Genomic DNA, 72,089 nt, shown 5'->3' with positions numbered 1-72,089 from the left:
TTTATCAAGGAAATCGGTGGAAAAACTTATGGTAATTTCCCTAAATCGCCTTTCATTTTAATTCCCAAGAAAGAAATACAGAAAAATAATAGGCTTTTGAAACTTTCCGGATTAAAACCCAACTTATCCCGCTATAGCGGCTGCACAATTTGTCCCGCTATAGCAGCGTGACATCCGCTATAGTGGCTTACACGGAATTAGAAATTCGTAAACCTTCCACAGAACCCTCATTTTGCAACATATTTTCAATCATTGACGTTCTATATAAACTATTTCACGCCAAGTTTGATATCGAGAGTTATACTCACCCCAATTTGATTCCAGAAGGTTCTATAGACTCCATCTGAGACTGATCTAGGCTAGAATTTTAAGTCTTTACCCAAAAAAAAATTCTAACCCGATTATTTTACCATTGGTCTGCCCATAACAATCGGAGCAGATCATTACAGGATTGATTATCTTCATCTTGAACGTCACATTACTTTTATTAATAGATTAATGTCACTCTTTTTTCAAAATTCATTTGACATTTTCTTTTAACTTTGGAACATCTCAAAATGTTTTGATATTATTTTACTACTAATAAGACTTTTTAAATTGCAAGAATTTATATTCGTTAAGCTATTTGTTTCTTAGTATTAATGTGCTTTTTTTTCTTTTTTAAATATTCTTAATTTAAAATCTAAACTTTGAATTCAATTGTATACCAATAGGAATTTACGACGGACAAAATTTTGTAGCAAACAATAAAAATTTCACACTAATTTTACTTAACTACATATAAGCGACAAACTATAAGGAAACTCAATCATTTAGGAGTTTTTTAGGAACGGATTATCTATGGAAATTTGACATATATTATTCTATTATGTAAAAATATAATATGCTTAGTCAATCTTTATAGAAGCAAGTATAATGCCTTCTTATCTCAGTTTTTTTATACATTTGCAAGACGTTATTCACTAAACCATACTATTGGTCCACGTGTCAAGTATACAATGACCAATTCCTTCTTCCCTTCTATAAAAACCCCAAACTTTCTTGTTAATTTCACCGAAACATCAATTACTTGCTTGATTAATTTTCTGAAATACTCTCATTATTATTAAGTCTTTCAAATTCAAAAATTATAATGTCTGGTTGTGGTTCTAACTGTGGTTGCGGTTCTAGCTGCAGTTGCGGCAACGGTGGAGGGTAAGTCAACTGAGCTTCTAAGATTCACTTTTTTTTTTTTACAAATGTCCTGAACTCTTAATACTTTTTTTTAACTTCAGTTTCAAATATTTTCTTTTCAATTTCAACCAAACTTATGATATACAAATAAGTTTGATGGTACATAAAATTTTATATGTACCACGTATATATATATAATAAATTACATATATATAGTTCAATTCGAGAATAATAAATATGAGTTGCGATAGTTATAGTATCTCAATTTATTGCAGGTGCAGCATGTACCCTGATTTGGAGAAGTCCACTACCTTTACCATCATCGAAGGAGTTGCACCTATGAACAAGTAACTAATACTTTATTTTGTTGTGAGTTTTAGTTTTATGTATTTATGGTCTAAAATATATCAACATGATTAGATGACTTATAAATTATAATAAAGTAATTGAGTTCAAGTAATATCAATCGAATTAAAATAAATTTTAAAAAATATATCAATCGAATTTGAAAGAATTATTTTTCACTATCATGTCCCTTTTACCTTAGTTGAGCCTCACATCGGTAGGTTAAGGCCTTAAGGGTTACTTGATGATCTCCTTATATATGGTCCGGGAGAAAATTCTCCCTTCCTGAGCTAACTTTTCTGCGGTTGATCAGTTAGTTAGGCCCAAGATTCATATCTTTTTTATATGGTTTTATTCAATTTATTATTTCATTACAATCTTTATATCATCCACACTCCAGATGTCCAGTCTTAAATGTGGGGTATTGAGTTCACACCAGTGGATTAATAAGGGCTACTCTACTTATATGGTCTTGAACAATAGCCTCCTAATGAGCTATATATCTTTTAGGGTTGATCAATTACCTAAAAATCCATTTTTATATACACCTATCATAGCAGGTAATCTCTGTCTTACTTTCAAGATTACAAATCTCACTTTTCTCGTGAGTAATGTGTAGTATCTTAACTTTTGTAACTCAACTTTTACATCATCGGTGCATATAATTTGAACTCAAGGTATTACAAATATAATAATTTAAATGGGGAAGTTGGTAAAAATGGCAAAATATCACAAGTTAATTTATTTTGTATGATAAATGTTGCAGCAAGAGAATGGTTGAAGGATCAATTGAGAAAGCAACAGAAGGAGGAAATGGGTGCAAGTGTGGATCAAGCTGCAACTGTGACCCTTGCAACTGTTGAAGTTCTACTATAGTCTATATATACAGTGCTTCAACTATATGGATATGAAAAAAATTGTTTTTATGTATTTATTATCAAGTGTGTTATGTAACATTGTGTTGTAAAAGCTTTGTATAATAATTTGAATAAGACTATAGCCATGTAATTAATAGTGTGGGATGCTACTATACTATACTCTCATGGCTTTTGTGTTTTGGTTATTTAATTTGATGTTTGTTTGAAGGTGGCTTATTATCTGAATTGTAACACCAACCTTATTGATATGTGCAATACATATATAAGTTATCTCCTTCATTTTAACATATATAACTAGTCATTTGTACCCTTTTGAAAGTATTATGTATTTTGATGTTGACGAATTCAGAATTTAGAACTGGTAACGTTTAGAATAAGCGTAAGGTATGTATGTCTACTAAGAATTTAAAGACTTCCGGTGCCACATATATGATCTCTAAGCTAAATTTAAAATAAAAATAATGAAATAGCTAGATTTGAACCTTGGTCTCGCAAGTGGCTCATCTACCTTGTACCAACAGGTACAAGAACACTCCTATGGTCATGCGTGCATAATTAATTATATATTAGTTTCTGCCAGTTTCTTAAGATAGATATACATACATACACATGGTTTTTTTTCGAAATTAACGTGTGCACGTACACCATCACTAATCAAGGTGGGTCCGCCTCTGTGTCTATATACTTATTGTTTTTAAAATATATATAATTCGGACGACTCGATTTATCTTAAATTCCTTGTTATTACTTTTTACATAATTTGTGATTTGTTCCTTTTAGTGTTGATGGATTCAAAATCTAGAGTAAATAATTTTGTATGATGAGTTTGATTTATTATATGTATATATCTTTTAATTATTTAAGTAATATGGAGTATATATTTAATTCGAATGGAAAAGCAATAGGTTTTAGTTGAACCCAACTTGTCCTAAACTTAACTCAGTTGATAGAAGCTACAACATTTTGCAGTCTAGTGGCTAATTTTTTTTATATTATATTTAGTTTCGAAAATAACCCACTTATATTAAAGGGATATTTAATTTCTTAATGTTATTTAAGGCTTTAGTAAATTGAAACCAGTCATTTCCGTTGGCATATATATTACAAAAGAGGATAATTATATACAAATAGCGTAAAGAAATTTACTTAAATCAATTAAAGAGCGGCAAACTATTATGTTTTGATGATATCTTTTTTTTAATATTAAAAAGTAAAAAACAATATCTAAGGGTTGATTTTTATTTTCAATTTTCAAATACATGTTCTGCACGAAATGACACGACAATCTTACTAGTTTCCTTGTGATAATTGACCATTAATTTTTATTATAAACTTACATTACAAGTTTTAATATAAAAGGCTGAATGACAGCCATATTCGATAGACATGAGATCATTAATTAAAAAAGAAAAAACTTTGACTAATTAAGAAGGAAAAAACAAGAGAAAATTAAAATTATTATAATTCTGACGTGGCAAAGCGTGAACAACACCTACAATAGCAAGATTGGTTCTTTGTTTTGAAGGGGATATTAAATCCAACTCAAACTACATTAGGGGGTAAAGAAACGCCAGTAAAGTTATATTGCTAAACTAAGTTATGCATACAAGTTTTTTTTATGTCTTTTCTCAATAAAATACTCATATAAGAATAATACATAAATTTCATGCTTAAATCAATAAAGAAAAAGATTAAATATGAGACAAATAATGATTAATATACGTATTTTGACCTCATATCATCGCATAAGGTCCCATTTGGGAGAGAAACATTCTCTATCAAAAAGAATTCCAAGCGTTGACAATCATATTGGGATCTCGTATAATCATATTTTGGGTTATTTTTCATGAAATTAAGGTTCTTGTGTGTAACCAAAGAATGTGGTGAGATGGACAAAATTCCTCTATAAATTTTAAAAAGAAATTTTGTGTTCGAGCTTCAGAAATGATATAGTGTTTAGTAAAAACACTTCTCTCTCAAAAAGAAATAGGAACTCATGGCCTGAAGTCAGGGAAGGACTCGTTACTCAAAGGGGTGGCAAAAGGACAGATATGTTCATACATTATCGTACACATGATAGAGGAATATTAGTTGGCACAACTAATACTATTTCCACGTGGAATGCGGCTATTGGACCTAGTAATTTAGGGACCAAGTGGAACCCCATATGGACGTAGTATTTTAGGGCTCAAGGGCAATTGGACGTAGTATTTTAGGATTCACCTTTGTCCATCCCAGATAACTTGAAATCTGAAGCAAATTATTGAGAACAACTACTCTCCTCAATGCCGAGCAAGTGAGGATAAGCTATACATCGAATGAATCCTCAGTATTCATGTCACTCCCATTTGAACGCATCTCAAAATCCAATATAACAATAACATACCCAGTATAATTCGACAGGTGGAGTCTAAGGAGAGTAATGTGTGCGCAAACTTTACCCCTACCTTGGTAGGTAGATAGGTTGTTTCCGATAGACCCTCAGCTCAAGAAAATAAAAAGAGTAACCACTGAAAATACTAAACAAGGTATGACAATTATTGGGAAAGATTAGCTAAAATTATAGATCGAGTTAAACGTAGTCAAATAGAGAGAAATAGAGCAAATACTAAAAGCAATGTTTTTAGCAGTTTGGTAAGTAAATTCATGTGAGATAATTAAGGAACTCTGAAGCAGTAGCAACAGCACCTCCTGTAATGGCATCCATTACAATCTTGTCTCTGTTGTTGTTGCTTGCAGCAGATATGAGAGCTCCTGTCAACGCACCCCCAATCATAGCATTCTTCTGCAAACAGAGTAAAACAAAATGAATCGAAAAAAAGATATTGACTAGTTATTCAGAAAAGAAACTTCAAAATCTCAACCTTCTTTCAGTAGGACCAGTGAATATTAACACTCGTCCAAATTAAATTACGTACCACGTACCAAAAACCATCATTTTCAGTAAAAGAAAAGAGCAAATTAATTAGTCAGATACATAGAATGTACGATGGTCAGTACTAGTGAAAATTACACCTCGTTACAAAATTGACTATGTAAACTTATACTTCGCATATATAAGTACAGGCAATCAACTTCCATCCGTTGAGCAAATTAATATAAAAATGCAGTACAAATTACCCAATCATTGGTTCCACGAATTCTCTCCGCTCCATACTCCATTCCAGCATATACCCCAGCAACAGTCCCTGATCAAAGAGACAACATTTGTTACATAATCCACTTGAAATTTCAACAAATTGGGAAACTAAGAACTTCTTTCTAACAACCCATTTTAAAATTTATATACGGGTGGATCTTGTGCAGATTACTCACCCCAATAAGCACCTTCTTTACACATTTTCTTCAACTGCAATCAGAGGTAAATTCAGTTAGAATGCAACAACCATGTTGGTCGATCCGTTTTTTCAGTCAACATTATTAAATCCTCCCCAATAGCCACTTATGTTCTGTGGTGAATAATTGAAACATTGTTGGAGCAGAGTATAAGAGAAATGCTGCTCTTACCCCGAAACTTTACTAAAAAAACAATTTCAGGTCCGGATAAGCTGTCTTTAAGATAAACATTACCAAGTTAGGCCTGCAGTTAGCTACATTGTAGATGGTAAAAAATTTGGCTACAACTTTTGCTTACTATGCATAAATTGATCTTTGAGTGATAAGCCAAAAAAGCAACATTTCAGGGGCATCACATAGAACGGATTAAACTATTTAGACCCAGGTAGAGGAAAACTAGCTGAGATACAGTTGGATACGGAGGGAGGAAGTACGTAGGAGCCTGTAATTGGTACGATAATCAACAGGAATAACGGTATGATTTGTGTGGCTAAAATATATTGTTTACCTCCCTCACCAGGACTGAACTTATCAGCAGACACATTGTAAGGTAAAGAAGACAACACTACTCGAGAGAGATGCATAGGATAAACACGGTAGAGAAATGTTATCCCTAGGACGGAAAGAATGATAGAAATTTGAGACTTCAATTTCCAAATTATTAGAAAACATCTCCCTTATATAGAACTGAATAGACAACACCTCTAAAACAATCAACTAGAATTTTGCACAAATATAGTAAATGATGTGACACTATTTAAGGCATGCTTACCGATTTCTCAAAGTTGTGACTCGAAACACTGCCTGCAAAGACCATGTTGATTGCAAAATAGTGAGCTGAATAGTCTGGCTATTTCTATATATAAAAGCTTGTAACTTAAAAACTTAGGAACTAACACTTTACCATAACACGAGAAAAAGATCAAAAGATCAAAAGAACAAAAATAGAATATTGGATTTTTACCTCAACTATTAATAGTGATGATGCTTAGTGTAGTCATTGGACTAAACAGTAAAAGCATTAACCGTTACCAAAAAAATCAATAACTATGGCATTTAAGGGTGTGGCCTAGTGATCAATGTAGTAGGTTGAGAACCATAGAGCCTGAGGTTCAAATCTCAACAAAGGCAAAAAAAACACTAGGTGAACTTTTCTCATATGTACTAGTCTTGTTGACGTAATTTCCTCCAACCTTTTGTTGGTGGGAGGTGGACACATGGAATTTACCGAGGTTATCAAAAGCTGGTCCAATCACCACCGTTATCATAAAATAAAAAAACCAAAATAACCAGGAAAAACAGTATGGGGTAATTATAGCTGTCTATACAAGTCCAGGTAATGTAACATAGGTCATATTCTAGTCACTCCCAACACATAATCAATACTCCTTCCCCCTAATTTGTCCACTTTCGTTTGTCCCTAATTACTTGTTCACTTTGCTTTTCTTAGTTGTTCATAATTATTTGTCCATCTTGACAAATCAACAAAAGATAATTTTTTTATATATTATACCATCAATTAATTATTTTGAAAAAGGTGAAACTTTTTGAAAATCTTTATGTTTTTAATTCATCTACTTCATAATTAATAGGCTAAAATGGTAAATTCATTATGTCAATCATTGTTTTCTTAATCAATTCAAAAGTGAACAAGTAATTAGGGACAGCGAGAGTACTAATTAAAGATGAATGATTAATTTGAAATTGGGTATTCAAGAAATGGAATGAGAGCACTAAAAATCAAACCTCTAGTGACTATTCCGTAAGTTTCTTCAGCAACAGTTTTGGTGGCAGCAACCTAAATTTAGGATAAAAATTAAGCAAACCCATTTTCACAAGATCGAATTTTTTTTTGGAAGAAATGAAAATGAATTTAGAGAAAATTTACAGTGCCGATCTTCAAGAAAGCATCAACAGTGTGATTTAGAAAAGGGTTTCCCATATCAATGTAAACATCCACCTTTGGAGAAATCAATGATCCTGCAAATCGACTCCGAGGCATCTTTTCTTCTTGTTTTCTTCTACACACTCCGATTTTCCTTTTCTTTTTTTTTATCAGTTTTTGTTTGTTTCGCCTTTCTCGATACATGCATTATCAATGTTTGTGTCTAATAAATGCTCCTCTGTCACGACACTTTTCGTTTTTCGAAATCAAACAGTTTAAATTTAATCAAAAATTTGCACATGAAATCTTTAATTTTTTTGAAATGAAATTTATATATTTGTAAACTACATAAAAAGTACTATAAGTCGCAATAATTGATAATTCAAAATGTTTAAAAGATCTGTGAAAAATTTACGATCAAAGTTAGACTTATTTGAATCTCAAAATTCGAAAAGTGACACATCAAATGGGATGGAGGGAGTAATGTATATTTATAATGATTTTTATTAATTAATTTAATTATTTTTAAAAAAAAAATTATCTCTCTTTTATTTAGATGTTAATTTAAAGTTGTCAAAAAAAAAAGGTCGACCCAGCCCCACCCGATCCAAGCCTCGTGGGCCAAGGAATTTGAAGGGCTAGGACAGGCGACCCTTCATTTGGAAGGGCCTGAAAATGTTCAACCCAACCCAACCTTAGAAGGGTCGAGGGTTGGGGCGGGCTAGCCCTATTTTTTTTTTACTTTTTTTTTCTTTTCAAACTTATAGTTCTTTAACATCAAGAAAATAAGGAAATTTTCAAATCAAATATGACAAATAATGGTTTGTTTCAATACTAGCAAAAAATCTAGTGTAATTAGCATATATCTCGCATACTAGATACGCGAGCGAGATAAGAGAGTGAACATCAAGATGGGAGAGAGGCAAGGGCGCAAGATTTGTCTATGTATCTTAGATGCATGCGAATTTACTTGGATGGAGTGTATCTAGAACAAATTGATTTTGAGTCCATATATTCCGAGATATACATATCTGGACGTACCAAAATCTGGTAAGATTCTTTATATTACAACATAGTGTGTATTTAAGTAATTAGATTATATACTAGTGAGATTATCGGTAGTTACCCTTAAATAAAAAGTTTTGGCCCATGAACCGACCCTGGCCCGGCCCCGATCAAGCCCTAGTTTCAAATGGGTTTGAAAAATCTTTTTCCAACCCTACCCCAATAACGGGTTGGGTTGGATCAGCCCCATGGACTAAGCCCGTTTTAACGGCTCTAGATGTTATATTAACCTATTTTATGACTGAGCAAAGGAAGGAAAAATTACTTAAACATATAATTTATTTATCATATTCTTTAAAAAAATTCTATCATTTGTAAAATTATAAAAATCTCTGCTCTCTTCTATTCTTGGATACATCACTTTACACGATGTATCGGGACGTACGTGTATCAAGATAATGAGTGATATATTCGAAATCGAGACGTGATGTATCGAAAAGTTAAGAGATGTATTTGAAATCAAAACTCGATGTACACAGACGTTTTAGGATGTATCCAAATTCCATCAAATTTAAGAGATTTTTACAATTTTTTTAAAAAAAGTAGAAATAAAATGTAATTAGCTATTACCATTGGGATAGGATTCGATATTTTACATTGGGTATGAACTCTGATATGTAAAAGAATATATGAGTTTATTTTTTAAGTTACATGGTATTTTTGAAATTAAGAATTGATTTTTTGATTTAGTAAATATATATTTGTTAATGAAAAGGATAAATATCCCTTATTTGTTAGATTATGGGTATATATATATATATATATATACCATTATTATATTAAATTATACAATTATTTAAACTTATAAATATTGAATTTTGTCTCACATGGACTTCAAACCACTAAACTCCATCCTAATTGGGACACATCACCAAATAGCTTATATTTCCATTAAATATCCTCAAATTTTAACGGAGGAAATGCATTTCAACAATGTAGCATACCAATAAATATCGTAAATATATCCATCAATCATCATCAAGCAATGACAAGGAGCACATGTTACTATCGTAATAGTTGACAATGGACACTAACGGTGCATAACAAGTAAACTTGGTACTATAATTGAGATATATTTCTATTACTTTTAATAAACTAAACTATGCAATTTTAATTCTTTTCTGTTCCAACAAACTCTGTCGGTTAGATTTGAGAGGCATTATGAAAAAAAAATTAATAAGAAACGCTAAAGGTCTAATCAAATTCCAGAAATCACAATACATTAAGCTACACTAAATTTCTATTATATAGAAGAGTGAAGTGGTAGGACGACCAAGGATAAAAATATAATTTTATTTTAACAAAAATCTATTAAGAAAGATAGTAAATAATTCTAGAAACATCTTTCTATATATGAAGTGAATAATGATCAAGGGTAAAAGTGTAATTTCACGCTAACAAAAATCTACCAAAAATGATAACAAGAAAATTAAATAGTTCTAGAAACAATTTTAGTTATTGTTATTACCATTAATTTATTTTGTTATTACTTCACTTTCTTTTCTTTTGTGAGTTATTATGATATCTATTCATTACTCTATTTTACTATTACTTTAATTTAATTTTTAATATTTTTTTTCTATTCATTATGCTTATAAAAAATGCCTACTTTTAATATAAAATGTATTATGAATTAATTATTTTCACCTTTATTTTGGCTCTAATTAATATATTTGAAAATAAATAAGTGTGATAAAATTAATAATATATATTAAATTGAATTTAAAGAAAAAGATGTTAAAAAGTAACTTCACAAATAAAGACGATCAAGAATAAAAATGTAATTTCATTCTAACAAAAATCTATTAAGAGATAGCAAGAAAAATAAATAATTCTAAAAACATCTTTATATATATGAAGTGAATGATGATCAAAGGTAAAAATGTAACTTCATGCAAACAAATATCTACCAAGAATGATAACAAGAAACTAAATAGTTCTAGAAACATCTTTAGCTATTGTTATACTATTAACTCATTTTGTTATTATTTCACTTTTTTATGAGTTATTGTGATATCTATTCATTACTCTATTTTACTATTACTTTAATTTAATTCTTAATATTTTTCTATTCATTATACTTACTAAAAATGCCTACTTTAATATAAAAATTCATTATTTAAAAATATAATTAATTATTTTCACTTTTATTTTAGCTCTAATAAATATACATGAAAAGAAACAAGTGTGATAAATTAATAATATATATTAGATTGATATTAAAGAATAAATAAAATTAGTTTCAATATTTAAAAAAAAATATTTTAAAAGATGTTAAAATGTAACTTCACAAATAAAATGAATAGGATGATATATTTGCATTTAAAGTAAACTAAAAATGTTTACTAGATTATAAAAGAGTAGTTCTTCATTAAATTATATAATTAAATTTTTGCTTTTATTTGATTTCAAACATATTAATCTAAATAGTGAACTAATGTAAATTTGATTTAAATTTAAAGTTGTCCGGACAAAATTTTGTATTATTCTATTATAGAAATATAGAAATATGAAGTTGAGGACGATGAAGGATAATATGGTCATTTCATATATATTTCATTTTAAAATTTCATAAATTCTATTTTAAAATTTGTAAAAATATTTTTTCAAGTGGCTAAATTTCCTCCATAAGTTACATGATTATTCTAGAAACTATAGATTATAAGATTTTTCTAGAACTAACTATGACACAAATAATTAGACACTAACTCATTTCACTCCTCAAGTTTCTCCCCTCTCATGTCTTATACCAATAAATTTCTCGCCCTTTATTTCTAATTTGCATCCTAAATATTAGACACTTTGGTATAGATCTCTTATTAGGAAGACCAATAATGCATTTTTTTCAACATTAAGAACTTTATTTTTGATCAATTCCCTACCTAATGACCCTACTTTTGTAAAACAATTATAAGACAAAAGTAAAATTCGTTTTTTCTTGGTGAACACATCACTTTTGGGACTTGTCCATATAACAAATTTTCAGCAAAATTCAACTAATCCATATTTTTCAAACACTCTAATGAACATGATAATGGACCAGTTAACATGTTAAATCCAATATCAATCACAATTGCAATTCTCAAAAGGCCTAATTCATAAGGAATGCAACCAATGAGCAAGCTCTTCAAGAACAAAATTTCCAATAATTTTGAAGCATGTTATGTCCTTTCCTTTGGTTCTCTTTAGACTTTTCAATTTCATGGTGTTGCTTTTCTTTTTGGATTGTAAAGATAATTTTTGAAGTATCTAATTTACTTGATTTCTCTTTCTATGTATAATCCCAAAACTTCACGTAACATATATGTCATTATATAATTTATTGAGAAACATATATTTATTTATTACTATTATTTTATCATCAGTTAAAATCATTTTAAACAAGTTATATAAATTATTATTTTAACCACCTCATGTTGAATTATTGCAATATATATTCTATTAACTTTTGTTAATATTTTTAAATACTCATTATTTGAGGTAAAACATTCATTCATCAGGTATATAAATTAATTTTAAAAAAATTCCTTACTATACAAATTGTTATAAAATCATAACTTTTTTTCATCCTTTTATCACTTTGTAAAGAATGAGATGATTCATTCTAATTTTCATTAAGTCATTATTTTTGTTTTTTAAACACTTATAAAACAAATTTTAAGTGTATTCAAAATTAATCTATAGATGGATCAATATGTTTTATTGCTTCATATAGTTTATGAAAATTGTTAATATATTGAGACTCATAATTTTAATATATTCTCTTGAATAATTTCAACTAAAATAGAAAAAGAAAATCATTAAATTAATAATTTAATTCGAATATATATGTTTGACATGATGTTAAAATAATCATTGGAGCATGTGATATTTTATTATTATTTCTTATCATGTTTATTTGAAAATGTCATACTAATTTTTATTTTTTAAAACTAATTAAATTTCTATTATAAATATATATAATATTGTAATATCGAGCCCGTAAATGAGCCTTTCATTATATTGAGCCCGTATCACGGGCCTTAAATTATCTAGTACCAAACATAAATAATGAATAGCAAGAAGTAACACATCAAAACAAGACTAATAAACAGACCAAAATATAAAAAATACATCACTTACACATCTGAGTACCTACTAAAAATCTTCTTCTTTTTCCACAAATCCCGTGAAATATTCCATTATCCGTATGTCAAAATTGAATCACAAAAATAAAATATAAATCGAATAGAATCTGATCTTTAGACCAAGAAGGTACAAAATTGGGAAACCCAGTCAAAATTTGATATATTCTGTATTATGGTAGCAACTAGCAAGTTGCTAAAACAAAAACCAGATGCAACTCTAATTGTAGACTGCAAAACCTTGATCGCGGTAGCACATGAATAAGATCCTCCCGAGTCAGTGTTATTATGATACAAAAAGAACAAACTAAATCCGCAGTAATTTTACCTCATGTTGAAGCTTTCTGTAATTTGTTGAATGTCGAAAATGGAAGTAGAAATGAAGAGAGAAACAAAAACCTTGAAAAAGTTGATGTCGAACAAAATTGTGTTTTTTCCAATGCAAGATCATGGAGTCACTGGGGAAGAATGACTCGATTCGATCTTTAGCCCCTGCCTCTTTCTACAGTTCTTAAGTACCAAGAATCCTTTAGCTTTGATTTCAGATCCAATACAGGATTTTATCCTCCACAACAGCTCAGTACAATGCCGATGAGAGGAATTAGAGGAGCTGACGCTACTCTGAACCTGAACATTGGCTACTCTGTGACTGGACTCCCACTTGGCTTCTAGATAGGCAAGGGATCGCCATGGAGGAAGAGGCATTGAATTCTGTTTGAGTGAACATTTAGCTGCTTCTACCATAGCCTGAAGATACAGCTTAAGTTTTGTTACTGTGCCAACATAAACTGGTGGAAGACAACTCAAGACCACATTGTAGGATTTGACAGCTCTTGCAATTTCAAAGTGGCTCCGAAAGTCAAGATCAATGATATACCTTTCGGAGCATCCATCATTTCCATGGGAGATCACCTCAATGTACTCGTGTTCACCTACATAACAGAGGAAATGTAGCACAATGTCAACCAGAATTCTAGCTCACAAGGATGCTTGACAGTGCAAATTTAAATATTTTAATCACAAGATACAGCGACATGAACACGTTATCTAGTTGAAACTACTAGTAATACATATGGCGCACAATGCCACCACACCATTCAGAGGCTACGGATACATTCTCAGTGGTTCAGACTGTAACATTTGTACGGTCAAAGGCTTTCATACTTGAGCTAAATAATGTTCATAGTTAGACCTCTTAATATAGTACACAGGCAAGAATTGAATTTAGAAAAAAACATACCTCCAGGAATTTTTCCACAACCCTGCCACTTGGTTGCACACATATCTGCATTAAAACCACAAGACTGGAGGAGCTTCACTAGATAAGATCTGATGCAGCTTGCATTGCATGTTTCGGGCTTGCCAATATGAAAAGATTCGGTCATTGAAAGAATAAGGGAATGAACCACCATTGTTAGATCACTTTCATACCGATCCACTGAGTTCTTGTACAGCTGCAAAATGATACAATTTACCATGAAGTTCCATTATTAAGATTTTTTCCCCTTGTTGACAAATGAAGATACACTATTTAAAATTTAGCCAGGAGAAACAGACCACCATGTGAAAGCTAGAATTTCAGTTGTCTTATGCTCAGAACTCTCAGTCATTTAGAAATTCGTTTCATTGACTAATATCTATTTCACGAGGAGGAACAGTCATTCAAAGATGATAATACAAATCATTTTTTCCAAGCCTGTAAAGGCTCAAAGCACTTCTGACTCCTGTTCTCTATTTATCAAAGACATTGTTCTCATCTTCAGACAAGTTTCATTGATACATCAGACTGACATGAATTATGCACAGGTAATTGAAAATACTCTAGTTATTCCACATTTCAAATTTTAATCCTCAAAGAAACATATACTATCGTTTTTTCAATTTGTTGATATGAGTATTGTCCAGGCTAGTCTATATACGCCTTCACTATTACATGAGCTCACTTTGTTCACTTAAACAGAAATACTTGAACAACTTCATTGCTAACCTCATGCAAAACTAAAATTCAATGACCATAAACATGCATATGTAAAAACAAGGATTACTCCAGTTCAAACTTATATTGTGCCTGGATGAAATCCTTATCTGTGCTATTCAAGCTTGCTACATATACACCTACACTGAAACACTAGAATATGTTTCACACCTAACACATCTATACCACATGCGAAACTAAAATCTGATGAGGATATACATGTGTATACATAGAGACAAGGATAACTCCTTTTCAAACGTTAATCACTCTGCAGAAAATTACTCTGTTCTATTCAAACTTGTTCAGATGCACCTAGACCTACGAGCATAAATATGTCCATTCACTGAAATGAGGATTGCTCCAGATTAAATCTCTATCTGTGCTGCTCAAGCTTAGTGTGTATCTAGACAGGTTAGATCATTGAGGAAGTTATTTAAAACACATCACATGGTAATAAAAGGAATAAGTCTGTTTCACTGGTAAGCAGAGAGGAGGGAAAAGATAGCTCCAGCCTCCAGGTCCTAATGCATCAATCAGTTACTTTAGATATCTATACCAACAGTTAAAATTGCTCATTCCAAGTCATTGTGATCCCCCAGTTACTGGAAAAGGAAAACAATCTCCCTGGAACCTGCTACTGACAGTCATGCCTTGTATACCCAGAAAGGTGTCAGCAGGGTCAGTTCAAGTGTCCAAAAGAAAGGGGAGTATTATTGCTCACCCCTGCATTTGGTGCAGGATAGTAAGTTTGCTTATGGTAGTGGGTTACCCATTTTTGCATTTCCAGAAGCTTGTACTAACATAGAATAAATTAAATTGTGTATCTACCTACAGAGTGCAATTTCAAACGAAAAACATTGTCTAATTAGAACAATCACCAAAACTGAGTTGAAGTTAATGCAGGTAAATTGAGCAAGAACATTGCGATCATGCTTCTACATTGACTGCCCTTTTGTAACACGCTATTATCAAAATTAACCTCTGCCATGAAGCAGAATTGCAATATTTTTCTTTCACATCTCGTGTAACTGCATTATTACCCCGTCTGTTTACATACTTATAGTTAGTACGAATTTTTTAACCTACTAAGCTCCTGAGCTTGTTTGGCTTTTCTCTACTCTACGGAAACTTATTCTCAATCCATTAAATTTCTCCTCATTATCTCCTATTTCTACTCCAACAAACTCATCACAAGCTCTGAAAAGCTGTTACTTTCAAAATTTATATTATGCATCGATTGAGAATTCCGATCACAGCACCTACCTCCTATTTCCTATCTTTCAAAGGCATCAATATCAATTTCAAAATGTTTCACAGATTCAACAATGACCCGTGTAACGCACAGATGATGAAGAAACTCTAATTATTCCATCTCAAATTTTAATCCTCTGGAGAAACCATCATTTGTGCTGTACTATTATTTCTTTATTTGTTGATATCGAAAGTGTCTAAGCCAACTTATGTACACCTCCACTATTATACATTTTAGCTTTGCATATACCTACACAAAATACCTGAACAATTCCATGGCATACAAAACTAAAATCCAATGAGCACAAACATGAACAAAAATAAACAAGGATTACTCCATTTCATGCTTTAATTGTTCCTGGATAGAACCGGTATCTACTCTACTCAAGCTCGCTACATATACACCAAGAGTACCAAAAGACTAGAACAAATTTCACCCCTAACACCTCTGTACAAGCTGCAAAACTAAAATCCGATGAGGATAAACATTTATGTACACGGAGACAAGGATAATTCCATTTCCAACCTTAATCACTCTGCAGAAAACTGTTGCCTGTTCTATTCAAGCTTCCTTTATGCACCTAGACTAACGAACATAAGCATATCTATTCATTTCACAGAAATGAGAATTACTCCAATTAGAACATTAATTGCTCCAGATTAAACATTCATATGTGCTGTTCAAACTCAACAATTTCACCAAAAATAAATAAATCAAAAGGCAATAAGCACAACGTGTACAGAATACTCACCGAAATCGTATCAGCAAGACGAGCGAGATCGGAGTAACCAGAATCATTATCACTGCTATACCTAGACTCCGCACCGGCGCTACTACTTTCCAGAAAGTCACTCACCATAGCAGCCAAGTCAGGTTCGCTCTCATGACTATAACAGCCGCCGCTTCCGACACCGTCGCCTCTATTCAGCCAATTTCCTCCTCCGCCGCCATCATCAACGACCACCAGAGAACGACGTTCGTTATTTCTCATCTCCGGCGAATTAGATTTTTTTTCGAAAAAAAGAGGGAAGGCGTCAATAAAGGTGAGCGAGAATATAGAAGACTCTTTTTTTTTTTTTTTCTCTCTTTTGTCCGTTCAGCACTTTTATTATGATCTCGATTCTTCTTAAAGAGAAGAAACAAAAAATAATACTCGTAGTATTAAAATAAGTACAGCGAATATTAATAGTAAATCGTTGAACATACAACTAATTCTATATCAATTTTTGTTGTGTTTTCATTCGGAGTTCGAAACACACATTAGAGTTTCGAATAAATTTAGATCTACTTTGCAGAGCTTATTTGAAAGTGAGGTTCCTAATAGAATTTTTAAACATCAGAATTCAAATCCGACACCAACCAATTTTTCTTATACTTCAAAATTTGAACCCAAAATCTCAAATTAAAGGTGATGCAGTCCCATATTGGTAATCCTATATCAATTGAGTAACCAACAAGTTTCAAATATTCTACCCCTTCCGAAAAGATCGTTACTATTATTATTATTATTATTTGAAAATGGAAATAGTTTTTTTTTTCTCATGTTGAATAGTCAAATAATATTATTTTAGTAAGTCTTTAGATATACTTTATTGTTTGGTAAGATGGATAATGATAGAAAAATTTGCTGTAAAAACTTATTATTTGTTTGATTATCAATTTTGAGATAATTATATTAAAATTATTAATTATTAGTATTGAAAAAATTATTATTCTTATTTGAAACTGAAATTGTTCTCTTTTTTTTTTCTTTTCTCAAGTTGAATAGTTAAAATAATATTATTTTAACAAGTTTTTAGATATACCTTTGGGGGTTGTTTGATATGATGGACAATGATAGATAATTTTGAGATAAATATTTATATATTATTTTATTATTTATTTGATCATTAAATTTGATATAAAATGATTAGAAAATTATTTCGGGATAGAATATGGCCCGTGTGAGTCTCCGAGAATGAAATAATAATACTGAAATAAGATATTTCTATTTGAAAGTCTCATAATAAAATAATGAAAATAACAAAATACTTTCCGCAAGTCATTTTTATATTAAATATATAAGGTTGAGAATATTTTATAAGCAACTACTTCTTCATAGAAATTATCTTTTTTTTTTCTTAATATAACTAATCAAACTGTCATAAGAAATAATTCAATATAATTTACATTTATATAATTAATTCCTAACACAATTTATATTCAAACCAAATGATATCGCCTTCGAGATTTTTTACTATAAAATGATAATTTATATAGTTTTTGAATTAACATATGCATTTAACCGAAAATTAGATGCATTCATTCTCCTAAACCTTCTCAATCATTCATTTTGAACGATATAGAAATATTTTAATAGTAATTGCATTATTCTTTAAAATCATTCATAAATTTTTAAAAATACTTAATAATAACACATCACTAATTGGGATAGACTAGTAGCCCACCAATAATCATTTGTCATAATAATCATCCACATTAAGTTGATTATTTGTTAGAATTATTACCTTTTCCCCGATTTTTCTCTTTAAAAGTTGTTTGTTTTTAAAGTAAATAATATTTATATTAAAAAAGAATTAAAAAAACTAGTACTTAAAAGTATAGTATTTTTATATAATTTTTTTAAGTAAAAGATAAAATGTAATAATTAATATAGACGAAATAATTAGACAATCAATATGTGACTATGGGAGTAGTATTTTATAGGGAAAAGGGTCTGAAAAATACTTCAATTTTGGTCGAAATTGTTGTTATAATACCAAACTTTGGAAATGAACTTTTACCCCCTTACTATTTAATAGTGTATTTTAAAGATATATATGTACCTACATGGACATTATAAATATTTCATCATTTTAAATAGTAATGTGTCCACGTGGGCACATAAATACCTTTAAAATACACTATTAAATAGTGCATGGGTAAAAGGTCCTCCATAAAGTTTGGTATCGTAACAACAGTTTCGGCCAAAGTTGAAATATTTTTCAGACCATTTTTCTTATTTTATACTTTGTCGTTTCATATTATGTATTTCTTATATCAAAATAATATTTTAAAAATCAAGAGAGTTATATATATATACACTAGGTAATGTTGCCCGAGCTATGCATGGGCACGGGCCCAATAATATAAATGGTATGTTTTGGGGCTAGTAACGGAGATTTTGAAGCGATTGTTTGCGTGGATAAAGGAATAAGTTTTTTTATCACAAACTTGTACTTTATTTGACGCTATTCAAGGCACAATAAGACTATCCACATACAACATTTTTGAAATATTTTATATTGTCAATTATCATGATTTATAGTATTTTTACGATAGATTCACTTAAAGAATGAGTGGAATTTTTTCTATTTTTTTTTCAAAACATATTTTATGTTGTCAATTATCATTATTTATAATATTTTTACGCATTTTTTAAATATAAAAAACCCAAAAAAAAATAAGACAAATAAATAAAAATGGACCCAATATATGTTATTTTTGTTGTCTCAATTTATGTCACACAAATAAAATTTGGAGAGTCATCCAAATTTTATTTTTTTTTAAAAAAATGTTTTAAGTTATTAATTATTGTGATTTATAATATTTTGATGTAACTTTCAAATAACCAACATTACTGGTCACTTTGTCCTAATTTATGTGATATGGATAAAAATACAAAATTAACCCTTTTAAAATGTCTTTCAGATATTTTAAGTTGTTAATTGTTATTATTTATAATACATTTTTGGTAATTTTAAAATGATATGTGTTATTTTTTCTGTCCTAATATATGTGAGCATGAAAGAATTCTGAGAGTGAACCTATTTTATTAAATAGCTTTTAAATATTTTAAATTGGTAATTATTCTAATTTTTAATGCTTTTTAAGTCATTTGTAAATGATATATGTTGCTTCCTTTGTCCCATTTTATACAGTATAAATAAAATTCCCGAAACCAACTAAATTTTTAATATATTTTTAAAAATATTTTAAATTATTAATTATTGCGATTTATAATATTAAAAAAAAGTACAAAACTTGTATCAGCCTAAAAAATGACCACGATAATTCGAAGCCTACAGAAAGCAATATGGTTGTACGCAATTTTTAAATACTTAATATATATTACTCCACTTGTCTCAATGTATGTAGCATTGATAAAATTTCAAGATTCAATCAAATGTTGTTAATTGTTAACATTTATAATACATTTTACGTAGTTTTTCAATAATTTCACATTAAACAATACATATTACTACTTTTGTCTCATTTTATGTGACATTGATAGATTAATTTTAAGAATCAGTCAATTTATTTTTTCTGTTTTTTTAATAAATATTTTAAGTGGTCAAAATCACGATTTATTGTATTTTATACATAATTTTTAACGATAGATTAATTTCAAGAATTAATCGAATTTTTTTATATGTATTTATTTTTGAAATATTTTATGTTGTCAATTATCATGATTTATAGTATTTTTACGCAATTTTTAAATATAAAAAAAAATTAAGACAAATAAATTAAAATGGGCGCAATATATGTTATTTTTGTTGTCTCAATTTATGTGACATAAATGAAATTTGAAGAGTCATCCAAATTTGCATTTTTAAAAAAAATGTTCTAAGTTATTAATTATTGTGATTTATAATATTTTTATGTAACTTTCAAATAACTTACATTGCTGGTCACTTTGTCCTAATTTATGTGATATGGATAAACTTACAAAATTAACCCTTTTAAATATGAAATATTTTAAGTCATTTGTAAATGATTTATTATATTATATTATTATATATTATATAAACTCCCTTATAGTAGAAAAATAAATATATATTATATAGTAGAAAAAATAATTTATTATATTATATATTATATATTATATAGGGAGTTTATAATTGGACAACACAATGTCCCATCATAAACCCCCTCTTATATAATAAGAGAATATATATATCAAATGAAATTTAAGGCTTTCTTCCTGGAGCCGCCTGAAGAAATATTTATAATACTTTTTTAATAATTATAGACACGAGTTCAAATAACTTGTTGAATTCATTATATTAAACAACTTGATATATTATAAAGTTATGTTAATGAAGTTTGGTTCAATTTGCAACATATTTGAACTTTGAAGACTTCTTTTTAAAAAAAAAGAAAAAAAAATCTTTGTAAAGAATGAAACACAGAAAGAGAAAATTAAAATATTTTTTTTTAAAAGAATAAACAAACAACAATACGCGTAATGCTTTATTAAACGTTATTATATCCTAAACCTAACTCCAGCTCCCCAAACCGGTGGCTGTCACTTCCATAACTTTTTTTCCCGTGCCGTTCAATATTCGTATTGGAGTCTGACTAACTTATATTCGTATTGAAATTTAATTAATTTAATGTACCGTATAGGATCCATTTGAAAGTAATGCTTCTTATTAAAGATTTTTCATACTCAATACTCAAAACTAAACATTTAATTAAGAAATGAACAACTTCATCCACAATATCATATCCGATGATAGCCACTTTCATACGTTATGATGGACATGCAACTCCCTTTATTAATTATAAATAATATTTAAAATAGTAATATTATTATTATTATTATTATATAATAATAATAATAATATTCTTAAATCTTATATATGTTACAAAGGATGTTAATTAAAAAAATTATTTAATATAGTAACATTATTTTTATGTGTAATAAAGAAGAAAAAGTATAAATTGAAAGTTGAAACAAGGGAATAAATATGTTAAGTTAATTAGTGTAAAATCTCATGACGGTTTATATTATTCCTTGATGATAGTAAAAAGTACGTTACTTTTTGGATTTGCTTTAAATATTAGTAGTAATTAATATCAGAAAACATTAATCTAAATTCCAAAATAGATTACTTCAGGTTAAGAGAACTTTATTCTCAATAGTTAAATTCAAAAACTATAATTATAGGAATAGATTGTTACAATCCAACCTATCATACTTTTTCACTACAAAAAAAGTGTGAATTATATGGGATTTTCCTGGAATTAGTATGAAAATTCGCAGGAAACTTATTTTCCTACAAATTTTTATTCTAATTCCCAGGAAAATCCTCATGTAATTCACAGTTTTCTTGTAGTGTTTGATATTATCAACACTTATCATTTAAAAGTTGTTCATCAACTATATATATTGTTCAAATAAAAAATTATTGACATATCTTAACAATATTATTTTGGGGTCATTTGGTTGATAATATATAGTGGAATAATAATTTTACTATAAAAGATCATATAAGATAATATAGTGTTTGATTACCGATCAAAAAGAATAATCATCATATCATATATATATATATAACCAATGCAACATTTGGTAATTAGTATATTTATGTGAAAATAAGTTTTTGAAAAATCAAGAAAATGATTTATTTTTTTAGTGAAAATAGAGAGAAAAAAAAAAGTGTGCATTCCATATAAATTGTGTTATTATTACCTCCAATACACTTCATCTTCATTCCTAAATTCGTAGCCTTGTACCCCCCCCCCCCACCCCCCAACTCTTACCCCTACCTCTACTTTCATCTTACATAATATCTATCTAGATTATATACAAATATTTTTAGAGTAATATTTTTTTCCCTTACGTATTGAACTCAAATTTCTTCGAAAATATTTTCCTTCTCACTGAACACCTTCACTGCTAAAAAAAAAAACTAAAATTAGCTATTCAACGTTATTTTTCTCGTAACTATCAGAAATTTATCGCTAATTCATTACTAAATAGAATTAACAAAAAAATTATTATTTAGCTACAAAACTTTTCTATCATTAGTTTCAATTTTTTTTTTTTAGTTCAATCAACTCAACTATTAAAATTTCGTCGATAACTTCTTAAACTAAGAAAAGTAATAAGTATTATTTATTTTATGTCAATTTTTGCATTGACGTGACTTGTTCATTCTTGGCGTGTAGAAGAATTCACGCGTTTCACGAGAAGCTACCTGTCTCTTCCCTTGACAACTTTCAAAAAGCTCATTTAATATTGGGAAAATTGTATATAATAACAAATTATTTAATTCAAATAAAGTGCTATAAATATAGTTTGATTTAATTGTACCTCATAGCAAACTGTCGTTATTTCATCTCTCTCCTGGTGAATCTCGCTCGCCACTCTCCCTCACCTCTCTCGTTTTTTATACAAATGCAGATGTATAAAGTGTGTTTGTGTTTGTATAAAGCGAGAAATAATTATATATATACATATATTTTCGTTCCCCTCTCTCTCTTCTCCCAGATCTCGCTCTCTCACTTTATACAAAAAACGCAAATTGTATAAAATGCATTTGTATTTGTATAAAGCGAGAGAAAATTGTATATATACATATATTTTCGTTCTCCTCTCTCCCCTTTCCCAGATCTCTCTCGCCACTCTCCCTGATCTCGCTCTCTCACTCGCCTCTCTCACTTTAAACAAAAACGCAAATGTATAAAATGAGTGAAAATTGCATATATACATATATTTTCGTTCCCTTCTCTCCCCTCTCCCAAATCTCGCTTGCCACTCTCCCAAATCTCGCTTGCTCACTCGCCTCTCTCACTTTATACAATTGATCTTTTTGTATATGTATACCAAAACAGATTATACAACTACTTTCTTTTGTATATGTATAACGAAATATACATATTTATGTTTGCTATGGAGTGCAATTATGCAAACTTTGTTATAACATACAAATATGAATTTTGTGTTTGCTATATGTGAAAATTGCTCTTTAATATTTCTAAATATTTATGGGCTAGTTTATAATAATATATTTATATTTTATTTATATAAAATATAATCGAAAATCATAAAATATATACATTGATTATACAATTATAGACATTGAAATTTTGTGAAATTCTACAAGACGTGTTTAATTTAAATATGGACTTTAAAAGGTGTGTTCAGTTTCAATTAGATTTCTTGGAGCTACTCAATCCTAAACTCTAGGTCATGCCTATATGAATGATACTAAATTTCCTTAAAAGACATCTCGATATTCCACAAAAGTCATGAAATATTCATATAGAGGTCAAATTTAAATCATCTTAGTTCGAGAAATACGCCACTAACGGCCCTCGAATCATGGATAAATCTTAGGAGAGTAGAATCAATAGATTTGTACTCACAGTCTTGATAAATAAAATTATGATTCATGTTTCTTTATTGGATAAATCGAATCATGGATAAATCTTAAGAGAGCAAAATTAACAAATTTGTACTCACAATCTTGATAAATAAAATTATGTTTCATGTTCCTTTATATTTTTTTTGTGATTCGAGGGCCGTTAGTGCCGTATTTCCTAAACTAGGATGATTTGGATGATCTCTTTATGAATATTCCATAAATTTACAAAATATTCGAGATCCTTTTAAGGGAATATAGTACCTTTTATATAGGCATGAACTAGGGTTTATGATTGAGTAGCCTCCAAGAATCCTAATTGGAATTGAACAACTTTGTAGAATCCAAACTTAAATTGAACACATTTTGTAGAATCGCACAAAATTTCAATGTCTACAACAATATAGTTAAAAGTCATAGAAAGTATATACCGACTATAAAAAATAGTTTACCTATACATGAACTATACATTATGTTACACTCAAAAAGTTGAATACAACTTGATTATACATAAAGTATATACCGACTATTCAATTTCAATTAACTCAAAATCACCTCTACACTGTTCCATAAATTGAGATATAAAATCTTCTCGATATTTCAAATTTTTTGATATATAATGTGCTCGTTTTTTGTAGATTGATTTTTTTTTAAGAAACATATTACTTGTTGCAATAAATAATTGAGACTTGATAATCTTACACTAATAATGTATGTTACAAAAATGTTATTTAATATGTGTGGTTTGTATGTGCTATTCTATGATAATTTCAATTATCAATGCATTTTTTAAATATTATTATATTATTTCATTATGAAATTAATATATAATATATTTATGTAAATAAAAATAATTCTCTTATCTTCTTATAAATTATTTTATTAGCTTTAAAGTATATTTTAATATCATCGAGACACAGTCATCCAATACATGGTTCACAAAATTTACATTCTGTTCAACAACAAACAACAACAATAGCATACCAAATGAAATCTCACTAGTGAGGTTTTGAAAAGATAGAGTGTACACAGACCTTACCACTACCTGCATGAGATAGAAATGTTGTTTTCGAAAGACCTCTAATGATACTTATTTTGCTATCACTATCATCAATGTTTCTTAAGTTATAACTATCATATATGACTTAAAAATCAAAGGAAATAATTTTCATATTCACCAAAATAACTAGCAGTGTCACAGGCAAAAAGTTCATAAAATTATGCAGGAAACATGAACATTTAGAACTTTTAATTTTACAGCTCCATACAGAAATTATCAACAGTGCAACATAAAAATCAACTATTAAATAGATAGTAAGCCACTCATTGATACAAAAATAATGAGCCTCTAATATCATCAAGAATCATACACTAGACTATTAAATGTTTTACTTTAGAGCAACATTCACATTTAAAGAGGTGTCTGTCATAATTATATCTTTGGAATTATCTGCTTTTGGATGGTTTGGACAATCAAACTTGAGTTTCACATGTACAGGTCTTGTTATGATAACTTCTTCAAGATCTCTATTTGATGCCAACAAGAACTGAACAATTAAATCTTTGCTTGCCCTTGTCCCAGGGTTGAGCAAATCTGCTATTCTAGCTGCTTTCCTCTGTCTACCGCCACTACGGGCATCTGAATCCTTTTTCAGTCTAAGATATAGTGCAGCACAAATGATAACCTGGTGGAGAAGACAATCACATAATGACTAAAGCAGCATTTTTTAAAATCTGAAATTAAGGTCGAAATGTGAATAATTTCTAGACTGGACGGACAACTATACCAATTAACGTATCATTTTAAACAACTTCAGTGAGAAATTTTCACATAAATCCTGGAGGATCGCGGTGATTCAGAATCATAAGGAAATTGCTGGGAAGAATAATGTACCTCACTTGTTCCAGGACTTGAGTTAACGGAGCAACTGATCTCGACTTTCCCTTCTGGAATTTCTTCACCGCAGCTCATTGTCCACTCTTCTATGGTTGCTTCTATTTCTGATGTTGAAAAGGCAAGGTGATCGATTTCATCATACCATTGCTGGGCAATACCAACCTGCATATCCCCATCAATTTAACTCTTAATTGGTTTGACTTTGCTCTGCTACTGAAGGAGTTTAAAAATGAATTATTCGGCATTTGTTGAGATAAAATGTTGAACAATATTCTTTTTAAAAAAAAAAGGGTCCCAGATAACTATTTGCGGTACATGGTATATACCACAACTTTCTTTTCGAAAATTATTTTGGAGCTAGCTAAAAATGAGAAGTGGAAAATCAGCTTGGGATGAAGGAAGTAGAATTTATGGCTGAATACAAATACATGAAGCCTAAAGGTGATCAGAAACCTTTTCTGAAGACGTAATTGTGCTATCTGCCTCGGATAATTCAGCTGCTGCCCCTCTAGTTTGCCGCCATAAACAACTTTCACCCAATGGTTCAATTAGATCAACATATTCTGGAATATCCACATTCAGTCGTATGTCAATTTTACCTGTTAAACAAATGAAGTGGGATTATCATGTAGTACTCCCTCTATCTAGAAAAACTTGGCCTACTTTCTCTTTTTCACATTGATCTCTAAAAATACAAGTTTTTTAAAAGGTAAAAAAATTTATGATCTAGAAAAAGAAGATACAATGTCGAAGATAAAAATTATAGGTATTGATAAACAACCGAAAGATCAGGTGATACCAAGTTTGTCACACCCCAAACTCAAGGGACGCAACTGGCTCCTAATGCCAAAACTCAGCCCCGAGCCGACCCTGCTGAACCATTTGCTATTGCATGACAGCCACACGCAATCATGAAAACAAACAAGTATATCTGGACTTAAAATTAAGCCCTCGACGGCAAGGCCCCTGTCAACAGATCCATAAAAGAAATAACTACTCCCAAGAGTTCATATAAAGAAATAGTCAACTAGCACAAAAGTCCTGATTGGGCCGTCGAAGCCACCATGATCTCTATACCGAAACTGAAAGCAGGTATATATCAAGACAATACATCAAAAAACTAACAAGCTTCAGCAAACCAACAAACTAGGCCATAACGTAGCTATACACCCCACACACTAATCTGCAAGCCTCTAAGAGTAGTAAAGATTGGCGGGACATGACCCCAGCCTAGCCATAAATATATATATACAACAAAAGTTAACAAACCTCCCAACTCTGGAGGAAAGGGGCTAGCCAACCGAATAGAAGTCAATCCTGCTGCTGAGGAGGTTTACTGGGTTGTCTGTCGAGACACATGAATGCAGTACCCCCAGGCAATGGGGCATCAATACGAAATAATGTACCGAGTATGAAAGGCAATAGACTATGAGCAGGTATCTTAATATATTGGGAGTAATCCGATAAATAAATCAAGGATAATATAAGTGTACTGACCTGCTCCTAAATCTAAACTTATCAAAAATAATAAGACAACAACATAACCAAGCCCCCATAAGCTCGGTAGATACAAATAGCACATAAGACCACCTACCTCGGCCCCCAGAAGGTGTCAATCAGTCTATATACCCCTATCAGTAGTCCCCTAGGCAACACATAGCTCACTTAGGCATCAATATAGCTTATAGATAACTCATAGCCCTCTTAGGCAACAACATGGCCCTGTAGGCAGCACATAGCCTTCAATATAGCCCCATAGGCAACTCATAGCCCTTCTAGGCAACTCATAGCTCTTCTAGGCATCAATATAGCCCCGTAGGCAACTCATAGCCCTTCTAGGCATTGATATAGCCCCGTAGGCAGAACATAGCCCTTCTAGGCATAAATCATATTCCAGTAGCTAACCACAATAGCCCCAAGGGCAACAATAACAATCTAATAGGCTAAAAACGAGCAATTTAGCTATAAGCAACCTATACGAATAGCCTCTAAGTCGTGTCCAACATAGGAACGCTACTAACTGAATAAGTATCCCGACAAGGGAGGATTATTGTTACTCGAGCACCCAACAATAATGGCTACAAGTATAACAACCCAATTACATTGCTCCTAAGCTTTAAGTAAACATGTCGTAAGAAAGGAATAACTTTAACATACCTTTTTCGCTGAATTCACGTGGTCTAACGACTTTTACTCACAACCCCCCTCGATACTACAACAAGACAGGACCATAATCAACACACAAGAATAGAAGATACCACGATAATCTGATAAAAAATATGTATTTCCGTCGCAAATTGCTATTTGCGGCTTATCAAAGCTAGAGTCGATGAAAGAAGGGTCTTACCTTGATCTTAAGTTCGTAATACACCTCAAAACATGTCCAAACCCTTGTTGTCCCAACACCAAAGTATGATATGCTATGAAATCGATAAAATAAATTATACCATGATGATGAGCTCAACGCATAGAACAACTTTCGTCAAGAAAATCTATAATTTGGTTGATCCTAGAAATGAGTTTTCTAAGTTTTTAACTAAAAAAAATGAAGAAAAAGTCGAAGATATATAAAAAGTTCCACCGACCTAGGGCCCCACCTCACGTGACTGCTTGCGCAGTCTCGCGAAAACACGAATATCTCTCTATTCTGACGTTGTATGAACGAATGGTTTAATGCGTTGAAAACTAGACTCGTAGACCTTCGATTTGATAGGTCGTGGGCCCCAACTCTTTATAGATTGGGAGAAAACCTCCGAGACATTTGACCCTAATTTCAGAGAAATATTTAAATAGGAACTTACGATAATTTTTGCCAACTTTTATTTTGCCACTTACCTAACTTCAAAACTTGAGATACAACCCTTGAACACTTAAAATATGACATACCACATCATTCTTAATTTATTACTCACCCTTTTTGTCTTTCCACGAAGGTAAGAGTTAATTTAAACGTTTCGAAAAGTCGGGGTGTTACATCCTTCCCCCCTTAGAAACATTCATCCTCGAATGAAAAATGTGAGTCACGCGGTTAAGTCCTTAGGAGTTGCCAAAATTTAGGCAGAATATCCTTTGTAAATGTTACTATCCAGGAACCTAAAACGCAGAAATCCTAATCTAGGTGTCTCACATGACGACATAAATAGCTAAACACTATAGCTCCACAATAACAGTGCGAGCAAAAATACGACAACTATAATAATAAGCAACAATATAAAAAAAAATCAGATAGGTATCTTACCTTACTGCACTAATATAAACTAATATGCCATCACCCTGGGTATGAAACGAGTGAGGATATTTAGACCTCATGCCATCCTCAACTTCCCTAGGTCACCTCTTCTCTATTCTTATTTCTCCACAATACTTTAACTGAAGCCACCTCTTTGGTCCTCAATTTACGAACTTGTCGATCTAATATGGAAATTGGAGTTTCCTCGTAGGACAACTCCTCTGTGATCTGAACATCCTCAACTGGGACAACCCGAGAAGGGTCTCCTACGCACTTCCGTAGCATCGATACATGGAAAACTGGATGAACAGATTCTAGCCCCGAAGGCAATTCTAACTCATAAGCCACTCGTCCTACCCTCTGAAGGATCCGGTATGGCCCAATGAATCTTTGACTAAGCTTGCCTTGCAAAATCTCATAACACCCTTCATAGGCGAGACTTTTAAGAATACCCAGTCATCGACACAAAACTCTAAGTCCCTTCGTCGCACATCTGAGTATGACTTCTGTCGGCTTTGAGCTGTTAGCAACCTCTCCCGATTGAGCTTAACCTGCTCCACTGTATGTTGTACTAAGTCGGGTCCAATCAACCCTGACACACCTACCTTGAACCATCTAATTAGGGATCTACATTTTTGTCCATACAAAGCCTCATAAGGTGCCATCCCGATGCTGGAATGATAACTATTATTGTATGCGAACTCAATAAGAGGCAAGTGGTCATCCCACCTTCCCTTAAAGTCTAGCGCGCACGCCCGTAACATATCATTGAATGTCAAAATTGTGCGCTCAGCCTGATTATCTGTCTGAGGGTGAAAGGCTGTACTACGATTAACCTGTGTCCCCAGTCCTTTCTGGAAGGACTTCCAGAAGTTAGCGGTAAATTGTGCTCCTCTATCAGAGATAATAGATACTGGACACTGTGTAGCCTAACAATCTCTCTAATATAGAGCCCTGCATAGTCTTCGGCTGTAAAAGTAGCCCTGACTGGTAAGAAGTGGGCTGATTGTAAGTCTGTCAACAATTACCCAAATAGAGTTAAATTTACGATGCGATCAAGGTAACCCTGTAATAAAATCCATATTAATTGCTTCCCATTTCCACAAAGGAATGACTATCTCATGGACTAACCCAGCGGGCTTTTGGTGCTCAACCTTCACCTGTTGGCAATTAGGACACTGTGCCACAAACTCAGCAACGTCCTTCTTCATCCCGTTCCACCAATAGATCTCCTTAATATCATGGTACATCTTCGTCGAACCAGGGTGAATAGAATAACATGAATGATGTGCCTCTTCCATAATCAGATGTCGAAGCCCTACAACATTCAAAACACACAATCGACCTCTCTATCTGAGGACTCGATCTCCTTCTATATCAAATGCTAAAGACTGTTGATCCCGAGTCTTGGCTCTGAGCTGCTCTAAGCTAGGATCCTCTTGTTGCCGTGCTTTTACCTCCACAACTAGAGATGATACGGCTTTGTCCTGAATTGTGACCCCACTATCGTCTGCCTCTAACAATCTGACTCCCAACAACAACCTAACCAATCCCCCATAAGCTCGGCAAGTACAAACAACATACCACCTACCTAGGCTCCATAAGCCCAGAAGGTGCCAAATCAATCTACATACCCTATCAGTAGCCCTTTGATAGTCACATTTACAAAGGTTACTCTGCCTAAATTTTGGCAACTCCTAAGGACTTAACCGCGTGACTCACATTTTTCATTCGAGGACGAATGTTTCTAAGGGGGGAAGAATGTAACACCCTAACTTTTCGAAACGTCTAAATTAACTCGTACGGGTTGTATCTCAAGTTTTGAAGTTAGGTAAGTGGCAAAATAAAAGTTGGCGAAAGTTATCGTAAGTTCATTTTTAGAGATTTCTCTGAAATTTGGGTCAAATGTCTCGGAGGTTTTCTCCCAATCTATAAAGAGTTATGGGACCCACGACTTATCAAATCGAAGGTCTACGAGTCTAGTTTCCAACGCATCAAACCGTTCGTTCATACGACTTCAGAATAGAGAGATATTGGCATTTTCGCGAGACTGCGCAAGCAGGCACGTGAGGTGGGCCCTAGGTCGGTGGAACTTTTTATATATCTTCTTCTTCGACTAATCTTCATTTTTTTCAGTTAAGAACCAGAAAACTTAGAAAACCCACTTTTAGGATCAACCAAATTATAGATTTTCTCGACTTAAGTCCTTGACGAAGTTGTTCTACGCATTGAGCTCATCAACATGGTATAATTTGTTTTATCGATTTCGTTGCATATCATACTTTGGTGCTGGGACAACAAGGGTTTGGACATATTTTAAGGTTTTGAGGTGTATTACGAACTTACGATCAAGGTAAGACCTTTCTTTCATCGACTCTAGCTTTGATAAGCCGCAAATAGCAATTTGCGATGGAAATACATATCTTTTATCGGATTATCGTGGTATCTTATATTCTTGTGTGTTGATTATGGTCCTGCCTTGTTGTAGTATCGAAAGAGTTATGAGTAAAAGTCATTAGGCAACGTGAATTCAGCGAAAAGGGTATGTTAAGGCTATTCCCTTCTTACGGCATGTTTCCTTAAAGCTTAAGAGCAATGTAATTGGGTTGTTATCCTTGTTATACTTGTAGCCATTATTGTTGATTGTTGGCTGCTCGAGTGGATATAATCCTCTCTTGTTGAGATTCTTATACAGTTAGTAGCGTCCCTATGTTGGACACGACTTAGATGCTATTCGTATAGGTTCCTTATAACTAAATTGCTCGCTTTTAGCCTATTGGATTGTTATTGTTGCCCTTGGGGATATTGTGGTTAGCTGCATGACTGTGATCTATGCCTAGAAGGGTTATGTTTTGCCTACGGGGCAATATTGATGCCTAGAAAGGCTATGAGTTGCCTACGGGGTTATATTGATGCCTAAAAGGGCTATGAGTAGCCTATGGGGCTATATTGACGCCTAAGAAGGCTATGTGCTGCCTACAAGGCCATGTTGTTATCTAAAAGGGCTATGAGTTATCTATAAGCTATATTAATGCCTGAGAGAGCTATGTGCTACCTACGGGGCTATATTATTGCCTAGGAGGACTATGTGACTGCCTACGGGGCTAGGGGACTATCGATAGGGGTATATAGACTGCTTGATACCTTATGGGCTTATGGGGGCCTGAGTAGGTGGTCTTGTGTGTTATTTGTACATGCCGAGCCTATGGGGGCTTGGTTAGGCTGTTGTTTTAGTATTTTTGATATGTTTAGATTTAGGAGCAGGTTAGTACACTTATCTTATCCTTGATTTATTTATCGGATTACTCCCAGTATATTAGGATACCTGCTCATAGTCTATTGCCTTTTATACTCTATATATTATTTCATATTGATGCCCCATTGTATGGGGGTACTGCATTCATGCCTGCAAGTCCCAACAAACGACCCAGTAGACCTCCTTAACAGCAGGATTGACTTCTATCCGATTGGTTAGCCCATTTCCTTCGAAGCTGCCAGAGTTGAGAGGTTTGTTAGCTTTTGTTGTATATATTTTTATGGGTAGGCTGAGCCCTGTCCCGCCAATCTTTACTACTCTTAGAGGCTTGCAGACTAGTGTGTGGGTGTATAGCTCCGTTATGGCCATGCTGGCCTAGTTTGTTGGTTTGTTGAAGCTTGTTAATTGTTTGATGTATTGTTTTGATATATACCTGCTTTCAGTTTCGGTATAGAGATCATGGTGGCCTCGACGTATGAACTTTTGGGAGTAACTGTTTCTTTTGTAGATCTGTTGACAGGGGCTTTGCCGACTGAGGGCTTAATTTTAAGCCGAGGTATACTTGTTTGTTTTCTTGATTGTGTGTGGCTGCCATGTGCTAGTAGCAAGTGGTTCAGCAGGGTCGGCTCGAGCTTGAGTTTTGGCATTAGGAGCCAGTTGCGCCCATGAGTTTGGGGCGTGAAAAACTTGTTGTAAACTTTTTTCCTGGTAAGAGCTTTTTCACAAATTATTTAAACCACTACCTCGCAACAAGTTGAAAGATTCTATGTGATCAATAGAATTCGCTGCCAATGCTGCATCACTGAACACCAGCATCAAACATCACAGTAAAATTAATATAATCGCCCAGAGAAAACAGAAAAGAACAATGGCTTAACTGGGCCTTTTTAATCTGCTACACTTACGCAGCACATACTCATTCCAGAGGAGATGAGGACCAGTAAGGAAACCCAAGGATCCCCAAATTAGAAAACTGGAAGCTTGATATAGAACCCAAGTTTCTATTGAGTTTTAATAACGTATGACCAACTACAGATAAACACAATCAAAAATTGGATCAGGCAAAGCAAATGTTACAACAGATCCAATCATTGAAGACATTTTTACCTAATGAGTATCTGATCCTGAAAAGTTTCCACAGAAGATATGAGCTCAACATATGGAATTCTCTTTGTCGAGCAATGTGCATCCACTCGCTGCTGCAACCAATCATTAGGTATTTCATTCAAAAGCATCGACTTCTCCAGGATCAATGGCTCACAGATCTCCAAAATATTTGAAAATCCTTTTAGAGTATGGTTGAGTCAACAACTGATAAGGCTAACTGATAGAATAGAGACAACTTAAGAACATGTTTGGCAATACTTTCTATACCTCTAACAACCTCTGTGATCAAGCCTGAGGCTAAATCCATGATCCACAACGTCTCACAGCTGCATGCAAAAAAATTAAAGTGAGGACAGCCCCACAGCTCAAACCGTAAAATTTACAAATACGAGTGAAGAAATTGTCAAGATATTTAAGTTCAAAATACGGAAATCAATTTCTGCAATATATGAGTTTAGAAAGAGCAATCTTGGGGCTTTTAGTATTCCAATTTCCATGATTCCATGAAGGGGTCATAGAAGCAAGATCACACGCCTGTTCATTATATTAAAATTGCAAGTTCATGAAATGTTGCCCAATTGGGTTCTAAAACAAAATTAACAACCAATGTGGGGGCATATGTTCCGAGTATTTCCAACCTTACCAACATACCTAGTTATGCTTTCCAAAGAGATTATAAAGCTTTAGGCCTAAGAATATACATATTACATAGTTTGACAACTATTAACAAACAACAGTTGCATTATAATGCATGACATTCTGCTTAAAGAGAGAAAACATTGAAAAAAATGAACCAGTAAAGTCAAAGGGAGAAGAAGAAAATAGAAACTACAAAGCCGGATGCCTGAAGAAATTTTATGTCAGAACCAGTCGAGAACAAAAATGAAAAGTTAAATGGACATAACTAGTCAGTGACAGTGTTTTTGTGTTTTCACATCAACAAGGGTGACCAAACTAACTGTGTAACATGAATGTCTTATAGCATTTAACCCTTAGGACATTATATTGAATTGGATAACATTACTGATTTTTCAACTTCCCCTATGAAGGAATCATATCTTATTTGAGTTTCGCATCGCCCGTTTCAATCTCAAACAAAGGAGGAGAATTTTGGAAGGTTAACAGCCAATGTAACAATAGTCAATTCGAAGAAAGAATTCAGATCAAATATATAAATGTCATAAAGGATAAGTACAAAGGAACTATCACGTGTGTGAATAATGGAAGAGATAGTAGAGAATTTTTTTAAAGAGGGGGATTTACATTCGATATCTATCTTGAGCCTTACTTTGTTTACCCATTGGATGAGCTAATCAGTAGTATAAAAATATAGGGTTCCATGGTGTATTCTATTTGAACATGATGCAGTGTTAATTAACAAAACTAGCAAAGGAATCAATCAAAAGTTTGTGTGTGAAAAAACACTATAGATGGTAGCAATTATTTAGATTGTTAGTAGTAACACAAAACATACATACTTTAAGTTTAGCCTGCATAAGAAATATGAAATTGATGTGAGATTAAATGGACTTTGCTCAAATGCAGATAATTCATATATCTAATATCTCAATTTTTTGAGAGAAATGTATGATTGATGAAGATGCTATACCTATAAATTAAAACAGAACCACTTAACTGGAGGAGTTCTACGTGAGGGTTATGAGATAGGTATCTACCTGCCAAAGCAATATGCAAGTTTTGTAGGGTGGTTGTGACACCATGAATTTTATATTATAGTGAATGCTAAGCATCTAAGGTCCATCATATTCACAAGATGGTTATTTTAGAAACAGAAAAGGGTCAAATACATCCCTTGTTATACTTTTGGTCTAAATATACCCTTCTCGTTATACTTTCGATCCAAATATACCCCTCCCATTATACTTCGACACAAATTTTCCCTTAATTTTGACAAAGGGACATGTGGCAAGCTCATAACCAAATGACCCACCTCCAATTTTAAATAGAAAAAATGATATAGTAAGGCAAACATGTGATATGTATTTACTATACACAACTATATTTTAAAAGAAGTACAATCGTTGTTATAGTTGGGGTTTTATAGCTATAGTTAGGATATTTGAAGTCAGGAAATAATGGGGATGGAAAATTCTGGGGAATTATGGGATGTACAGGAGATTGAACCCCTTTGTACACAACAACAAGGAGCTCTTACTGAAACGGAGAGGAAGGCCACAACCTGGATTCAAGTTACTGAAACTCCATAAGATGTTTGGAGTGGATTTCCAGGGGATGGAAGAGGAAGCACTTGAACTCCTTAAGCAGGTGGATGCAAGCAGGCAAGTAAGAAAAATGGAGAGGTCAATAGAAGTTAAGAGAACAAAACATAAAGGAGCACAAGAGTTGAAGAATCTGATATCCTTTGATGTTAAATTCAAAAGCAATGGAGACAGAGGGAAGGGGAAGGGGAGCTCACAGAATACTCCATGAAGATCAAATTAATCTCATGGAATGTTAGGGGGTTGAAGGATCAGGGGAAGAGAATGGTGGTACAAAATATGATTCAGGATTGGAAAGAAGACATAGTCTGCCTCCAGGAGACAAAACTAGAAGGCAATGTACAAGAATTAATCAAACAAATTTGGGCAGAGAGATGGATTAAATATGCATGTTTGGAGGCCAGTGGAACCAGAGGTGGAATCCTAATACTATGGGACTCTAGAATTTGGGAAGGGGAAACTTTACAAGTTGGAGCCTATACTCTGTCTTGCAAGTTCAGGGCTCAGTTAAGCAATTTCGAATGTCATATTACTAGTGTGTATGCTCCCAACAGTCAAGTGGAGAGGAGGCTAGTATGGGAGGAATTGCCTGATGTAAGAGGATTGATGGATGGACCATGGGCCATATGTGGTGACTTCAATATTTGTAGATTTCCCTCTGAAAAAAGGGATTGTAGCAAGAGAAATTCAGCAATGAGAGAGCTCTCAGATTGCATTGAGGACATGGACCTCGTTGATCCACAGCTAGATGGTGGAAGATATACTTGGTACAAAGGTGATAACCATACCACTGCATGTAGAATTGACAGGATTCTGGTCTCCATAGAATGGAATAATCTTTTCAATAGCCTAATGCAGACTACTCTGCAAAGAGTGATTTCAGATCATGTTCGTATAGCTCTTTTCTGTGGACACTGGGAGCAATCCAAATCCTATTTTGAAGTTTGAAAATTGGTGGCTAAACCAATAAGGTTTTGTTGAAAGAATCAAAGACTGGTGGAATGCTTTCGAATTCTATGGGAAGCCTGATTACATCTTAGCATGTAAACTCAAAGCTCTCAAAGGGAAATTGAAAGAATGGAGCAGAAATGAACAAGGAAATCTGAATTTGCAAAAGAACAACCTTCTCATACAGATGGCTGAGCTGGATTCACATCTAAACAGTAGAGCCTGCTTTAACAGAGGAGGAAATAGCCAAAAAAGCAACACTTTTCATGGAGTATGAGGGGTGCTTAAAGAATGAGGAAGTGGCCTGGAGACAGAGATCAAGAGCTTTATGGCTCAAGGAAGGGGATAGGAATACAAAGTTTTTTCATCAAACTGCTAATGCCCACAAGAGATATAACCACATTGATCAGCTGGAAGTGCAGGGAGAGACCATATCTGAGCCAAATAGAATCAAGGAAGAAATCATTTCCTTCTACAAGAAGTTATATATAGAACCTGAAGAGTGGAGGCCTTCTGAAAATATTAGCAATCATCCTACCATTACAGTGGATGAGAATGAAGTATTGCAGGCTGCGTTTGAGGAGCAAGAAGTTTTTGAGTGTCTAAAAATGTGTGCTATAGACAAAGCCCCTGGCCCTGATGGTTACACAATGGGGTTTTATCTAAAATGTTGGGACATCATTAAACAAGACATTATGGGGGCATTCCATAATTTTCACTCAATTGCGATGTTTGAAAAAAGCTATAATGCAACTTACATAGCACTGATTCCTAAGAAGAAAGGAGCAAAGGAACTCAAAGACTTCAGACCCATCAGCTTAATTGGAAGCTTTACAAGCTGATTTCCAAGGTACTGACAGAAAGACTCAAGAGAGTTGTGGATAAATAAATTGGTAGACAAGCAACAAATGACTTTTAACAAAGGCAGGCAGATAATAGATGTAGTGCTCATAGCTAATGAAGCAATTGATTCCAGAGTGACCCAGAAAAAACCCGGTATATTATGCAAACTTGATATTGAGAAAGCATATGACCATGTGAACTGGAATTCATTTTAAGTATGCTGAGTCAAATGGGTTTTGGTGGGAGGTGGACCAGCTGGATCAAATTCTGTATCTCAACTGTGAAGTTTTCAATACTCATTAATGGGTCACCTGAAGGATTCTTCAATGCACATAGAGGGATCAGGCAAGGGGATCCCCTATCCCTTTTCCTGTTCATCATAGCCATGGAGGGACTCGACAACATGCATAATATAGCTAAGATAACAGGAAGAATTCAGGGATTTGAAGTTAGCAAGGTTGCTGGAAACAATGTAGAGATCACACATCTACACTATGCTGATGATACACATTTTTTGTGGGGCTGAGGATGAGCAACTCTTGATAATAAGACTTATATTGGTGTACTTTGAAGCAATTTCTGGGCTCCATATAATTTGGAACAAAAGCCACTTGTATCCAATTAATGTGGTTCCAGAAATGGATCACCTTTCTCAGATCCTGGGAGGTGCAATAGGCACTTTGCCATCAATATACTTGGGCATGCCTCTGGGGGATGAGTATAGGTCCATAGATATTTGGAATCCAATTCTGGAGAAATGTGAAAAGAAATTAACCAGATGGAGATCACAATATCTATCTTTGGGAGGTAGACTAACTTTGATTAACTCAGTTTTAGATGCCCTCCCTACATATATGTTATCTATCTTCCATATACCCCAGTCAGTAGTTCAAAGGTTGGATAAAATCAGAAGAAACTTCTTGTGGCAAGGCAATAAGGAAAGGAAAGGTTTTCATTTGGTCAAATGGAAGAACATTATCAGAAGTAAAGAACAAGGTGGACCAGGTATCAAGAACCTTAAATACCAAAGCAAAGCACTCAAGGTCAAGTGGCTATGGAGGTACCATCAGGAGGACCAAGTCCTCTGGTACAGGGTAATCAAGAGCAAGTATGAGCAACTAAACACATGGGTAACTAAAGAGGTCAACACCCCTTATGGTATTAGCCTCTGGAAATCCATTAGTATATTCTGGCAGTTTCTCAGTAATCAATTAACTGTCAAAGTTCGAAATGGCAGAAAAACAAGTTTTTGGATTGATAAATGGATGGGTACTGTGAGCCTTAAAGATCTCTTTATTGACATCTTTGTTTTGGCTCAACACCAAGAGAAAACTGTTGCTGAAATGTGGTCACCACAAGGATGGAATATGATCTTTAGAAGAAATTTGAATGACTGGGAAATTCCCAGAATGATTGAACTCTTCACACTTCTGGAGAGTTTCCAAGGAATCCAAACAGGTGAAGACTATTTATGGTGGCATGGGCACAACAAATGAAGATACAGGGTGAAGGAAGGATATAAACAAACAAGTCTTAGGGAGAATCAAGACTTCAAATGGCCTTGGAAGAAAATCTGGAGAGTCAAAGTGCCACAAAAAGTGGCATGCTTCACCTGGCTGCTAGCCAATGAAGTAGTTCTGACATTGGACAATGTGGCCAAGAGAGGCCTATCTCTATGCAACAGATGCTCCTTATGTGGTAAGGATACAGAGACAGTAAAACACCTCTTTCTACACTGCAATTTCACTGACCAACTGTGGCAGATTTTCCTTAATCTCAGAGGCATTTCCTGGAGTATGCCTAGTAAGATTGATGAGACTCTTTTCAGTTGGGAGGAGGCTGGAGTTGGGGCTACAAACAGAGAAAGATGGAGGATGATCCCTGCTTGTATATGGTGGACTATATGGAGAGAGAGAAATGATAGATGTTTTGAAAATAGGGACAACAACCTGCAGGAAGTCAAGCTTAAATGTATTTTGTTGTTCTGTTTTTGGTGTACAAATGTCTACTCCAATGAGACTGAGTCAATCATAGATGTTTTAGGGTCCATCTAGTTCTTGGTGTAGCATTGGAAAGACTAATCTTTTTCTTCTTTTTTGTAAATATGGTTTTTCAGTACTACCTAAGTACTGACTGAAATACAAATGTTACTAGTGTAAAAAAAAAATAGTTAGGATATTTGTCTATGATTCAAACTACAAATGGTATATTTCAATGATACAAATACAAATGGCAACTTTTTCAAGGCAACAGATGGTAACATATACAAATATAAATACAAAACACATGAATACAAATACAATTTGTTACGAAATACAACATTGATACAATTGTATTCGTTGATATAAATTGTATTTCATTAATACACTTGGGATACATGCATGGATATACCCGACCTTAACTAGCTTGGTATTGAAGAATTAGTTTTTTCATCGTTTTGCTCCCATTTGCAATTGAAGAAAGTGCAAGGAACTCCAGAAACAGATAATATTCTCAGCATCCATCAGCTGATTATTCCCTCCTTTAATGGTTGACAAACGGTGCTTTCCACCTATTCTAATAAGGTAAATCTAAACTAAGCCTTCATGATACTTAAATGTTCAAACAGATAATTGATCCATTTCCATTAGGTTGATAGAGAACCAATGAAAGGAACTTCCCTTTCCTGCTTCTGTATCAGAAAACCAACAAGCAGATTATGCTTTTTCACCTCACCAAACAACTCAAAAGAAAATAGTGAAAATTTCACAGCTAGTGTTCTATGTTCATTAATACAAAGTCGTCGTGCAAAATAGGTAACTTGTCCTTGTATTTGAGATAGAAGTTAAAACAAGGAGGATAAAATAGTACAAAACATTTGCAGATGTATAAACTTGGAAGATAAATGGACCAGATGTCACATCTACCTGCGGTTAAAAATGAGGAGATCGCCATTTGGAGATTTCAGAATGTGCCATGGAAACAGCAATGCATCCGGATTCAATTCCTCAGACTGTGCATCTAGTTCATTTCTAGGCCTAAGTGTTCCCACTATCCAGCTCCATTTACTGCTATTTTTATTTGTTTTGCTTCTTGGGTACAAAGTCTCCACAACCCTCCTCCCCAAATCAGCTCTCCTAATAGCATGATTCTTTCACAACAGGGACACATTTGTTAGTTTTATGAAGTATTAGGGATGCCATACAAAAACCAAAAAAAAAAAAAAAAACAGTAAGGGTGTCCTCAACCACTAGGACAAAAAACTTAAGGTTGTAAAGTAGTAGAACATTCTAAAATTCAGGTATAACATAAAGGAGATACATGAAAGCAATACTGTCTTTCGAATAATAAAACACAGTATCTAAATATCATTCTATATTTGACAGAAATTTTTATATCAATTAGCCTAAAAACAGAAAGTTAATGAATGCTTGTAGGAGAGAACTGTAGATTGAGGGCTAACTCAACAACAATATGACTTGTGGAGAAGCAAGGAAATACACAGATATTATCCTGTGAAACCCAATTTGAATGCTCAGTTTCTACTTCACTGCCGAAGGATTAAATGGGAAAAGTGTAGGCCGCCATGCTACATTGTGGTTCTTAGGAGAGGAATAAAAAAGATAACATTGAAAAGATTTAACAGTGAGCATGCAATCCTTCATTCTGCTGACTATACGGTAGACCTCTCTTGTAAAAGAACTTGGGACATAATCTTCAAAAGAACCAAAAGGGATATAAGGAAATTCACTTTGGTGGAGTGGAAGTTCCTTTTCTAACTTAGGCGACCATGTACTGCAGCAAAAAGTCTGGAACCGAGTGCAGACTTATTTTCTATTAAAAAGATGAATAACATCACTCAAAAGTTGCATAACCACATTTGCCTTGCTTTAACCACTATCTTTCACTAGGTTCACTTGACTTTGAAGTATAAACACGTAATCATGGTCAGTTAGCCCAAGTTCTTGAAATTCACATGCGCTCAAATGTTAAAAGCTCAACCCAATGAACTTAGAAATTGAGCTTCTCTTGATAAAGTAAACAAGCTTAAGCTTGAATTTGCTTTATTGGAGCACAAATTATAATGGAAAAGTTACCTAAATACACAACTTATTTTACTATATTCTCTATAATTTCCTACCATTTGAAAAAGTTACAAAAATCCCTACTTTACGCGATATATCAGTCGGATACATCACTTTACGCGATATATCGGTCGGATACATCACTTTACGATGTATCGGGACATACGCGATGTATTGGGACGTTACTTTACGCAATATATCATTCGGATACATCACTTTATGCGATGTATCGGTCGGACACATCACTTTACGCAATATATCGGGACGTTGAGTGATGTATCCGAAACTAAGACGCAATGTATCAGGACGTTGAGTGATGTATCCGAAATCGGAACGCGATGTATCGGGACGTTTGGGGATGTATCTGGGTTCTACCAAATTTAAGGGGTTTTGGTAATTCGGAAAAGAATAGGGATAGGATGTAATTATCTCTCAACACTTTGGGATTTGTGTAAAATCTACTATAATAATTTAAGGAATTCATTAATTTTTTTACAAGATGTATGCATGTGTTAGAGTTTAAGTAGGAACACACTAGAACACTAATACTAGATAGGAACAAAACATTTATATTTTTCTGCATAGCTATTATTGAGTTGCCAATATATATTGGATAACAATTAGCTCAACTAATTTATATCTTTCCTTTATTTTCAATATATAAATACGTAGAAGTTTGAAAAAAAAAGACCCTAGGAACTTAAATGAGTCGAACTTGTACAAGCTCAAATAGCTGATTAATAATGAGCTTAAGCCAGGCTATATTCACCAATACACAAGCATTGGTATTTTGACTATTGCTCATAGCTTCAGTTTTGTGTTCTTTTACCGAACTATTTACTCCCTCTTATATAAGTATATAACAAGTTGGAGACTCATCTCTCGTATATATTACTTTTATGGTGAGTAGAAAGACTCGACTTACAAAATATTTCCATAGTTTCACATGAAACACAGCACGGAATTTTTAAGAAATGAATGACTTAATGAATTCTGATCTTGAGACATCAACTTTTTATCTGAAAGTGAATTAACAATTTGGGACATTCCAAAAATTGAACTCTTGTGTGATGAAGTGGTTTTATTTTTCACTTGCCAAATCAGGCTCATCCACACCCTTCTCTTTTTTTGTCCCTCTTAACCATCAATGTTATACAATGAGAAATAGGATATCATACCAAGAAACTTAAAGAGCTCCAATGCAATTACCTCCGAGTCCACAAGATATAGACAGTCCTCAGCGGCATGATAAAAAGAAGCTGTTGGACGCCTTAACTTTGCTGATTCAAATTCTCCATCCTCATGACCAGGGGAAGAACCAATCTACGTCAAAACGATAATGTATGCATTAAAAATTCCTTTCATGCTTTAAGAGTAAGATATGACAATCAAAGATGACAAAGCAACCCATGCATGCCTGACACATACAGAGTCTAAGATCATTCCATTGCCATCTAGTACAATAACTCTGTGGTGATTGGAGTCAGAGAGGAAAAGGCGATTGCCACTCTCATCAACGGAAATGCCACCTGCAGGAAAATCCATAGACTTAAGTATAAGAGACAAATGCTAGGAACAAGGGGCTTCAGGAAATTTATAACCCTCGCATTTGTATATGGGAGCTTTCGCGTCTTTTTATCATCTCATGAAATTATTTTGACAAGGGAAGCTTTTTCAAAAGTAAATTGACATAGCTATAGCTATCAGTCTCAGGTTTCAAAATCTCCCCCCATAAGTCCAAGCTTCCTCATAGTGATTCAGAGAGAACACCAATGACATATCTCTTTACCTCTTTCTATCATAGCACTGTTTTATGGCACTGAACATTATCAACATTTATTTTGAAAGTTTAGCAAACTACTCTTCGATGAATATCATTAAATACAATGTTACTCCTCCACTTTATCCTTAGAACCTCTAACTTGCACTAGGTTTACAATCACATCAGTTGGAAGAGCTATAATATATCATTTCATACAAATAACACCTTGAATTCGTCCCTGCTTCAAATGCTTAATTGTTCCTTTCTTGACTGATTTTCCGTCATTTTACACGGCAACAAAAAGACGAGGGGGAAGGCAGAAGGAATCGGTAGATATACATCATAGTCATAATTTTTTACTAAAGGGAAACACACAAGTCCTATGTTTGAGGCAGAAAATCTCAAAATCCTTGCACCTTCCTAGTAAATAATAAATGGGAATGTCCATAATTATCTTTTCAAATAAGTTCTAAATCAACAGTATGGGACAGCTCGACAGGGGAACCTCTACCTGGAAAGTAAAGAAACAGGTTTCGCAAGGGAAAACAGAGCTGGTTCCTTGAAGTCATCAGTTGGCTTTACCCATGTGCTCGTCAGATTATGCATGATCTTGGGGGTCTCACTCTCCTGTGCTCTGAAATCCTTGATTGCTAACATTGCAGAATGTAACAGAGAATTAGTTTGAAGACAATAGAAGGAAAATGGATGACAGAGTTCCAGTTCTCAAAATGCCATACACTGACCATCACCATCTTTCCACCAGCAAAAGTCACATTTTGTGAAAATATGCAATTCAGAAGTAATCAATTATCCTTCTTATCAAAAAAAGAAAAAAAGGATTAATTATCCTTACTAACTAACTCTTTGGATCAAAGTAGTAACAGCTCCAAGAGATTGAAGGGAAAAAACCCGACCTTTGTCTAGAATCACAATATCTGCTTCCTTCCCATAATAGATTAAAGAACTTTTAGAACCATTTAAACAACACATAGCAGGCCTCACAAGCAATCTGAAAAAGGGGGTAGTATGTCAATTCATTAGCAATTAATGGATCAAGCGACAATCACAACATAAGAAACATAAATAAAGGTTGCAGAAGCTCGGATATCAACGAAGCGCAACAACAACAACATACCCAGTGTAATCCCACAAGTGTAGTCGGGGGAGGGTGGTCTGTAAGCAATATTACCCCTACCTTGTGAAGGTAGAGAGGTTGTTTCTGATAGACCCTTGGCTCAGTAAAGCATATCAAAATCAAGTGTGAAAAAGAAATATAGTAATGAAGAAACCATGCTAAAAGTAAATGAGGAAGAAAACAGTAGAAACAACAAATAATACAGTAAACGAAGCAAAGTAAAAAGCAGATAATAATAAAATAGAAAAATAAGAATGTAGGAGAGTAATAATAACAATACCAATAAGGAAAACTAGACAACACTCGACTACCTACCAACCTTCAACTCTAATCCCCGACTTCCATATACTCCTATCTAGGGTCATATCTCAAAAAGTTGCACGTGAGTCATATCGCATCTAATCACTTATCCCAATACTTCTTCAGCCTGCCTCTATCTTACTCTCCTATACCCACCATAGTCAACCTCTCACACCTCCTCAATAGGGCATCTATGCATCTCCTCTTCACATGCCCGAACCATCTCAGCCTCGCCCCCTCCTTGTCCACCACAGAGGTCACTCCCACCTTGTCCCGAATATCTTCATTCCTAATTCTATCCCTCTAGTATGCCTACACATCTATCTCAACATGCTCATTTCCTCTACTATCATCTTTTGGACGTGCGAGTTCTTGATTGGCCAACACTACATCCTATACAACATAACTAATCAAACAACCACTTCATAGAACTTATGTTAGAATATGAATAGGTTTATACAATCCTGTTAGAATATGAATAGGTTTATACAATCCTATTAGAATAGGAATATGTTTATACAATCCTATTAGAATAGGAATTGGAATAGAAATAGGAATACTAAATAGTATCCTACTTGGTAAAGGATTGTATTCTAGGGTCTATAAATAGGGTCTCAATGTAATAATGTAGACACGATAATAATTCAATAATATTCTTTTCCTATATTTCTCACATGGTATCAGAGCCTCTACGATTTTGGTAGAAAATTGAAGAGTTTCCGCTGCCGGCGGGTGGCTATTACCCATATATGCCGCCCTTCTGGCCAGTGATTATGTTAACAAAAGTAGGACAAATGATACATGCATGAATTCCATGTTCAAGGGAAGAAACTCAGCCAGACAGGTCACCATGCATCAATTTTTGGCAACTTCCTAAGGTCAACCCCATATCCGTTGGTATTTGTGTAAACTGTTCCATCTTCCCGGTGACTACTTTTTCATATTTAATTTACATAGTACCGTGCCATCATTCCGGTGACTATTTTCTTATATCTAATTTGTGTAGCACCGTGCCATCATTCCGGTGACTACTTTTTCATATTTAATTTTTGTAGCACCGTGCCATCATTCTGGTGACTACTTTTTCATATATAATTTGTGTAGCACCGTGTCATCCTTCTGGTGACTATGTTTTTTTTTTGCATATCTGATTTGCGTAGCACCGTGCATCTCTCCGGACTACTTTTCATATTTAATTTGTGTAGTACCGTGGATTTTTTCCGAACTATTTTCTCATATCTGAGTTGCATAGCATCATGGGTCTTTTCAGTGACGACTCAGTTTTGATTTGCATAGTTCCATTCATTTTTCTGGTGACTCCTCAAATCTGATTTGCGTAGGGTTCTGCCATCATTCCAACCCTACCCATATAATTTTTCTTTTTCAGTAGGGTCGTGCCATCATTCCGACCCTACCCATATTATTTCTCTTTTTCAATGGGGTCGTTCCCTCAATTCGAACTATTCTATATAATTTCTATTTTCTAGTTGGGTCGTGCCATCATTCCGACCCTACCTATATAATTTTATTTCTTAGATTGTGACCACCTTCAGCCATCAAATCTAATACTCCGGCGTATGAGCATGTTTCGACCAATTTTTCGGTGACTTTCTTGTTTAATGTCGACTCATCTATTGATTCCAGCATGATCCATATACTTTATACTAGATTTTGAGCACTTTGTTGCTCAGAGGGAGTTTAATAGCCTTGTATGTCAATTATGTGAGTCACTCTATGGTCTGAAACAGTCTTTGCAAGTTTGGTTTGGGAAGTTTCAACACTGTAATTTTATCACTCTGTTTTTTATCGGCATTATGCATCAAATTCAGTATTTCATGAGAAGACCAAGCACATTGAGATTGATTGTCAATTTTGTGACGTCGAGTGATCAACTTGCAGGTATCTCACCAAGCCCCTCATCGGTCCTCGCGTTAATTACATTTGTAACAAGCTAGGTACATGAATTGTATGCACTAGCTTGAGGGGGAGTGTTAGAATATGAATAGGTTTATACAATCCTATTAGAATAGGAATTGGAATATAAATAGGAATACTAAATAGTATCCTACTTGATAAAGGATTGTATTCTAGGGTCTATAAATAGGGTCTCAATGTAATACTGTAGACATGACAATAATTCAATAATATTATTTTCCTATATTTCTCACAACTATTAAGTCTTGGTGGCACATCTTTATCACACAAGACACCGGCGCGAGCCTCCATTTCATCCACTCTGCTCTAATACGATGAGTGCATGATTATCAATTTCCCCATTTCCTTGGATTATTGACCCAAGATATTTAAAATTTCTGCTCTTGGGATGATTTGTGTATCAATCCTCACTTCCAGATCTATCACATAAGTTACGTCACTAAACTTGCACTCCAAGTACTGTCTTGTTCCTACTTAACCTGAACCTTTTAGACTCTAGGTCTGTCTCCAAACCTCTAACCTATTGTTAGCTCTGCTGCATGTTTCATCAAACAACACTATGTCCTTAGAAAATAGCATAGACTACGGCACCTCTCTTTGAATATGCCACATCAATTCATCTATCAACCAATGCAAATAGAAATGGGCTAAGAGTTGATCCCTGGTGCAACCCGGTCACCACTGAGAAGTGCTCTGAATCTCTTCCCATTGTACTCACTAGGTCTTGGCTCCCTTTTACATGTCCTTAATTGCTCTAGTGTAAGCTACATGTACACATTTAGCCTCCAAACACTCCATAAAAAACCCTAGGGTCTTTGTCATACACTTTTCTAGGTCAACAGAGAGAAAATATCACCCAAAACCAACATATTAAGCATCTGTTGTCTTAAAATATAGGCTTAAGTCATCTACGGTTCCTTAAAGTTGTTTGCATATTTCACTTAGACACCTCAACCCAGTCTTACCTATTTAACACTTCTACCACTTTGGATTGATACCACCTATTTGACATTTTTTGACAATCAATCAAAAAACATATAAAATATGTGTAATACACTCGTGATGACATGGCACAATGACGTGTTGAATGACGACATGTGTCATTTGGGTCCAAAAAGTTATTAAAAAATATATTCCAATATAAGTGAAAGAAAAAAGAAAAATGATTTTTAAGTAATAAAATAATAGGAAAAAAACAAACTATGTTATCCCTACACAACTCACCCAAACCCTTCTCTTGCTACCCACTGGAACACAATCCACCCACTATCTCCTTCACTTTTTCATAAATCAACAGAACGGTAGATGTAGATTCAAAAATAGAAACGAAAGAGAACTCTAATAGTGACAGTGTTCTATATCCGGAGGAAAAAATTGACAAGGTGGAGACATTAATGGCAGAAGTGTGGTCATTGTTTAAAAGAGAAGGAAGAAATGGGCGTGATGGCGACAATAATGACAGATCTGGGAAAAAAATAATAGTAATAGAGGAAGTGAAGTGGCCGGAGAAAAAAGAGGAAGAAGAGGAGTGTAGCAGCAGCGAGGCAGCGGCAGATTGGTTGTGTGGCAGAGAAATTGATGGCAAAGAGACAAGGAAGAAGAACAAAAAAATTTAAAAGACAAAATGGCTAATTAAATGCTCTCCACGCATCCATCCAACGAGAGTTACACTCAATGTGCCATTTGGGTAAAAAGTGTTTAAGTGGTTCAAATTCGAAGTGATAGAGGTATCCCAATAGATATAAGGCTGGGTTATGGTGTCGCAAGTGAATTATGCGGACAACTTTAAGGGGCCATCGATGACTTAAGCCTAAAATATATAGAGGGCAACAAGAAACAAAGAAATACTCAACACCCAAAAAACATGGACAAATTGCAAGAAACAGAAGTCATATCTTAAACCAGGTACACAACCAAGAAGCTTTTGATGTGGGCGCTGCAAGCTTAACAATTAAGCACAACATTTCCAATCCTGACCCATATATCAACACGATGCCCAAAGGATATAGAAGATCGAACATAGCTAACATCGAATTGCCTATTAAAAACATGAAAAGAAAGATTGATGACATAGGCATACCCCACAATACGCATTGCATCTTCTAGCACAATGCCAATTTGATCTAATTTAGACGAAATTCTAGGTCTAACAACCAGATAAGCCCCATTTTGCACATAAAAGGAGATTTAGTTGAGGCCTAACACAAAATTCGAACTACTTAAGAATTCTGTTAAAGAAGTCAAAATCTAATGATGAGGTTATGTTGAGTTCATCCATTTGGTCCACAATGGGACTCTATAACAATTTTAAACAATTTTTGAAAGCATTATTCTCTAGTTTATAATTCATTTCGGTTTTCATAGTTTCTGTTTTGACTTATAAGAGATAGGGACTTACTACTCCTTCTCTCCCTGTTTAAATCATTGTGTTATTCATAATCCCTACAATAGTATATGATATAATGTTTCAAAAATGTACCAAAAACATGAAATTATTCATTAACAGAATAGAGAAATAAACATAAAAGGGAATGTCTATTGTTTTAACCCATTATTATTTTCTTAAAACCAATGATAGAGTTTATCTTGCTTTCTTAAGAACATTAGCAAGGATATGATAGACACATAAACTTTACATGCTAAAGGAGACCAAGTTAGCAAATATATATATAAGAAAGAACAGTATCCAGGTTCTAATAACAGAAAGTTACGATCTTCATTGAATAGTCAAAATTTGCAACTCCCTTCTGACTAAGTACAAATATTTCAAAAGAGAGTCCCATCCTTTGAAACAGCTATCAAGTCGTACGACACAATATATGAAAAAAAGCAGATTGAATAAGATCCTTCACACTGCACTGATTTAACAACAAATTATGTGAACATACCTCCAGAACATCCTTGTTAGCTAGCAGAATAGGAAAGGCTATGTATTCTTTCAAGGTTCTCCCAAGCAGATGTGTGCAAATATCAATGGAGCAAAGTGGGATCTTCGTATCCTGGAAACCAATTATTTGAAGGAAAGGATATCTGCAATATTGGAAGAAAGTAGAGATCTGTAAAAAGATGTATATATGAAAACTAAGACAGAACAAGTTTGCATAAGGATCTAACGCTACCTAAGCTGGGGAAACTTTACTTTCTCAAGCATGCTAACAAAGTTTGCCTCTGTGATTGAGGAACTATCCACGAATCCAGCTACGAGAACTAAGAGAATGCCATCTTTCAGAGATTTCTTATCCGGAATTCCATTGAACCAACAGTGAGAAGGGCCTGTACATTTTGTTCAAAAAGCAACAGCAAATGAGGCAAGTGTGAATATATATATATATCCAGTTACACAAACCAGATAACCAACAAGTTAGCAGTGCCAAAATTCAGCAAGAAATGTGAAGAATATAGAGCATAATAAAGAAAGACATTGATAGCACAACCAAGAATTTTGTGATTAACTTTGCCATAATCCACTGCTATTGTATAGCATCATAAATAATCTGCTTATGGGCATTCCATCATTAACAAGTTGGGTAGACAGGGATCGATGAATGCAAAATTGACATGAAATATTCAATCAAGTAGAATTCATAACATTTACTAAAAAGAAACCACCATTACATGCATTAGAAAATGAAAGCAAAGAAACATGTTTTTGTTCTCTGACTCCTCTTGGCATCGTCACTGATGACTTCCTTAAAATGTTGAATCCAACTGTAGACCAATATTTCCACTTTTTACTAATATTGGTATGAAGTTATCCAAAAGTAGATTTGATAAAAGGACAGAATTTACAGGGGATACTCATGTTGCTTTATAACCTTCCAACAAATTTCCTAGAGAGAGGACAAAAACATAAATTAACAATCACTTCGACTCTGGAAATTATTTTTATAGATGCTCTAGCATTTTCATGATTCACCTGTTAATGAGCTTGTCAACAAAGGGGCAATTAAGTTACAATGGATAATAAGCATGTGTACCTTGCAAGCTTGATTCATCACTCTTCTTACCAGACATACACCATCTCACACTTCAAAACTCTTCTAACCATCATCTCTCACTCCCGGGTTAGGGCATGTAGTAGACGCAAGCATGGGAATAAGCAGAATCAAGCAAAGGTGTAACTAAATTAAAGTCTATGATGCATTTTCTGCCTCTACACTCTACAGCTGCACAAATGGTGCTATTTGTATTCATAGCGTGTGAGTATTGATGGCTTGCCATGATTTGACTACAATGAAGCAGTCTCATCATATAATATGTGGATTATGGCTTTGCTTGCTTCATTGTTAGCAAATGTTAGAGTCATCTAACAGCAGTGCCGATTGGAAGGGAAACCCGGTGCACTGAGCTCCCTCTATGCGTGGGGTCCGAGGAAGGGCCGGACCACAAGGTCTACTGTGTGCAGCCTTACCTGCATTTCTGCAAGAGGTTGTTTCCACAGCTCGAACTCATGACCTCTTGGTCACACGGCAGCAACTTTACCAGTGCCGATTGGAAGAATAAAGAAAAGAAATTTCATCAAATTGGATAGGAATTATGGTCATTAGATATATTAGGATATATTAGGCTGCATACACAAAGTTGGTGGAGTGCGTAGACGAGGAAGAGAAACGACGCTTAAGAAAGTTTATAAGACGACAAAGACAGAAGCTAAGTTAGCAGTTACGAAGGCTAAGATGGCAGCTTTCGAACGCTTGTATGTCGAGCTGGGGGACAAAGGTGGGGATAAGAAATTGTATAGGCTCGCAAAAGCAAGAGAGAGGAAGGCTCGTGACTTGGACCAAGTGAAGTGTATCAAGGATGAGGAAGGCAAAGTATTGGTGGATGAGACCTCCATCAAGCAAAGATGGCGAAGATACTTTCACAAACTTTTAAATGAAAAAGGGGACGGAGACATTGTGTTGGGTGATTTGGCGAACTCTGAAAGACTTCGGGACTTTGGGTACTGTAGGTGTTTTAGGATCGAGGAGGTTATACGTGCTATTAGTAGGATGAGCATGGGAAGAGCGACCGGACCCGATGAGATTCCGGTGGATTTTTGGAAGAGCACGGACAAGGCAGGTATAGAGTGGTTAACTGGGCTGTTTAATGTTATTTTTAAGACAACAAAGATGCCTGATGAATGGAGGTGGAGTACACTGGTTTCGTTGTATAAAAACAAGGGTGATATCCAGAACTGTAACAACTACAGGGGTATCAAATTGCTAAGCCATACTATGAAGATTTGGGAGAGAGCGGTGGATATAAGAGTGAGAAGAGGGGTGTCAATTCTGAGAATCAGTTTGGATTCATGCCGGGACGATCGACTACCGAAGCCATTCATCTTATGCGAAGACTGGTAGAAAAATATAGAGAAAGGAAGAGAGACCTACATATGGTGTTCATTGACCTTGAAAAGGCCTATGACAAAGTACCGAGGAATGTCCTCTGGAGGTGCTTGGAGGCTAAAGGTGTCCCGATGATTTATATTAGGGCGATAAAGGACATGTACGGTGGAGCCAAGACTCGGGTTAGAACTGTTGGAGGTGACTCGGAACATTTCCCAGTTGAGATGGGGCTGCACCAAGGATCAGTCCTTAGCCCTTTTCTATTTGCTTTGGTGATGGATGAGTTGACACGGTCTATTCAGGAGAAGGTCCCATGGTGTATGTTATTTGTGGATGACATAGTACTGATTGATGAGACGCAGGACAGAGTTAACGCGAGGTTGGAGGTGTGGAGACAAACGCTAGAGTCCAAAGGGTTCAGGTTGAGTAGGACCAAAACAGAATATTTGGGGTGCAAATTCAGTGATGCGTTGGATGAGGCAGATGTGGAAGTGAGACTTGCCACACAGATCATTCCTAAGAAAGAAAGTTTTAAGTATCTTGGGTCTGTAATCCAAGGAAGTGGCAACATCGACGATGATGTCACACATCGCATTGGGGTTGCTTGGATGAAATGGAGGCTTGCCTCTGGAGTCTTGTGTGATAAGAAAATTCCACCTAGACTTAAAGGTAAGTTCTACAGAGTGGTAGTTAGACCGGCCTTGTTGTATGGAGCGGAGTGTTGGCCAGTCAAGAACTCACATGTTCAAAAAATGCATGTTACGGAGATGAGGATGTTGAGATGGATGTGTGGGCACACTAGGAGCGATAAGATTAGGAATGAGGTTATCCGGGAGAAGGTGGGAGTGGCCTCTGTGGTGGACAAGCTGAGGGAAGCGAGACTGAGATGGTTTGGACATGTGAAGAGACGGTGCGCAGACGCCCCAATGAGGAGGTGTGAGGGGCTGGTTGTAGAGGGTACGCCGAGGGGTAGGGGTAGGCCTAAGAAGTATTGGGGAGAGGTGATTAGACAGGACTTGGCTCAGCTTCACATTACCGAAGACATGACTCTAGATAGGAAGGAGTGGAGGTCGCGTATTAAGGTTGAAGGTTAGTAGGGTTAGTGTGTTGTCTTTCCTTGCGAGGGTATGGGTTGTTAGCGTTTGTAGTAGTCCTAGCCTTGCACTTGCAGTTCTTGTCTGTGATACCTATAGCCTTATGTTGTTTATTGTGTTTCACTTCTCACATTATTTTATTGATGTTATTGTCTCCTTTGTTGATTATATACGACCTTTCTTATTGGATGTTATGTTTTATACACTGTTTTCCTTTCCTTTTACTTGGATTTGATGTACTTGAGCTGAGGGTCTCTCGGAAACAGCCTCTCTACCTCCACGAGGTAGTGGCAAGGTCTGCGTACACTCTACCCTCCCCAGACCCCACCTAGTGGGATTTCGCTGGGTATGTTGTTGTTGTTGTTGTTGGATATATTATGATTGTAGCAAGTTCATTAGAATGTGCTGATGTTCTGGAGCTAGAAGGGGTCTAATGCCAGATGGCTAACCTTGCTTGCTTGGGAAGTCTTGCAAAAGATTCAACTGTTGCTAATTTTTAACTGATGGAAGAGAAAACAAAACAGACGACATGATGGTCTTTGTGCATGTTGCTGAAGCAGTCATCCTGCTACTCAAGGAGCTTTGATGGTGATGTAAACTAGAAGTCCTAACACTCATAGTTGATCTTCTGGCAAATATGTCAGTAAGGAAGATAGATTGGTCACTGTGACATGAAATCAAGATCATACAGTTCTTTATCGGAACAAAAAAGCAAATTCAAACAGCTGTGGATAATAGATTACCACTCAGGCACACTTGCTTTTGCAAAAAATAAGGTACACCATATACCAAACTAGAAAATGAACTGAGTTCAAACATGCAATTCACATGTTGACGCATATTAATAAAGCCTCAACTGAAAATCTATTGCATGGATAGAATCTTAATGACATAAGAAGCATGAATATGTATGCTTATGCCGCAAGTAATTTATTATATGCATCCATCTACTAAACATTGAGCTCTCAGGACTCCATTCACTGATAAAATCTACAGAAGTACATGATTAACTCAACTGCTAACAAGTTAGTCCAGTGCAACAGTCATTTATTGTCCATTTGTACAACTCTTCAGGCCATCATATAGGAAAGGGAAAATTAATTAAAAATTTCCTCCAGCTCAGGATTTTTTTTCTTTTCTTCATAGGTAAGTTTCTTCAACTCGGCTTATTAGATTAGTTGGTCAGAAATCCATCAAGCTTTAGATGCCAATACTACCAAATCAACGAAATTTTTCCAAAACTAGATGAATTTTGCCTGCTAAAACCTATTGATAGCTACACATATTCCACGTGTGACCTCAGTATGTGGCTTCATCCTCACAATTTTATGAAAAATACAAAATCACATTTACCAAGTGAGAGTAGCTTACCTTCAGGTTCATCAATAGTAGACTTAATGAAGGAGGGTAAATCGAGTTGTACAAGAGGCTCCGACACTGCTTCGGATATAGTTGAATACCTGTAAGAGACTGTCAAGGACAAGTAAAGACTACTAAAACCTCCAAAATAGTAGGCTGAAAAATATTCAAACTACTACATGGAGCACTAAAAAAACAAAATTTCAGAATTAATAATCAATCTTTTTCTTTTTTTTTCTCTAAAATCTCTTTCCTCTGATAAGTATAAAACCGATAAAAATTCTATATACCAAGGTAACCGAAGTTTTCTCCATATTAATGCATATATACGGCACTAGAGAAAAACTAGTCCTCAAATAACTTTATCCATAAAGGAATTAAGCAAGAAACTTTGAGGACAACTATGCATCATCACATTATATGTTTCATAACATATAGGAATAGAAAACGTTTTCAGGAAATTTATTTATGTGAGCTGAATCAAACATCAACTGAAAAAATGATTTTCTCGTCTCCTCTTTCTTACTGAAAGTTGAAAGAATTTTAATAAAGAATATTTACAAAATGATAATGAGATAACCCCCATTACTTTGGTACCCACATAGAGTAAGTCAAATGCATTTACCTTCAAATAGAAATCATGAATTCATTGATGTTCAATCAGGTGGAAACATACTTTTAAATCCCAGCAAATAGAAATTGTTACCTATGATCCTGATGACATCGATATCGGCACCTTGAGTTGATGTCTGCACGTAAATTTTTTGAATAATTCAAAAGAGGCGGCAGCAAAATGCTGTCTTTTACGAGTAGATTATTACACCTGTTTGCTGTCCAGAATCATAAAATTCATATTAGCAGAAACATATTAAAAACATTAGCCAAATAACTAGCCATAAGAAGGAGGAAGTACCAGCAGGAAGAAGAGGAGCAGCCTATAAGCTTCTTTCAGGAGTCTAACTCGGAGAGCCATAGCCATACCCGTCTCTCCTTTTCAGCTCTTCAAACTTCACGGCAGGGAAGCTTTAGTATTTTAGGGCTAAAATGTATTCAAATATTTTCTTGAAAAATACAATTAGCTAGTATAACTTTTACATTTCAACAAGATTTAGCTGCTACTGTGCTGTAGTATGGGCCGTTCAAAATTGAATGGAACCGAAAGTAATAATCCAAACCTATAATTTGGTAATGGGTTGAGTTTGTCCACCATAAAAGAAGTCATTCAAAAATAACTTTCATTCATTTAATGACAAAAATTTTCTCCAAACCTAATAAATTAAAGAAAGCTTAATATTATCATCATTGTCTTGATAAATAACAACAACATACCCAGTGAAATCCCACAAGTGAGGTCTGGGGAGGGTAGAATGTATGCAGACCTTACCACTACCTCGGGGAGGTAGAGAGGTTGTTTCCGAAAGACCCTCGGTTCAAGTGAAGAAAAAGGAGACAGTGAAGAAGAGATAGTAAGCAACAAGAAAATGGTGCAAAGTCAACCAGAAGGGAGCAAAGACAATAACAGAATAGTGTGATAATCAATAAACAACATACTAGGACGAATTATTGAAACAAGAACAAACAATGTTATATATCAAAAACAAGAACTACAATAAAGCAACTAGTAAAATGGCAAACACCAACTATCCTAAGCAAGACAACCCTACACTACCTACTAACATGCTATCCTAATATATGTCATCCACACTTTCCAATCTAAGGTCATGTCCTCGGTAATCTGAAGTTGCGTTATCCTGTCTTATCACCTCTCCCTAATAGTTCTTCGGCCTAGCTCTACCTCTCCTCGTACCCTCTATAACCAACTTCTCGCACCTCCTCATTGGTGCGTATATGCATCTCCTCTCTATCTCAGTCGCGATTCCTTCATCTTATCCACCACGAAGGCCCCTCCCACCTTATCCCAAATATTCTCATTTCTAATGTTATCGCTCTTAGTATGACCACACATCCACCTCAACATCCTCATCTCCGCAACATGCATCTTCTCGACATGGGTGTTTTTGACTAGCCAACACTCCGCTCCATACAATAATGTCGGTCTAACCACCACTCTATAGAACTTACCCTTGAGTTTCGGTGGTACTTTTTTTATTACACAAGACTCCATAGGCAAGCCTCCACTTCATCCACCTTGCACCAATACGATGTGTGATATCAACGTCGATGTCCCCACTCCCTCGAATTATAGACCCAAGATACTTGAAACTGTCATTCTTGGAGATATTTTGTGTGTCAAGCCTAACTTTCACCCTTGCCTCATACATCTTATCATTGAATTTGCACTCCACATACTATGTCTTGAACTTGTTCAATAGGAACCCTTTATTCTCCAAAGTTTGTCTCCCCACCTCTAATTTAGCACTAACTCCATTACGTGTCTTGATAAATAAATGAAGCTAAATTTTTTAATTTTTTTCCTTTTCTTTATTTTTTATTTTTAAATTTTTTTACTTTTTTTTGTCGTTTTATTTTCTTTTTGTATTTTTCTTTTCTTTTTAAAAATATTTTCCCCCTTTTTTTGTTTTTGCAATTATCTTTATTTTATTCTTTCTTTTCGTTTTTTCTCACTTGTGGAGCTAAAAATTACCTATTTTATACATTTTGTTATTTTTTAAAATAAAATTTACCCCAAGATATATATATCCAAGTGCCAAGGCTCAAAATTCGGTTAAGTTTGATATTTTATGAGATACTCTATAACTCTTGTCTTAGAGGTAATACTTAGCTCAAGGAATTTCAAATAACAAGTTATGTCCCATGGGCAAGAGTTGACACTACCTTATTCTGTCTTGATTTATGATATGCTTTATAACTCTTGCCTTAGAGGCAAGACTTAGACCAAAAGTTGACACTATTTTATTGTATCTTGATCTATGAGATGCTCTATAACTCTTGCTTTAGAGGCAAGACTTACGCCAAGAACTTCAAAACAACAAGTAACGCCCCACGGGCAAGACTTGACATTACTTCATTGTGTCTTGATTTATCATATGCTTTATAACTCTTGCCTTAGAGACAAGACTTAGTCCAAGGGCTTCCAAAGAATAAGTTATGCTCCGTGAGCAAGAAATCATGATTTATGAGATATTCTATAACTATTCTCTTAGAGGTAGGGCTTATTAGCTCAAGGACTTCCAAACAACAAGTTAAGCACTATGGGAAAGACTTGACGCTACGACATTGTGTCTTCATATATGAGATGCTCTATAAGACTATAACTCTTGTCTTAGAAGTAAGACTTAACCCTAAGACTTTCAAGGAACAAGTCGCACCTCAAGGACAACAGTTTACACCATTTTCATTAAGTCTAACTTACGGGGAACACAATAACTATTGTCTTAGAGGCAAAAAGTGGCTCAAGGGTTTTAAAATATATTATATATGTCTCATGGGCAACAGTTTACACTATTTCCCTATTTCTAACTTATGATATACTCTATAACTTTTGCCGTAGAGGCAACACAAAACTCAAGGCTTAAAAAATAACATACATCTCATGGGCAACACTATTCCAAAACTATGATATTTTTCTCCATACACTACTCTATCATTAGATGCTAACATACATCATTTTTCCTACATTAGATATGTGGTTGATTCCTATTGCAGATCTTATTAACTAACCTGAAAATAAAACCCTTAAATTCACTTACATGTCAAAGAAAGAAGATCCTCTTTAAGGATTACCCAACTTTCAATCCATTAGCTAAATATAAAAAAATTAAAAAAAAAAAAAAAAAAAAAAAAGGAACAAAAGGGAGAAGATTTTAAAAAAAAAAGATAAAAGAAAAAATAATAAATGAAAGAAAAATAGTAAGAGATAAAAAATAGTAGTGGAGAAAAAAGAGAAAAGAAAAAACAATAAAGAAAGAGAAAAAAAAAAAAAAAAAAACCTTGAGAGACATGGAGAGTTGTTTTAAAACACTTGAGGTGTAGAGGGACAAAAGTGTATTTGTGCTACGCATAAAGAGGAAGAAGGCTAGTCTTTACAAACTTTTCTTATGGGGACAAAAAATCAAGACCACACACTTTGGTGGACAACTTGTGTAATTTCCTGTTTGGTTATTGGGTCAATGGTTTGAGTTATTGGATTGTTGGTTCAGGTCTCGATTTACTATACTACAATTATCAAATTATTGCATTGGATCAGATTTGACCAGATTTTTACTGGGGTAACCCGATAACCCAATAAGTACTTTACTTAATTACACTTCTACTCCTTGAGTAATTGACTTAAGAGTTGGGGTATACATTTATGGGTTCCGTTCTAATTTCTAATATATTCATTTTACATTAAGAACTGCACCCAGGATTTCTCTCAGAACTCATAAGCTACGCTGATGCCTCATGATTTCTCAACTGAGCAGTAACTAGCTAAGTTGCTCGGACTCGGGTGCGGGTATCCGAGACGGATGCGAATCCGAGAGTCGGATTCGGCAAAATCCAAATTTTAAGATTCGTGGCGAATCCGAGTATGGATACGGGTGCGGGGATACGACTAAAATTTTTCAATATTATAAAAATATAGTTATGAAGATATTCTAAATTTGAAAGATATGTTGTGATAAACTTACATGTACTTTGTAGAATTCAATCTTACATTCTTAAAATTTAATAAAAACAATAATAATAATAATAATAATAATAATAATAATAATAATAATAATAATAATAATAATAATAATAATAATAATAATAATAATATAATAATAATAATAATAATAATAACAACAACAACAACACCACCAACAACAATTATAATAATAATATAAAAAACATCCACCTAAATAGGACATTTTGATCGTTATTTTGAAAAAAAAAAGAAGTAATTATCCAACTAAATAGGGAGTTTTAATATTTCCCATTACACTCCTACTTCTAAACAAATTGAAAAACTTTTAAATTAAAATTATTTCTTTTAAAAAAACACACTAACTATTGTTTAGTTTACGCTAAATAAATATCTTATTTACTTTTATTTTCTTAAAATTAAAATTTTATTTTGACAATTAAAATTTTAAAATTCAAAAACTGAATGCTAAACAATTAAATAAGAAATATGAAAGTTAAATTTTTTTAGATATCTCCATCATTATTTTAAAATTTTAAAATTGATTGTCAAAAAATTAAATAAGAAATATATATATATATATATATATATATATATATATATATATATATATATATATAATATTTCCAACTGAAAAAACTTTGTAGTTGATGGCTGATGGCTGATGGCTGATGGCTGACGGCTGATGGGATGTTTCTTTTTCTGACACTACTTTACTTGAAGACTTTTTGATCTTTCTTTTTTCAAGGGTACATGTATTGTGTACATATATTTTCAATAAAGATTAAAAAAAAGACTCTCTATTCCTTTACTTTTTGAAGAAAAAGCTCCTTCTTTCTTCTCTTCTCTTTACTTTTTCAACTTTGTCTTCTTTACGTCGCCGTTGCATCGCCGGAGCCGGAAACTGATTTTCTCGTCTTTCTTCTATTCTCTATACTTTTTCAAGCTTTGTCCTCTTTACGTCGCCGGAAACTGATTTTTTCTTCCCTAAATCTTTTCTCGGCTTCGGTCAAAGTGTCTGGATCGGATTGACTGAATCCGACACGCACCCCACACCCACACCCGCACCCGCACCAGTGTCGTGTCGAGACGGGTTCGCCTACAAATATGAAGAGTCCGCGCAACATAGGTAACTAGTGAGTCTGCGAGCACGATTTCTATTAACGGCTTCGTGATTTCTCAGTCTCTGCTTGCACTCACGATTTCTCAACTGAGCAGTGAGCCTTGCGAGTCGAAGGTATAAGACCATGAGTCCATGAATTTACTAAAGATTATAGATTCTGACAAGAAACAATTAAGAGAACTATATCAAAATTGAATGCTTTTCCACTCAAAATTAGGTATTCTTACTTAAAATAAGTTAGGAAGTATTTTGCAAGGTTAAAAATGACTTAAAATAAGTTAAAAACCAAAAGTAGACCTCCCCTGCTTTTTATTTTTTGAGTTAAAAGTCATTTACGTTTGAATTTTTATTTTTGACTTAAAAATTACTTTTTTTAAGCCAATCCAAACGGAATCTAACACATATAAGGATGGAGTTACACTCTACACATCCTCTTAAATGCTTTAAACAACAACCGAACATAACCTTAATGCAAATACATTCAGATTAATCAACAAAGAAGTCCATACATACTCATGCTCTTAATATCTCATTCAGAACTATCAAATAGAGGCAAATCATTAGTCTATTTGAGATGACAAACAAACTGTACAATAACTTTGATCCTTAATCCATTCAAGCCACAATTTAACAGAGAAGAAGATGCTGAGGGATACCAAGTTGGGTGTTTCTCACTTCATTTGTATCACATATCTAAGCAAATAAGAAGGGACTATTGTCAAAACTAAAGAAAATCGATTAAGGATCTAATCCACAATCATTGAACAAATGAACATACAAGGTATATGCTTATATTAAACAAATTAAAATTACACAGTGGATTCAAATATAAAAAATAGAGAGTCAACATCTAAGCTGAGATTGATATAAAATTGAAACACTTAAAACAAAAAAGTGAGCAAAATTTGAACTTGGAATTAATTATATAAGGCATAAACTTTATAGAACTAAAGCATAAAAATCAGAGAGTGTGTTCAGAACTTAATCATATACTAAAACTACAGAAGTTATGCATACATTGAAGCGACATACACGCAGAATTCGAACATATGAGAAAGCCAAGCGAATTTAAAGAGGCTAAAATTACAAAGGAAAGGAAATCACCTTTTTAGGAACAACGACGGTGACAGTGAGCTCCGACGCTCAACTTCAACTCGAAAACTACAAAGAGAGAGGCCGTGATGGACAGGATTGTTTTAGGAATTGGGCCAAAACTATTGGGTATTCTCGGTTTATTTAGGCAAAAGAAAGAGACATAAAAAGAAAAGGAAAAATTACTTCATAATGAGTAATTTTTAATAAATAATTATTGATTTTAACGATATTTTTTATTTATTATAATTTATAGCAATATATAGCAATATTATGATAAATCTGCAATATGTATTAAAAGTGAATTATGTATGCAATATATATATGTATTATAACTGTTTTAAAACATATTATGCTTGTTTGGTAAGAAATTGTCACGTTGTATTATAAGTGCATTAAAATGTGTGATAAATGTATTATTTATAATAAAACTTGTATTATATGTGTTTTATAAACTGTTCTCTATAATGTGTATTAAAACGGTATTATAAATGTCTTAAAAGTGATAAGGTGGAAAAAAAGGTTATTGCTATAAATGGTAAATATTTTCTTAATATAGTATATTTATGTGAGTTTCTTACTTTCAAAAACAGCAAACAATTAAACCTTAAATAGTATTTCTTAGCTTTCACTAATTACAATTCACAGCTACATTTTGGTTTGCTATGTATTTGTATTCATTTTATTTTTTCATAGATTTTGGAGGGAAAAAAATACAAATATAAACTAATTTGTATCAAAATGAATACATATTAGAAGAGAGAGGTGAGCGAAATTGAGAGAGGGAGGAGAGAGGCGAGCGAAATTGAGAGAGTGAGGAGAGAGGAAAGCGGAATCGAGAGAGGGAGGAGAGAGGCAGGCGAAATCGAGAGAGGGAGGAGAGAGGATGAATACATGTTGTATTTGTTGTAAAACGAATACAATTGATACATAATACAAATACAGTTGAATCGAATACAATCAATATAAAATACAAATCTCTCACCTACATTTGATTGGATACAATTGATACATAATACATTTGACAGAGAGGATGAATGCATATTGTATTCATATGAATACAAATACAATTGATACAAAAATACGAATATAATTTTTCGAATACAATTGATATAAAATACAAAACTCCCACATATATATTTGATTGAATACAGTTGATACATAATATATTTGAATGAATTTCTTCTAATTGGCAGGAGAGAGAAGGGGAGGAGAGGTAAGGGAGAGAGACAGAAAGGGAGAGAGTTTGCTATAAAACCAACATATAGTGGTTTATTGTAATTTTTTTAGAACTATGGTGGTGTACCATAAATATGTTGACATATTTGCCTTGTTATGTAATTTTTCCAAGAAAAAAGGATTGAAGAGACATGTTCCCTTTATCAGGAGTTTAGTTCAACGTCACAAACTTTTTTGGGATGTTAATTTAAGGAAAATTACATAGTTAGGCAAAATGTGATATATATATTTACTATACGTATTATAATTTGTAAGAATTACAATTCATAGATATAATTAGGATTTTGTAGTTAGGTAAAATGTGATGTATATATAGTTACAATCTGGTGTATGATCTGGTACAATGCAAAATGTACTTACTGTACAGTACTGCCCCATTTCTTATATCTATAATTCTGTGAGAGGAAGAGAGCATGTTCTTATATGTCAATGCAGCTACTTCCATTGGTGTTGTAACTACAATTGCTGCTCCAGCAAGCATCAAAGTAACATTTGAAGGCAATGGAGGTCGGTGACAGGTGTCCCGTGGAAATAGTGAATCAAGATCCACCAGCCCTTTCAAATGAGTCAATCACTAAGACAACAGAATTTCTCTGTGTTCGCATTATCCCTTCGTTATCCCTTTCTATTTTCTTTATGTGTGGTTGATGTCAGTCTTACTCTCTTCTAGTTATGTTGCATATTTACATTTTAGAAAATAAAATATTTTAGACACTCGAAGCCTTGACAGAGTCACGAGCTACCTTTGGTAAATGGGGGTCAACTGAATCCTCTTCGCCAGGAAACTAAACTGTGAAAAAGGGTTAGAACATATTTTTTTTTGTACGTATATAAACACTATTGAATCCCCTTGAATGTAGGTTCATATATCTTAGGTGTGCCTTTTTTACATTTTCTTGAATCTTCAATCTCTGTACTCAAAATCCTGGCTCCGCTACTGACTAGTAGAACTATGCTAGGCCAACTGTATCAGATGAATGTATGCTAGATAATTATAAAATAGCTACACAATGAATTAACTATCACAAGCTAGGCATAACGACAAAGACGAAGCATCTGTGCAAGATCACTTTGCTGCTTCACAGGATGTGTGGATTGATATTCATGCCTGTTAGTTATTGATTTTGCAGGATATAGCCATAAGCCTGGAGAATTTTCATCCATTGAGGATATCGTGAACGGGGTGAAGGTTCTAGCATTAACTCTTGCCAAATTATCCCTCTCATAATAGCCTTCATTTAGTTTAACACTTCCTAATGCTTCAGGGCATTTGTATTAATTTTTTTACTTCTACATGTATTCTGGATATCCTCCTATGTCTCTAATAATAGTTGGCTTTGTTCACAATCATTTCAATTCATATGCAGCATATCCAATTGCTTCAATTTTTAGTTATGTAGAACAATAATTTAAAACTAACCTGACTATATTAGCTTTTATAAAGAAATACATTGGGTAAAATGATCACTCTCAAAGGTGACTCCATACACAGGGCTTGAAATCAAGACTTTTGATAAAGGATGTTCCACTCGGCTGATCATTAGAGTTTTAGTCTTTGTTTAACTTTGTTTTACATTACTGTAAAATAGTAGGATGCATCTCTGTCATTGTCAACTTTCAAGTTTCTTTGATTCATCACCTTTTAAACAATAAACAAATATATATATATATATATATATATATATATATATATATATATAAATTAATCGAATCATACTCGAAGAGATTAATATGATGGAGCGGTTATGAAAAGTCTACTTTGTTCGAACTGTACCATTAACCCCTCTCAAGCTCTATCCCATACTAGTACAAAGACCACTAGTGTTAAAATTAGAGCAAAGGACATAAACCCCACTAGTTTAGGTCCTAACTAGGTTTCACGCTAGTTTCAAAAATTACTTCATGTACCATATTATTGGGAAAACGCGGACTAACACAAAAATATATATGGTCAAATGATAGAAATAAAATGCGAAAATATTAATGACACCAAGAATTTTACGTGGAAACCCTTTTAATTAAGGGAAAAACCACGGGCCAAGAGGAGCAACTGATATCACTATAGTAAGGAATTTTACACCGTGTAGTCACGAATACAATACTTAAAGAGACTACTACACACTCAAAAGGAATAGCACTCTTTTGATTTCCACCTTACTAAAATATCGCTCACACTCTATTTTTCTTCATAGACTATTTTTCTTGTATAGTCTATGGAATACCTCACTTTGCTCTCAAAATGGTTTTTTCTCTCTAACTTGGTGTGTTCTACAAATGAGCAAGAATGCTCTATTTATAGAAGGAGAAAAACTTTCCTATGTCACTAATGATATAAGCAAATGTAGCAAAGTCCAAAGGGTTGCAAATCTTACCAATTTGCCAACAACCAAAACAATTATTTTCAACTCTTATCACTATTCCTTTTTAACAATTACTTGTAGCAATTGAGTATCAAAAATTGATCAAAAAATATGGGATGGACTCCACAAATCTCCCCCTCCAGTCCCATTGAATGAGGTATCTCCAATTTCTTTAGAGAGAGCTCATACCCACAAGTTCTTTGCATAACTTGAACTTGTCTTTTAGTATCATCTTGGTAAGCATATTTGCAGGATTTTCACTTGTGTGGATCTTTTTGACGTGAAATGATTCACTCTCCACTTCCTTACGAATCCAATGATATCTGACGTCGGTGTGTTTTGTTCTTGCATGGTACATGGAGTTCTTGCTCAAGTCTATTGCACTCTGGCTGTCACAATAGATAATATACTCTATCTGATGCAAACCAAGCTCTTGAAGAAATTGCTTAAGCCATATCATCTCCTTGCTGGCTTCAATAGCCGCAATATACTTAGCTTCAGTTGTAGATAGTGCAACACACTTCTGCAACTTCAACTGCCATGATATAGCTCCCCCTGAGAAAGTAAACAAATATCCAGTAGTGGATTTTCTGTTATTAAGGTCACCTGCCATATCAACATTTGTATAGCCCTTCAAGATTGGAACTCCAAAACACAAGCATTCATCTAAAGTTTCCTCTAAGATATTCACAGCTTCCCAATGCTCTTTTCCTGGATTGTCGAGAAATCTGCTGACAACACCAATTGCGCGTGAGCAATATCAGGTCTAGTGCATACCATTGCATACATTAGACTTCTGACGATAGAGGAATATGAAAATTTGGCCATGCTCTCCTTTTCCTCCCTAGTTGCAGGACACATCTTCCTGCTCAACTTCATATGACCAGCAAGAGGTGTGCTAACAGACTTAGCATTCTTCATATTGAAGCGTTTTAGTACACGTTCAATGTACTTCTTCTGTGACAAATAAATCTTTCTTTCATCTCTGAGACGAGTAATTCTCATGCCCAAAATTTGTTTGGCATGACCCAAGTCTTTCTTAGCAAAAGACTTACGCAACTCTTTCTTCAACTCGTCAATCTTGGAAGTATTCTTTCCCACAATCAACATATCATCCACATACAACAACAAGAGGATAATAAAATCATTGTCATAATTTTTTTGTACAAATACACAATGATCTAATGAAGTCTTCTTATAGCCTTGTTCCCCCATAAAAGATTCAAACTTCTTGTACCACTTTCTAGGAACTTGCTTTAGGCCATAGAGACTCTTTATGAGTTTGCACACAAAATTTTCTTTACCTTTTACTTTGAAGCCCTCAGGTTGTTCCTATAAATTTCTTCTTCTAGGTCATCGTGAGGGAAAGCCGTCTTCACATCCATCTGCTCAATCTTTAAATTAAGACTAGCAGTCAAACCTAGAACTATACGAATCGAGGACATTTTCACAATAAGAGAAAATATTTCGTCAAAGTCAATACCCTTTCTTTGACCAAATCCCTTAACAACCAATCTAGCTTTGTATCTAGGCTTCAAGCTGTGTTCTTCAACTTTAACTTTGAACACCCACTTATTTTTTCAAAGCTCTCATCCCCTTGGGAAATTTCACCAACTTATAAGTGTGGTTCTCATGCAGAGACTTCATCTCATTTTGCATGGCTTCAATCCATTGATCCTTGTGCTCATCTTCCATTGCCTCCTCCTAACATTCAGGTTCTCCCCCGTCAGTGAGTAGCACATACTCATTCAGTGAATAACGAGAGGAAGAAACCTGTTGTCTTGTGGACCTCCTAAGCGGAATATTTGATCCGTCCACAACTTCATGAGCAAGAGGATCATCAATAACAATATCATTGTTATTATCAACATCAACATGTTGATTCGATACATGATTCTGGGCGTCACCATGATTATCAAGCCCAACAACATCATGCACACTTATGTGAGGAACTTCATCTAGATGAACTATGTCATCAAAACTTGAAGATTCTAGTTTCTCCGCTTTGTCAATATCTTCAATTATTTGATTCTCCATGAAATTAATATCACGACTTCTCACGAGTTTCTTCTCAATTGGATCATATAGCCTGTAACCAAATTCATCAAGACCATATCCAATGAAGATGCACTTGTCTTGACATCTAACTTTGACCTCTCATCTTTTGGCACATGTACAAAAGCTTTGCAACCAAATACTCTCAAATGGTCATAGAAAACGTCATTTCCATACCAAACACTATTTGGTACATCACTTTGCAAAGAAACAACAAAAGATAGATTAATAACATGTGCAACGGTCAATAAAGCCTCACCCCAAAATGAGTTCGGTAACTTTGCTTTAGAAAGCAAACATCTAACTCTTTCCATCAAGGTCATGTTCATCCTCTCAGCCAAACCATTAAGTTGAGGAGTCTTCTGGTGTCTAATACCTTGATACTTGCAGTATTCATCAAATGGTCCACAATATTCACCATCATTATCGGTACGAATACATTTCAGTTTCTTTCCAATTTCTCTTTCAACTAAAGCCTGAAACTGCTTGAAGACACCTAAAACTTGGTATTTAGTATTCAAGACATAGACCCAAAGTTTTCTCGAGCAGTTATCAATAAAAGTGACAAAGTACAGTCACCACCCAATGTCATTGTTTTCATTGGACCACATAAATCAGAGTGCACCAACTCAAGCAACTCTGTCTTTCTTGAAGGAGGGTAGGACTTAAAGAAAACTCTATTTTATTTACCAGCCAAGCAGTGCTCACACTTTTCTAATTTAGCACTTTTGAAATTCAACAATAATTTCTTCTTGGCTAGAACATTAAGTCCTTTCTCGCTGATGTGGCTAAGTCTTTTGTGTCATAACATTGGAGAGTTGTCGCTCTCAACCACATTCACCATATCAACACAAGCAGAGATCTTAGTCTAGTATAGACCACGACGTTTGTTACCACGAGCCACAACCAAGGAACCTTTAATGAGTTTCCATTTTCCATCATTGTTGGTACTAACATATCCTTCATCATCCAAAACACCAATAGAAATTAGGTGCAGACGAACATCAGGTGCATGTTTCATATTGTTCAAAACTAGTTTAGTTCCAACACTAGTTTCCAAACAAATTGTACCAATACCAACCACCCTAGAAACAGTCTCATTACCCATACTCAAGGTTCCAAAATCACCAGGAGTATAGGAAGAGAAAAAAATCCTTCCTCGATGTCACGTGAGATGCGGCACCAGTTTCCACAACCCAGCTTGACTCATCACAAGCAATATTTACCATATCCGCATCAAGGACGGTAACAAGATCTTCGATGGTGACGGTGGCTAGGCAATTTTCATTGACATCTTCTTTAGTTTCCTCTTTGTTTTTGTTCTCCCTCTTTAACTTCCTGCATAACTTCTTTGTGTGCCCTTTCATGCCACAATGATAGCACTCAATATCCTTAAGTCTGCCTCTGGATTTGCTCCTATTTTGTTCTCTATTCTGAGAACCACAAGTTTTGTTTCTCCCCTTGGAGCCAGTTATCAAGACATCCGATTAAGAAGAACCTTGAGATTTTCTTCTCATTTCTTCGTTCAAGACACTACTCTTGGCGGAATCCATTGAGATCACACCATCTGGAGCAGAATTTGACAATGAAGTTCTAAATGTTTTGCAAGAGTCTGGTAGGGAACCAAGTAGAAGCAAGCTTTGAATTTCTTCATCAAATTTGATGCCCATAGCAGATAATTGGTTCATGATCCCCTTAAAATTATTCAGATGGTCTGTCATCGGAGAACCATCGTGATACTTACTCAGCATCTGCTTTATTAAGAACATTTTTGTTGTTGCCAATTTTTCGAGCATACAAACTTTCAAGATGCTCTCATAGGGTTCGAGCATGTGTCTCCCTAGAAATGTGGTTCAACACATTATCATCAACCCATTGCCTAATGAATCCATAAACCTGTATGTGCAACAGATTCCACTCTTCATTTGTTTTATTATTAGGCTTTACGGTGGTAAAGACTGGTTTGTAAATTTTTTTGACATAAAGTAGATCTTCCATTTTCCCCTTCCAAATGACATAATTAACACCATTCAAAGTAACCATTCTACTTGTGTTGGCTTCCATCGTTTTTCCCAAAAATATATTAATTGCAAACCAAAGTAAATCTTTTATGATGTGGAAGTTCAGACTATGCTACAACCACATAGCATACTCAAATAAAACCTTGGCTCTGATACCAGTTTGTTGGGAAAACGCGGACTAACACAAAAATATATATGGTCAAATGATAGGAACAAAATGGGAAAATAATGACACCAAGAATTTTACGTGGAAACCCTTCTAAATAAGGGAAAACCACGGGCCAAGAGGAGAAACTGATATCACTATAGTAAGGAATTTTACACCGTGTAGTCACAAATATAATACTCAAAGTGACTATTACACACTCAAAAGGAATAACACTCTTTTGATTTCCACCTTACTAAAATATCGCTCACACTTTATTTTTCTTCACAGACTATTTTTCTTGTATAGTCTATGAAATACCTCACTTTGCTCTCAAAATGGTTTTTTCTCTCTAACTTGGTGTGTTCTATAAATGAGCAAGAATGTTCTATTTATATAAGGAGAAAAACATGCATATGTCACTAATGACATAGGCAAATGTAGCAAAGTCCAAAGGGTTGCAAATCTTACCAATATGCCAACCACCAAATCTTTTATTTTCAACTCTTATCACTATTCCTTTTTAACAATTACTTGTAGAAATTGAGTATTAAAAATTGACCAAAAAATATGGGATGGACTCCACACATATTTCGTTCTTTGGATACATGTATCATTACTCGCGAGATATGTGTATTTGACGATTTTAAAAATTGAGATACATGTTTTATTTGTTTGATCAAATGGTTGTAACTGATTTCCTTAATTAAAGGAGTAATTGGGGATTTTCAGAATACATGAACTATAAATTTAGAAAATTTCAATTAATCAAATCCCTTAATATAAGGCGAAAATCAAGGAGTGTATCTATGTTTAATTAATTTCATTTCATTACTCTTTGAAATAATAAATTCATTAATTTAATATTATTAATAAAAGATAAAAACATGTATATATTGGTTATGTAATTTGATTAATTTCATTTTATTACATTTAAAATAATAAATTCATTAATTTGATATATCTATTATCAATATATGATGTATCCAACAAACTAAACACTTTGATACATGAGTGTACAATTGCTCATATAAATTTGTATGTATCATGAAAATGTACTAACTTCTTAGATACATGATAGAATTCTTAGATACATCATAGAAGACCATATACATATGACAAGACTTGGACACATGACAAAACAAATTGTGTCAAATACATGTGTAAATCTCCAATATATTTATTAGATACATACACAATTAATCAAATACACTAATAAAAACTAAATACATACAATCATATTATTGACATCCAATTTTGACCGACCTAAAAATCCTTTCGGGAGTGCTATTTGATTAAATACGTATTTTTAAAACATATTTCGAGTTTAAAATTTTAATTAAAAATTATATATTTTAGTATGCATGATTTTAAAATTTTTGTAATTATAATCAAATTATTTATCGATAAAACTCGAAATATTCATCTTACTCAAATGTTTTAAAATTTAAATGTTTTTTAACTTGTATGAAATTTATGTAGTATATGTAGTATTTTATTAATCGGATAGCATTTCCTTGATCTTTCCTTAAATCATTTAGATGTTAGCCTATTCTATTCTAATTTCTTTCAATTCTAGACACCTCAATTCCAATTTTATTTCAATTATAGCCACCTTTCATTTCAATTCTAGCCAATTTTCATTTCAATTGAGGCCATCCAATTCAACTCTCACGACCCATTCATTTTAATCTCGTTCGTCTATCTTTAAATTAAATCCTAGCCGCTCATCCAAACTAATCCTACGGTCAAGATCTAACCTCCTAATTTTTCTATTTTTTACACCTAAAGGACTCCTAACCCTAACATCTCATTCATTCTTCTCTTTCTCTTAGAATCCGCCGCAGCCCTCTCCTCTCCATTCTTTTTCATTTCGGCGAGAAGCAGTAGCCGGCAAGGACCAGGCAGCGCCGCCTCTCCTCTCTTCTCCTCCCTTCTTCTTCTCTTTTCTCTTATCTCTTATCTCTTCGCAGGACCACCAACAACAGCAGCCAGTGAGGAGAGCAACAACAGCTCCGGCCAGTAGCAACCACCGGCGAAGCAAGCAGCAGCAACAACTAGCTCTCACTCCAGCGCCCCTCTTCTCTTTCTCCGGCGAGCAACAACAACTTCAGCCAACAGCAAGCAGCGGCAAACACCAGATCCTCTAAAAAATTCTTTTTCATGGGCATCTTCTATTCAAAAGGATCTTACTCAATTCAATACAAACTTAACTTCTACCCCATTTTTTTTCTTTTCAGGCTAAATTGTTGGGACGGACTTTTTATAGGGATTCAAGCTTGCTACGACACAATCAAACTCGAACGAACAAAATGTTGAATTTCATCGTACCAGTCTCTACTGGGGGTTATTACTCATTTTTGTACTTGCTTTTTTATTTTCCAATTATTTCTTCAATTAACAAAACGAAGGCGAGCCAGCGCATTCAACAGCTCTATGAGTAACAGTCGCCGCCGGCGAAAACACCAACAACAGCTCCGAACCAACGAGACAGCGAGAACTCTGATGAAATTAAAGTCTGTTAAAGACGGATCTATACAGATCCGTCTAGGTCCGTTCTTTTTTTGATTAAAATCGCATTTTAATAAATTTCTTAATGTGACTGATTTCACAATGCATGCTTGTCACGTGTTAAAAATTAATATTGTATGCGAAATCATCTCGTCTTGAACAAATGCTACTATTTGTGATCCTCTGAATTTTTGTTTCTTTAATCCTTATAATATGCACTTATGTTATATGTTTTAATTCTTGTAATGGATATTAATATACTTTGAGTTTTTTTTCATACTGACTCAATAT

The 72,089-nt window shown here is 34.1% G+C and overlaps 3 protein-coding genes and 1 pseudogene across 3 annotated transcripts in view; 1 reads left to right on the top strand and 3 right to left on the bottom strand.

Moving 5' to 3' along the window:
- Nucleotides 1–2,586, top strand: part of LOC125840773 (metallothionein-like protein type 2) — a 16,730-nt gene extending 14,144 nt beyond the window's left edge. The window contains exons 2-4 of the mRNA XM_049519745.1: nt 1,103–1,194; nt 1,449–1,520; nt 2,285–2,586. Coding sequence (XP_049375702.1) covers nt 1,133–1,194; nt 1,449–1,520; nt 2,285–2,381 — 231 coding nt within the window. The 5' untranslated portion in view covers nt 1,103–1,132 and the 3' untranslated portion in view covers nt 2,382–2,586. The remainder of the gene's footprint in view (nt 1–1,102; nt 1,195–1,448; nt 1,521–2,284) is intronic.
- Nucleotides 2,587–4,933: 2,347 nt separating this feature from the next.
- On the bottom strand, nt 4,934–8,040 carry LOC125840768 (outer envelope pore protein 16, chloroplastic). Its single transcript, XM_049519740.1, has 6 exons — nt 7,621–8,040; nt 7,479–7,530; nt 6,505–6,536; nt 5,712–5,745; nt 5,517–5,584; nt 4,934–5,181 (listed from the first exon to the last, which is right to left on the bottom strand). Exons 1-6 carry the CDS (start codon nt 7,819–7,821, stop codon nt 5,041–5,043), a joined length of 528 nt encoding a protein of 175 aa, XP_049375697.1. The 5' UTR covers nt 7,822–8,040; the 3' UTR covers nt 4,934–5,040.
- Nucleotides 8,041–13,078: 5,038 nt separating this feature from the next.
- On the bottom strand, nt 13,079–17,159 carry LOC125840767 (uncharacterized). Its single transcript, XM_049519739.1, has 3 exons — nt 16,785–17,159; nt 14,047–14,260; nt 13,079–13,738 (listed from the first exon to the last, which is right to left on the bottom strand). Exons 1-3 carry the CDS (start codon nt 17,022–17,024, stop codon nt 13,254–13,256), a joined length of 939 nt encoding a protein of 312 aa, XP_049375696.1. The 5' UTR covers nt 17,025–17,159; the 3' UTR covers nt 13,079–13,253.
- Nucleotides 17,160–25,556: 8,397 nt separating this feature from the next.
- Nucleotides 25,557–66,176, bottom strand: LOC125840747 (uncharacterized; annotated as a pseudogene).
- Between the last annotated feature and the right edge of the window lie 5,913 nt (nt 66,177–72,089).

Source organism: Solanum verrucosum, unplaced genomic scaffold (assembly GCF_900185275.1).
Source record: "Solanum verrucosum unplaced genomic scaffold, falcon-dt-bn FXZP01000187.1, whole genome shotgun sequence".
Classification (NCBI taxonomy): Eukaryota; Viridiplantae; Streptophyta; class Magnoliopsida; order Solanales; family Solanaceae; genus Solanum; species Solanum verrucosum.
This window is presented reverse-complemented; position numbering and strand designations above follow the sequence as displayed.

Coding starts and splice junctions, on each gene's coding strand:
- LOC125840767 (XM_049519739.1), bottom strand. CDS start 17,024: ATGAGAAATAACGAACGTCGTTCTCTGGTGGTCGTTGATGATGGCGGC. Junction 14,261..16,784: donor GTCTTGCTGATACGATTTCG/GTGAGTATTCTG, acceptor ATCATTTTGCAG/CTGTACAAGAACTCAGTGGA. Junction 13,739..14,046: donor TTGTGGAAAAATTCCTGGAG/GTATGTTTTTTT, acceptor TCTGTTATGTAG/GTGAACACGAGTACATTGAG.
- LOC125840768 (XM_049519740.1), bottom strand. CDS start 7,821: ATGTATCGAGAAAGGCGAAACAAACAAAAACTGATAAAAAAAAAGAAA. Junction 7,531..7,620: donor CTTTCTTGAAGATCGGCACT/GTAAATTTTCTC, acceptor TCCTAAATTTAG/GTTGCTGCCACCAAAACTGT. Junction 5,585..5,711: donor TAAAGAAGGTGCTTATTGGG/GTGAGTAATCTG, acceptor CTCTTTGATCAG/GGACTGTTGCTGGGGTATAT.